The sequence below is a fragment of the Sceloporus occidentalis genome, unplaced genomic scaffold (genome assembly GCF_023333645.1).
Source record: "Sceloporus occidentalis isolate IW3139 unplaced genomic scaffold, rSceOcc1.0.p SCAF_3, whole genome shotgun sequence".
Lineage (NCBI taxonomy): Eukaryota > Metazoa > Chordata > Lepidosauria > Squamata > Phrynosomatidae > Sceloporus > Sceloporus occidentalis.
In genome coordinates this window covers 191,085,945-191,157,884 of record NW_028316983.1, presented here as the reverse complement: position 1 = coordinate 191,157,884, position 71,940 = coordinate 191,085,945, and the positions used below count along the sequence as shown (strand labels likewise).

The 71,940-nt window shown below is 41.9% G+C and overlaps 1 protein-coding gene across 1 annotated transcript; it reads left to right on the top strand.

Annotated features, from left to right (window-relative positions):
• The first annotated feature begins 21,831 nt into the window (after nt 1-21,831).
• AQP4 (aquaporin 4) lies at nt 21,832-55,354 on the top strand. Its single transcript, XM_089517218.1, has 5 exons — nt 21,832-21,872; nt 29,968-30,382; nt 42,231-42,395; nt 43,990-44,070; nt 49,034-55,354. Exons 1-5 carry the CDS (start codon nt 21,850-21,852, stop codon nt 49,310-49,312), a joined length of 963 nt encoding a protein of 320 aa, XP_089373344.1. The 5' UTR covers nt 21,832-21,849; the 3' UTR covers nt 49,313-55,354.
• Nucleotides 55,355-71,940: the final 16,586 nt, after the last annotated feature.

The window sequence follows — 71,940 nt, the reverse complement described above, 5'->3', positions numbered from 1 at the left end:
GGCTCCATCATATGGAAATCATGGGATGCCCAGTTTGCTGTGGCACCAAAGCCATCTCACAAAAACTACACATCTCAGGCTTTCCGTAGCGCTGAGCCACGGTGCTTGAAGCAGCGTCAAACTGCATTCATTTCCACAGTGTAGCTACAGCCCACGTTTCCAGTGTAGGTTTAACTTTGGGTGCGTCTGCACTGTAGAAATAACGCAGCTCGACAATGCCCTGGCTCCATCTGATAGAAATCCTGAGATGTGCAGTAGTTTGCTGTGGCACCAGAACTCTCTGAGAGAGAAGTCTAAAATATCATAGAAAACTGCAACTCCCAGGATTCCATAGGATGGAGGCTCAGCTGCTATGAAACTGATCTAATAATGGGATGTCGTGTGATGTAGACACAGCGTTAAGGAGTGCTCTGCTTTAAAGTCTGGAGGAAGGATGCTTTTGCTAATTCCGCAAATCCCGATAAACGGCAAGGGGCTCCCATCTTGTGACCCTGATGGACACAGAGAAAGAGAGTTTCCCATGTTCTCTGCCTCAGATCAGCCACTCCTAGCCAATAGCCTGACCCAGGAGAAAAGCAGGCTAGAAATACCATAAACACATAAAAATAAAAATAAGTTGGTTTGTTTTGGAGAATCCATGGAGAAGGAGGGGAAACTGATTTTATCAATACAATAAAACAGATGTTACGGTCTTATCCTATAAGACCAGATATCCACATCGTGGTCATAGTGGCCTCATGCAATTGGACATTAGGAAAGCTCCTCCTGCCAAATTATCTCTTTCAGTCTCAAAGGAGCTGTGAGACACTGATTTTGCAGAGTAACAAGGGCATATATCTTTGAGTCAATGATGACAGCACAGCAGAACCCTGAAGTCATAAGAACTCACAATGGGAGTTCAGCGACGTGGCTCAAAAGTTTCCAGAATGCATCGACTTGGGCAGTTGGGCTTTGAGAAACCAACAGGGCTGGATCCAGTCTGCGTCAGCTCCTGGTTCTGCCATTGTTGGTCTTCAGCCTGAGAGGTCAAGAAGCCCCCACTACAGAAGAAGAATCTTTCCGTCTACAGGTCTGCTATGGGGCCCTCGAGTCTTTTTGTGGATTTGGATTTTGGTGTTCGTGGATGTGGGTGGTTAAGCAATGGGGGAGCAGAAGACAGCAGAGGCCAGGCAGAAGGAGGAGGGCATGGCAGGAGTGGTAAGCTTCAAAAGCCACTCCTCCAGCCCTCAGGAAGACCAGGAGCCAAGCCAGAAGCAAGCCTTCCATCTACCCCCCAACTCCACCAGGGGCACAGAAGGCAGCAGAGGCCAGGCAGCAGCAGGAGGGCGAGGCAGGAGTGGCAAGCTTCAAAAGCCAGCCCTCAGGAAGACCATCAGCCAAGCCAGAAGCAAGCCTTCCCTCTTCCCCCAACTCCAACAGAGGAACAGAAGGCAGCAAAAGCCAGGCAGCAGAAGGAGAGCGTGGCAGGAGTGGTCAGCTTCAAAAGCCATTCCGCCAGCCCTCAGGAAGACCAGCAGCCACGCCAGAAGCAAGCCTTCCCTATTCCCCCAAGTCCAACAGAGGAATAGAAGGCAGCAGAAGCCAGGCAGCAGAAGGAGAGCGTGGCAGGAGTGGTCAGCTTCAAAAGCCATTCCGCCAGCCCTCAGGAAGACCAGCAGCCACGCCAGAAGCAAGCCTTCCCTATTCCCCCAAGTCCAACAGAGGAATAGAAGGCAGCAGAAGGCAGGCAGCAGAAGGAGAGCGTGGCAGGAGTGGTCAGCTTCAAAAGCCACTCCTCCAGCCCTCAGGAAGACCAGCAGTCAAGCCAGAAGCAAGCCTTCCCTCTTTCCCCAACTCCACCAGGGGCACAGAAGGCAGCAGAGGCCAGGCAGCAGCAGGAGGGCATGGCAGGAGTGGCAACCTTGAAAAGCCATTCCTTCAGCCCTCAGGAAAACCAGCACCCAAGCCAGAAGCAAGCCTTCCCTCTTCACCCAACTCCACCAGGGGCAAAGAAGGCAGCAGAGGCCAGGCAGCAGCAGGAGGGCATGGCAGGAGTGGCAAGCTTGAAAAACCATTCCTCCAGCCCTCAGGAAGACCAGCACCCAAGCCAGAAGCAAGCCTTCCCTCTTCCCCTAACTCCACCAGGGTCACAGAAGGCAGCAGAGGCCAGGCAGCAGCAGGAGGGCATGGCAGGAGGGGTAAACTTCAAAGGCCACTCTTCCAGCCCTCAGGAAAACCAGCACCCAAGCCAGAAGCAAGCCTTCCCTCTTCACCCAACTCCACCAGGGGCAAAGAAGGCAGCAGAGGCCAGGCAGCAGCAGGAGGGCATGGCAGGTGTGGCAAGCTTGAAAAACCATTCCTCCAGCCCTCAGGAAGACCAGCACCCAAGCCAGAAGCAAGCCTTCCCTCTTCCCCTAACTCCACCCGGGTCACAGAAGGCAGCAGAGGCCAGGCAGCAGCAGGAGGGCATGGCAGGAGGGGTAAACTTCAAAAGCCACTCCTCCAGCCCTCAGGAAGACCAGCAGCCAAGCCAGAATCAAGCCTTCCCTCTTCCCCCAACTCCAGCAGGGGCACAGAAGGCAGCAGACGCCAGGCAGCAGCAGGAGGGCGAAGCAGGAGTGGCAAGCTTCAAAAGCCACTCCTCCAGCCCTTAGGAAGACCCGCAGCCCAGCCAGAAGCAAGCCTTCCCTCTTTTCACAACTCCACCAGGGTCACAGAAGGCAGCAGAGGCCAGGCAGAAGCAGGAGGGCATGGGAGGAGGGGTAAACTTCAAAGACCACTCTTGCAGCCCTCAGGAAGACCAGCAGCCAAGCCACAAGCAAGCCGTCCCTCTTCCCCCAACTCCAACAGAGGAACAGAAGGCAGCAGAAGCCAGGCAGCAGAAGGAGAGTGTGGCAGGAGTGGTCAGCTTCAAAAGCCATTCCTCCAGCCCTCAGGAAGACCAGCACCCAAGCCAGAAGCAAGCCTTCCCTCTTCACCCAACTCCACCAGGGGCAAAAAAGGCAGCAGAGGCCAGGCAGCAGCAGGAGTGGCAAGCTTCAAAAGCCAGTCCTCCAGCCCTCACGAAGACCAGGAGAGAAACCAGAAGCAAGCCTTCCCTCTTCCCCCAACTCCACCAGGGGCACAGAGGGCAGCAGAGGCCAGGCAGCAGCAGGAGGGCATGGCAGGAGGGGTAAGCTTCAAAGGCCAGCCCTCAGGAAGACCATCAGCCAAGCCAGAAGGAAGCCTTCCCTCTTCCCCCAACTCCAACAGAGGAACAGAAGGCAGCAGAAGCCACGCAGCAGAAGGAGAGCGTGGCAGGAGTGGTCAGCTTCAAAAGCACTCCTCCAGACCTCAGGAAGACCAGCAGCCAAGCCAGAATCAAGCCTTCCCTCTTTCCCCAACTCCACCAGGGTCACAGAAGGCAGCAGAGGCCAGGCAGCCACAGGAGGGTATGGCAGGTGTGGCAAGCTTCAAAAGCCACTCCTACAGCCCTCAGGAAGACCAGCAGCCAAGCCACAAGCAAGCCTTCCCTCTTCACCCAACTCCACCAGGGGCAAAGAAGGCAGCAGAGGCCAGGCAGCAGCAAGAGTGGCAAGCTTCAAAAGCCAGTCCTCCAGCCCTCAGGAAGACCAGGAGAGAAACCAGAAGCAAGCCTTCCCTCTTCCCCCAACTCCACCAGGGGCACAGAAGGCAGCAGAGGCCAGGCAGCAGCAGGAGGGCATGGCAGGAGGGGTAAGCTTCAAAGGCCAGCCATCAGGAAGACCATCAGCCAAGCCAGAAGGAAGCCTTCCCTCTTCCCCCAACTCCAACAGAGGAACAGAAGGCAGCAGAAGGAGAGCGTGGCAGGAGTGGTCAGCTTCAAAAGCCACTCCTCCAGCCCTCAGGAAGACCAGCAGCCAAGCCAGAATCAAGCCTTCCCTCTTCCCCCAACTCCACCAGGGGCACAGAAGGCAGCAGATGACAGGCAGCAGCAGGAGGGCGAGGCAGGAGTAGCAAGCTTCAAAAGCCACTCCTCCAGCCCTTAGGAAGACCCGCAGCCAAGCCAGAAGCATGCCTTCCCTCTTTCCCCAACTCCACCAGGGGCATAGAAGGCAGCAGAGGCCAGGCAGCAGCAGGCAGGCACGGCAGGAGTAGGAAGCTTCAAAAGCCATTCCTCCAGCCCTTAGGAAGACCATCAGCTAAGCCAGAAGCAAGCCTTCCCTCTTCCGCCAACTCCACCAGGAGCACAGAAGGCAGCAGGAGGCCAGGCAGCTTCAGGAGGGCGTGGCAGAAGTATGCCATCATACCTTTCCAAGTTGTGCCACTCAGATGTTGGGTGTGGACATTTCCCCATTTGGGGCAGGACAATCCCACCGGTTCCACCCAGGCTTAAAATGTGCCATCCAGGTCGAGCTGCCTTTGCCCGGTTCAAGTGATGGAACGCAGCTTTGCACCAATGGGGAAGACGAGGGGAGCACTAACACCCAAACCCGGGTCTGGATTGAACTCTGGGCCTTCAACTCTCAGATTCCAGCTGGGTGCTTTGAGCTCTGGCTGGATTCAAACCTCGGCTTAACCCAAGAAGGAAGTAACGAAGAGGAGGAAGGGGTGGAAGGAAGGAAGGAAGAGAGAACTATATCTCCCAGCAGCCGCTGCCCACTATGCCCTTCCATTCTGCCACTGCTGGTCAGTTGGCTGGGCTTCCCTAAGCGCCAGCCAACTGACCAGCAGTGGCAGGATGGAAAGGCATGGTGGGCAGGGGCTGCTGGGAGATATAGTTCTCTCCTTTTTCCTTCCTTCCTTCCACCCCTTCCTCCATTTTCCTCTCCCTCTTTCCTCTCCCTCTTTCCTCTCCCTCCTTCCTTTTCCTCTTTCCTCTCCCTCTTTCCTCTCCCACCTTCCTCTCCCTCTTTCCTTCCCTTCATCTCCTTCCTCCTCATTCCTCTTTTTTTACTCCCTCCCTCTCTCCTTTCTATTCTCCTTCTTTACTCCCTTCCTTCCCCATTCCCTTCCTTCCTTCCTTCCTTCCTTCTTCCTTCCTTCCTTTCCTCCCTCTCTTCTTTCTTTCTTTCATTGCTTCCTCCCTCCCTTTCCTCCTCTCTTCTTTCTTCCCTCCCCTTCCCTTTCTTTCTACCTCCTTCCCTCTTTTCTTTTTTCTACTTCCTTCTTTTCTGCTCCCTCTCTCTTTCCCCCCCTCACTTCCTTTTGTCCTTCCTTCCTTCCTTCCCTCCCTTCCTCTTTCTTTCTTTTCTCCTACCTTCCTTTCTACCTCTTTTCTTCTTCCTCCCTCCCTCCGACCTCCTTCCCTTCCCTTCTCTTCCTTCTTTGCCTCCTTCACTCCCTCTTTCCCTTATTCCTCCCTTCCTTCCCTCTTTCCTTTTTCTTTCATTCCTTCCTGCCTCCCTCCCTTCCCTTTCTTCTTCTTTCCTTTCATCACTTCCTCCCTCTCTTCTCTGTTTCCTTTCTTTCTTTTATGCCTTCCTTCCTTCTTTCTTTTTTTCCTACTTCCTTCCTTCTTTTTCATTCCTTCCTTCCGTTTTTCTTTATTTGTTTCATTCCCTCTGTCCTTCCTTCCTTCCTTCCTTCCTTCTTTCCCTCTTTTTTCTTTCCTTCCTTTCCTACATCCCTTTTCCTTCCCTCCTTCCCACTTCCCCTCCTTCCTTCACTCTTCCCCCTTCCCCTCTTTCCTTCCTTTCTTCCCCTTCCCCTCCTTCCTTCCCCTCAACTTCAGTACAGATCTGCATAGCAATGTTTTCTGTGGCAGATTGAGTGAGAACATCCAGTAATAATGGATTCATTGTTAAAATAGAAAAATGGGTGCAGAGGTGGGAATAATAAACTACAATAATAATAATAATAATAATAATAATAATAATAATAATAATAATATAGATTTATTTGTATCCTGCCCAATCACGGGGAATCCAGGTAGCTAACAGCAGTAAGAAAATACAATACAGAAAATGCAATAAAATACAAATAATCCCTTCCCAATCCCCTGACCAATACTTAAACAAAACAAAATCAATGAACAATATAAACACAATAGCAATCAAATGGAAATATAAAAACATTACAAATCAGTGTAGTTCATAAATAATCCCTTTCCCAGTCCCTCAACAGAGCTTCAAATCAAAACAATAATTAACAAATTAAATATCAACATAATATAGTACCCGAAAGAAGAAAAAGGAAAAAAAAGAAAAAATATACCAAATACAATATATCAAAGAACCATAATCCAAATAACTTGTCAGACATAATAAAACACACTTTTTCATAATTACAGTAAAAAAGGACAATTATAGCAGTTCAAGGTTCATAGAAGGCCAAACACACTTTCCATGACCGCCTGTCTCACAGTGGACTTCTACGGAGATACAGGTGGGTGGGTGGAGGGAAAGGGAGAAGCAGGTGTACAGTGCCTCCTCATCCTCCAGACCTCACAGGCAGACCAATGGAATGGGTGGGGGGGGGGGGAGGCAAAAGTGCAGTTTATAAAACTGCAATTTAATAATAATCAAAATTTTACTTTAAAATCTATAAAAATCAGGATAATAATAGATACTTTGATTAAGTAATTACTTAATAGCAAACCCCATGATAGGTTTACCTTTGGGTTGCCATAAGTCAGAAATGATTTGAAGGCACACAACAACAAGAACAAACTTTGGCTATTTCTTCAGTTTAAAAAACCCAGCAAAATAAACACAATATTTTCAGAAAGAATAGCTTCCAGGATTGGAAGGAAACAAAATGCATATTGATTATTAAGTCACATTGAAATCTTGATAAGAAAGCCCAAGGTAGTCCCCTCCCTCATCACGTTTTAAATAAATTCGCTGTTTATATATTGCAGGATGCAATAAAAGAAATTGCAGTGCCTTTGTGTCTGTTATTATGCATGAAGTGTAAAACTGTGCACTCTCCCCTAAGAAGCTGATTTGCCATGTGTGGCAATTTGCCACATATGGAAAACAATGTTTTTGTATATGAAAATGAATGTATTCTGTTTATCAAAGCAAATAGTGACTTAGGGTTGTGAATATTCAAGAACTTCATACTCAAAATTATTCTGCACAGAAATACACACGAGAGGTTTTGTACACTTTCCAGATAGCCATGTGGAAGTTTAACATAAAGTGCTCCAAAGTTGCACCAACCAACCCACCCACCCAGCAATCTTATACCCACATGGCTACCTGGAAATGGTGTGTGTGTGTGTGCGTGCTCATGCGCTCGCGCACACACACACACACACACACAAAATAGTTTTCACACAAAGACCCCTTTTATATTTATGCACAGAATAATTTTATCAATTATTTTTGTGGCCAAGAAACAAATAACATCAAAACTTTGCATTCCTAAATAATGTTTCTCTGAAGTTTTTCTTTGAAACTGCTTTTAACTGTGGTGTGTGAATGTCAAGACTACACAGCATGTATTGCAATATAACTAAGTAAACCATTCTAAAATGTTCGTGCAATAAATGTGGTGCAGTGTGACTGCAAACAAAATACACTTTCATGAAAAATACCCAGGGTCTCTCGTTAACATGAAGATTTTGAGCAAATAGTGTGAAGCTGAATACTGGCCAAATTTTAATTATGTAAATATAGTTTAAGCAAGTAAGTACTGATATAGATACTTCTGGCATTTTGCATTCAGAATGAATATGTTGGCTACATTTTTAACACCCCCTCCCCCAAAACTGTTTTGCATATTCCCAATCATTTCAAACCAGTAATTAGAGCAAACTAATCATTATGGCAGGTCCACTTAGGACTTTTTCACACGCTGAAAATTGGAAGCTTAAACTGACTTCAATCCAGGGGCATAAAATGGGTTGAGCATTATTTCACATGAGATTATCAAACGACATCAGAGAGAATGCAAGCCCAGTCCAAACGCAATCACTAGTCATCCCAGCATTAGGCAAATTCAGTGAACAATCGAAATTACAAATCCTGTTCCCCTTCAAATCTGCAATCAATTCACAATTGCCAGGTGTGGAGTGCATTTGTAAATGGGATTGCATTCAATAGAAATACACTACAATCCCCATGAAGCTTTGCTGCTATTTCCCCTCCTTGCCTGATGAGGAAAAAGCAGTTGCAGAGGAAGAGGGGGAGTGCAGGCAAATGCCCTCTGTAGAAATCTCCCCCCCCAAAAAAAATAATAATCCTATTTTAGGGTCTGGCATGAGTTTTAAACAACTTGAAGGCACACAAGAACAACATTACAGCCCAATATAATGCTTTCCCAGGAAGTGCTAGACACCGACTACAACTCCCATGATCCTTTTGCTGTGATTTCCCAAGATGTGATCCTGTCCTCTCTGTGCAGGTGCAAACACGTTAATTCACAATAGAAAGCCAATCGGTAAGTACTCATGTGAGCAATTCTTTCATATTGGCACTGAATTCTCTTTTGTATAGATGCTGTCCTCATCTTGTGTGTGATAAGGTGGCACATAATTACATGCATTTCCAAATTGGCCCCACCTTCTTCTTCTTTCAGAATGGTGATGCATTCCTCCATGTGAAAAAGTCCCTAGAGAAAACGCAATCTGATCAATTTAACGGTGAGAGTCAAAAAGCAGCTGCTAGCAACATCACTTTCTGCCACAGATATACCCATATAGATCATGTTGAGCTTTTGAAAGAATGCACTGGAGCAGAAACAAATACTGAATTGTGCAGACACTGCCAACCCAGGTTTTGATTCATAACAAACATGGGTCAGTCTTATGAATAGACTCTTCTCTAAACATTTCCCATGCAAATGTTTTGAGGCCTGGGACTAATGTGCAGAAACATAATGTGAAACGCCATTCTCCTTTCTTCCCTGAGCATTCTCTTTGCCAAACAAATCAGGCTCTCCTGGAGTAAAGCCTACTAAATGCTCAGTGCTTTCTTTTTGCCAGAACTGCAGTGCTTGCTCAGCTATGTGGATACACTGAATGAGGGAATCTGGGTACTTGTCATGTAAAATTGGTAGTACTTGTACTTTCTATTCTACTCACATTTGCTATGCGTGGACTAAGCATCTTGGCTCAGTCACAAAACTACTAGATCAGACAATGGCAAGTATTTAGAAAAAGTTATTTTGCTTTAGTCTGAGGTAGTCTTCAGGCGCCTTCAAGCCTCTAAAAATTGTCTTTTCAATCTTAACCTTCTACCATTTACTTGAAGAAAACAAAGGGCTGTTTTACAAATGTAACAGCAGCCACAACAGTACCTTTTCCATTTCAGTATAAAGAGGCCTCTGAGCTAATCTGAAGTTCTAAGTATCTAAGGAAAGAGATTGTCCCTCAGTTTCCTTAGTTTTTGATTCAGTTCTTAAACCCCACACCAATGGAACATGAATAAATGTTCTTCACCAGTATTTGTATGAATTTCTGGACACACTCAACACAAATTTAATTCAGGGTAGAAGGGCTCATTCCAACTGTTACCACTCAAAAACTCTTTATTGCCATGGAGATTGTCTAAGGAAGCCAGAACAGAATACTCAGCTTCTGAATAAAGTTTGAATTTCCTTAACCCCTTATCCACTATCAGTCATGTGTCTTTTGCATGATTATTGAGTACAGACAACCCAACACGGAATCCCAGTAAAAGAACATCAGCACACAGAATAGAAAAGAAGATCAGAGCAGGAGGGCTCACAGTACTTTTGGCTTCGCAGAACCCCTTCCTGTCAGTGTGGCTGTGTTCTAATCTGCACTGCAAAAATAATGTAGTTTGACACTGCTTTAACTGCCATGGCTCAATGCTATGGCAGCCTGGGGTTTGTAGCTTTGTGAGATAGTTAGCCTAGACCTCTGGTGCCACAACAAACTACAAATCTAAGATGAAGCCATGACAGTGTCAAACTGCAGTGAAGTTCTAAAAGTTAAGCAACTGAGTGGCCACTTGAGAAACAGAGCACTCTTTCTTCCCACATCACTCAGAACTTTCATGATGGCTTCTCAGGCAATCCTCAGGAAAGGTCTGGTTGAGGCATGGAGGCTGAAATTGTTTCCTTGTTTAAAGCCAGTGGCCAACTGTCCTTGCCTTTCCAGGCCCAATGAGAAAACCTGAGGTGGACACCCTTTACTTTGTCTCCTGGATCACATGCATGACATTGCAGTGAGAGAAGGGGAAAGGAAACGAAATCGCCATTGTAGGCACAGATGGCAGAGTGAATTTTTATTTAACTACAAGCTAGCAAAACACTTCTAGGAAATCAGTGTGCTATCAAAGTAAATACAGAAAACAGTATTTTGTCATCAAAGTTCACATCCTGCCAGAAGAGCCTTTGATAACCAGTTTAATATTCTAGATAGGTGTATGCATCAGTTTCTAATTATTCCTCAACCATGTTCCTCTCCATTTCTAAAGGCAACATTGCTTTCTCTGTGATCACCAAGAAGATGCTTCACACACAGCACACCTATTTTCCCACTTCCTATTTCTAGTTTTAAAAGGTTTCACAACTGGAGGCTTATAGATAATTATTTCAGTGATGCGTGTAGTTGAAAAGAATCTAACTTTGGCTTTTCAGTAGTAATGGTAGTAAAAACTCAGCCCTGGCACTCAATTAAGCAGCTGCACAGCTTTTACTGGAAAGGAGCTAAGCAGTGTGAGTGACTGGTATGCAAAAATATGTGCATGGGGTTGGGGAACTATGAAGTGAGGAATCCAATGGCATTTCTCATCTCCTGGGTTCTAATATTCCTTTGGACTATTTCAAGGTCACTTTCCTAGAGCACATCCACCTCAATAATTCCCTTATTATACATAGAGAGGTGGTTTTGTGATTGAGCGAAACTTCCCTTTTGATAAAAGGAAGTTGCTGCTCAAATCATAAATGTATGATTTAGGCCTATGTCATCCTTTGAGTCATATTTTCCAAGATATTATTATTATTGTGTGTTCTGGGATCATTGCTGCTGTTGTTATACATTCATGCTCTATCACACATGCACACACTGCTCTAAAATGGCTCATGTCCAGGTTATCTGATACTGGACTATTACCTTCCCATATGAGCCTCCCAGAATTTTAAGACCTGCAGGGCAGCCAACATGTTGTAATGGCTTGAGTGTTGGCATACAAGAAGTAGCAGAAGTGGGAGGAGGAGCAGGGGAGAGCTTTCTTTCAAGGTATGTTTGATGGGGACATAAGAGAGGGCCTTCTCACTGGCAACTCCTAGATTATGGAACACCCTTCCAGCTCCTTCCTTATTATCCTTTTACCAGAAAGAAAATACCTTTTTATTCAGAGAATCTAAACTAAAAGGGTTGAAATGGACAGGGTGGATTTTTTAACATTTCATTTAACATGTAACATAGCATTTTAATGCATTTATGAAGGAGATATTTTATTAGGGTATACTTTTATATTTATATTTATAATTATTAGGCATTTTAATATAATGTAAACCACCTTGCACCCCAACCTTGAGAGAAGGGTGGAACACAAATAAAATAAGATGCAAATACAATAAAATAATAAAATCTAGACATCTGCTAACAGACTAGTGGCCTTCAGGTCAGTGATGTTGTAAAGCAATTCTGACCTTTCAAAGAGCTATCCAAGGTGCTGAACCTGTTAAGGAAGAAGAATTAAATTTGGATTTGGATTAAGCCACCAACCAAACACTGTGTGCATCACTAGAGATGGAAATCTACAAAGCAGGCCTGGCTAGCTTCCTGTCAGTGCTTGGGACATCTCTGGAGACCTTTTAGAACTGATACTCCCTGCATTCTGGGTACAATGAAAGCTCTTTGCAATAGGCTTTTCCAAAACAGCTGATAAGAAGGAATTGGTTGAATAATCTAAGATTCTTAAAGAATGGGGGAGTTAGGGGCTCAATAGATGGCCCCTGGAAGCACCAGATCAGGTCCACAGCAACCACACACTGCAGCCCAATCTGGCCTTTCTGCGGTCCAAAAAGAAACCGCAAAAAGCAGATCCTTTTTGTGCAGTGGAAAGGGTGCCCTAGCAGTGGTAGTGGTGGCTTTTCTCTGCTTCTTTGGTGCAGTGCATGTAAACGCTGCACCGAAGATTTGGCATGACACCGCCTGCTGGGTGGTTGCTTGGGCGGCAACATGTCAGTGTGGGGGAGAAGTCAGGGTGGCCAGTGTGGGGGCAGAGTGGGGGCATGGCAACTGCATGCCAGCCACCCTGACCCCTCCCCCACACCAACATGTTTGCCACTCTTTATCCTGCCTTTGGACCCAAGGTAATTCTCATATGAGTTAAAACAAAAACAGTTTAAAACAACAACAATGGGAATGGATGTCATTTGTTGTTTGTGAAGTATAACATTCTTAAAACATTAATCTAGCCTAGAGCAGGGATAGGCAGGCCATGGCTCTCCAAAGATTGTGGGACTACAAGTGCTGTCATTCCTCACATTTGACTATACTGGCTACAGGTGACAGAACATCTGGAGAGCCAGGATTTGCCCACTCTTGACCTTCAGCAAGGGTGGGTAACTACAAACTATTCCCACCCATTTTTGGCTAGCATTTGGGTCAATTTTCAACCTTTCTTGCTTTTGGTGGCTTTGGGAGGCTCTGAAAAAGTTGGAGGCATTCATTTCTGCATTTGCAACTGGTTTTGGTTGGAGTTGACAAAACACTTTAACCTCCAGTATGGATCAAGGATTATACTATCAATCAATCAATCAATCAATCAATCAATGCAAAGTATGAGCTCTGAGGCTTCACTTTGGGATCCCCAGGGCCAACGACTACACTTTCCCAGCCACTGACCTAATGGAAAGATTTGTAGCATGTATTCCACCAACAGTAAGTATTTCGATTACTCGCTTTTGAATGTAAAGTATGTGCCTAAGAAAATTATGTCTACCAATAATACAGCTTCCCAAGGCACATATTTAGCCCTTCTCTGACACCTCATGCTAACTGGCTTTCACACATACCTTTCATGCCGTCTCCTCTTCATTTCACACAGGTTTGCTTTTTGTGTTTAGCGAAACAAAATCAAAAATGGGACTTGAAGCAGAATAAAAGAGACATCATAAGTAACAGACAAACAGGGTTATCCCCTGAAGACACTGGGGAATGCAACCTTGAACTTCACTCTGTGTGTCCACAAAGGGGCTTCTTGTAACATGAGGAATCCCTTTGCCTGGAGCACCCAGAACCTGAGACATAATATAGCAGAGCTTGTATTATTAACACACTTCAGTTGTTTCAGTCAGCATTGTGTATGAATAATGCCACACCAAATTGTGATAATGCTCTGCCAGTTTATGTAGATTTCTAGGATAAAATGCACAGATTGAGAGCATCTAATCCCCTAACAAGCCTTGTGTTGGGTGTACTCTTATTTTGAACACCAGTCTAATCAAATACTCTTGCCTTAAGTACTGTAGCAACATAGGGATTTAGCTTTGGGAGATGTATTCCCTGTAGCTACATTACTTGGTTATATATATCATGATGTACAAAGAGAAGTAGCATTACTAAAATGCCTTTCTAAATGGACTACATTTCAGCTCTCTATGTACTATTCATTTTATTTGTTTTTGCTTTTCCATAGCTTTTTGTATCTTCATCAAATAAAAACACCCTTTGGATTAGCAAATGTTTTCAGTATCACCTAAGAAATAAAGGCACTTTTTCAAGTTACTGCTTTATCCTAAAAGCTATAACATACTTTGATTTCTCTGAATGAATTGCAGTCTCATCTAGTTCCATAGCACATGATTATGCATATAGCTTTAGTGGGGACAAATTCTGAATATCACAGGCAAGATTGATAAAACTAACCTTCTTGTATTGTGGCCAGCAGTACTGTCAAAACCCTTGACTGATTTCCCATGGAATTCTTGTTCGAAATGTCAGGGGACGAAGCATCTAAGAAGGTTTAATGAACCAACCCAGCAAAAATTACAGGGTTGAAAAATGGGAGTTATTTACACAATATGGATCTAGAGAAGACTTTAACCAGTATCTGGATCAGTACTGAATGTATTTTAGAATATGAACAGGAGTACTACAAATCTGTTTTATGAGATGCATTTGGTTTTTTTCAAAGCGTGAAATATGAGAATTTGCTTTATAGCATTGGCCTACTTAACCTAGTAAAGTCTCTGGCCAAGAATCCAAAACCTTCATGCACAGCCTGCAATTCTCCCACTGGGCTATGGCTAGATGCCAAACAATGGTCACAGCTGTACTTCTCTACGGACAATAAGGATAGGTTATGCTATTTGTTTGACATTAAATAGTGGTTCAATAAACAAAGTATTATATCACAAGCCAGTGGTAGTGGTTGGCATGGTGGAAGAGCTTCTGAGACCCATGCCTGGCCAGCAGGCCTACCACTGACAGTACCCCTAGTCTTGCTGTTCCTCTTCACTATGCTGCCATTTGGTTCACCTGGCTTTTCCCTCTGGTCTAAAGGAGGTGATAGCAGGAAAATAGCCACAATGGTGAAAGAGAAAGTGGCAGCAGCCATGGAGAAGAAGAGGAGGAGGAGGGAGCTAATGGCAATGGAAACAAGGAGATCAGCCATAATTAAGAAAGGTTCTGTGATATATCACGACTGACAGTTCTCTCCTTATCATTGTATCTTTTGAATGATCTTGCAAAAATATCCCAGTTCCATTGGGGTGTGTTGGGTTCTTGATTTCCTCTTGTTGCCTTAGGAACAAAAGAGCTCCTTCACTGTACCACTTGAGAATGTGAGTGTGCATAGGGATCTTGAAAAAGAGCCTAAAAAGTAACGCACATACACACTGCATGGCTTGCAGTAGTGTCTTGCCATTTTGTAACCATTTCCTACAATTCCTGGAACAATAACCACTAAATTATTCTGACTATTATTTGTTTATTTATTTACTTACTAACTAACTTATTTTATTTGTGCCCTGCTCTTCAGCCAGAAACACTCTCAGAGCGGCTTACAGATAATTAATTAGACATTTCCCGGCCCTCAGGTTTACAATCCAAAAAAGGCATGACACAAAAGGAGAAGGGAATGGCAGTGGGAAGGACTAATGCAGGTATCATACAAAACCATTTAATACAATTTGGAGATGTGGAGGAGTACATGTGCTTTACATATACTACAATTCTAGCAATCAGGGTATGTACTGTAAATAGTATGCTCATAAAAGAACCTCAATATTTATGTCACATGTGTCTTTACAAAAAGGCACTCTGCATATGGACAGCTCTGCACCCAGGGATTATGTTTGTCTATGTAAGATGAGAATCTCTATAAATGGCTGAGGTGCTGGAGGCTTACCAAAATAAATAAATAGACACCTAGCAAGGACCAAACTCCTTTCAAAAAAGCCTACAATCAGCCGATGAGAGTAAGTTTCAGCTTCCTAGGACAGTCCTAATAGCTACAGATGTTTTATTAAAATATTCATACCCTTCCCAGTATCCAAGGGTCTCAGTGCGACATATAATAAAGACAATTTAAACAATTTAAAACAATTTAGTAAGTAATTTAAATGGACTAAAACATGTTAATTTTGCTAAATGTTCTAGCAAAAAACACAGTTGATATCCTGCTAGGAATTTACATAATTTTAAACTAATTTACATTTGTAAAATTTGAATTGCACCATTGTGCAATTTTAGTATTATCAAGAGAGAAGGAGAGATGTAGCTACACCATTGGGAGCATGGCACATGTAGAGCCAACAGCATGACTGTTGCACATCTCTCTTGGCACAGAACATGTCCCAACACAGGTGTCCCATTGTACAGCATGTCCCATTTCACAATAGGTGTTGTCATAGTTCAGTGCGATATATTGCATCATCAGAATTCATCAGCATGGCTGTGCATCATGTCAGTGACATAGTTTCATTATTGTAAAGTTATGCGGTGTAGTCTCTTGATGCAGCCATGGTTTTACTTGACACCAGAATAACACCAGCATTGGTTCCAATCATGCCATTAAGAGAATAGTATTTCACAACCAGATACTATAGGAAAGAAGACAACCTCTCATGTCCCCCATTGGTGGGACATGCAAACTACATGTTTACATGTGATCTATGGGTACCAAGGCATGTAGAAAGGGAAGAGAAAGTCAGAATAGCTTGAGAGAAGAACAGGTTATCTATCCACATTCTGACTTAACCAAACCAACAACACTATTCTGCAAGTAGCCTCAAAGAGAAAAAATGTGTTCTTTATTTCTTTGCTACTTTATTTTATATTCCCATCAGTGAAGGGATTGTGCAGTGGTTATGTGCTCAGCTTCCCCATTTTGAGCCTTCCAGATCCCCAAATATGAATCTCCTTAAATGGAATGGCTGTTTCCTCACACTGGGGGGCATATTTGCAGCTACAAGCCTCAAATAGTCCTTTTAATATCAGAAAGTAAAGGGGGTGAAAGAAGGATGGCTCTTGGAGCAACAGGTTTTCATGACAAGATGTCTTCAGACATGGGTTTGCCTTTGCCTTCCTCTGGGGATGAGAGAATGTGACTTGCCCATGATCATGCAGTGAGCTTCCATGGCCCAGCTGGGTTTCAAACTCTGGTCTCCAGAGTCCTAGTCCAACAAAACTCTCTAAATATTGGACAAAAATATTTGGGGAAGAGAAGGAAATGAGAAGGTTGCACACATATGAAAGTGTTACATGCTTCCATATGAATGAGAGAGATACAGGTCATTTGGCACTGAAGGTCTGAATGAGAATTGTGATGTGAGAAAAGGAGTCTGGGGACAATAAGAAAAATGGCCAGAACATGAGACAGAATTGGAGTTGAGACAAAAGGAATGGCAGGGCACTGTATATGCAGTGGTCATATTGGAACAATGCTTCTTAGCCTATCTCTTGTTTGAGGATCAGGATATTGCCCCCTGCATGTTTCATGGACTGGAACCATATTTCTGTCCATTAATTACTAGCATTTCTTTCAGCTCTGGAAAGTTGCTATAGATTAGCAGAAAGTAGCTCATGAACCAGCACCAGTCCACAGACCACCACTTTGAGTATCACTGTATAGGAAGGAGCACCCTTAGCAATGGCTTCCAAATTCTTGTCTTTTTGTAGAAGGCTGTGATATTCATGTAAAATGACCATGAAAGAGAAAAATCCAACTGAAACTAAGAACTGGGAATCAGTTGTTGAGGTGAAACAACACTGATTGATTCTCTCTATGTCCAGTTTGGGAACCTCCCAGAGATTGCTAGCTGGCTGCTGTAAGAAACAGCACTGGCCCAGAGCTTGGTCAAAGTGATTTTTTGGATTACCATTGCCAGAATCCCTCAACCAGTGGACATGTAAAAGTGACTTTTGATATCTCTAGTGAGGATGCCATTCTTGTGTTCAGAAGAGCTCTTTCAGAATAGTTGTCCCATTGAAAACAAGGCACAACTGATCATTGGCATTCATCTCATTGACATAAGAAGCATCTGGTGACTGTCAAATAACCAGGAAAAAGTAGGTAAATACATCCTGATACTTATTTAAACCTGAATTTGAAGGGCTGCATCTTCCCATAGGGCCTAAAGACACACCAAAGCATCTCTTTATCTTGGAAGATAACAAGTAAGCATAGTTAGTACTTGGATAGGAGACTGCCAACAAATACCAAGTGCTGTAGTCTTTTATTGTCATTTTCCCCCCTCTTGCAAGCCCCTGTGAGTCCCAGTCTAGGAGAAAGGTAGGAGATAAATGACAGGATGATGATGGCAATGACTGCTATTTAAATGCTTTCTTCTCCACAGGACATGATTGGACTTGGGCTTGTTGTCCCTTTTGGCTGTTAACCCAAGAAGACCAACACGTTATAGTGGAGAGATAAAACAGGAATGGAGGAAAGAGGCCAGAAGCCAAGGCTGAGCAGAGAAGAAACCTGCTGCAAGACATGGAGAATGGAAGTTGTCCCAGTTATCTCAATCAACACTGTTAACATTTGATCAAGCTCTCCAATTTAGGTTGAGATTTGCCTTTCATTTTCTCAGTAAGATTGCAAAATGTTGATCTCCTTAGTCGTTCAGCAATGATTATGACGGTGTTGGTATGCCTTGAGAAGGAAGGAAGAATATTTCCAACATAACTTCAAGCAGAGGATCAACAGGGATGAAATTGTTGGAGGTCCCAGCGACACGCTATGTGAGGACCTCACAGAGGGCATTCTCTATCATGGCCCCAAGATCTTGGAATAGTCTCCCAGATGAGCTTCGCTCCACCACATCCTTAGCTCTTTTCAAAAAGAATCTGAAGACGTATTTCTTTTCCCAAGTCTTCCCACCGTGAAAAATCTTCTCTTACCCCTTTTCATTGATGACCCCAGATTGTATATATCGATTTCCCCTTCCATCTGGCCCTTTTGTCGTTAGTATTACTATGTTGCTTTTAACGCTGTTTTTAACTGATTTTATTGGAATGTTTTAATAAATAATTGTTCACCGCTTTGATCAAAATTTTGGAAAAGCGGGTTACAAATAAACTATATTATTATTATTATTATTATTATTATTATTATTATTGAAAGGTCTTACAGAGTTCAAATAACATCTCTGGGACAGTGTTGTGAGAGGTGCCATTTCTGTAATAATTTAGACATTTTTCCTTTTTGCAATAAGATGATAAAAGTTGAGCTACCTACTGTGTGTACCTGCTTGGTTGTTTTTAAAATAATTATCATTTACATTTTAGCTTATCGACATTAGCAGCTTGAGTGTTGGACTATGAGTCTAGAGACCTGAATTCAATTCCCAGCTCTGCCATAAAACCCACTGGGTGACCTTGAGTAAGTCACACTCTCTCAGCTCCAGGAGAAGGTAATGCCAAACCTTCTCTGAACAAATCTTGCCAAGAAAACTCCAGGATAGGGTCTTCCATCTTTAGGATCTCCATAAGTCAGAAACTAAAGAAAGATTACCCCCACCCCCACCCCCACCTGCTGGACATGTGTCATTATTGTTGTTGCTCCTTGTTGCTGTTGTGTGCCTTCAAGTTCTTTCCAACTTACAGAATGAATGCAATGGCAAATGATAAGCAATACGGAAAGACAGCAGGCATGATGTCTTTATTTGTTAAGTTTGTTGGATGTGCTGTTGTTATTCGAGGGTAGGGTGGGGTTCCTTTCCTTGTAGCAAGTTTATGTTTATATACATCTGTATTTTCTAAAAAACATAACAAATAAATAAGTAATTAAATAGTCCTTTCTGACTTATGGCATGAATGTAATGGGAAATAATAAGCAATACAGGAAGATAGCAAGTGTTATATGTTTATTTTTTAAGTTGGTTGGATGTTTTGGAGTTATTCAAGGGTGGGGTGGGAGATCCCTTTCCTTGTAACATGATTATGTTTATATCCATATGTATTTTCCAGTAAATAAATAAATAGTCCTTTCTGACTTATGGCATGAATGCAATGGCAAACAACAATCAATACTAGAAGATAGCAAGCATTATGTGTTTATTTGTTAAGTTTATTGGATGTTTTGGTATTTTTTGGGGGTGGGTGGGGGTTCCCTTTCCTTGTAACAAGTTTATGTTTATATCCCTGTGTATTTTCTAAAAATCAATCAATCAATCAATTGTCCTTCTGACTTATGGCATGAACACAATGGCAAACAATAAGGAAAACAGGAAGATAGCAAGCTTTATGTGTTTATTGATTAAGTCTGTTGGATATGCTGGCGTTATTTGGGGACGGAGGGATCCTTTCCTTGTAATATGTTTACGTATTAATCTGTATTTTCAGTAATAAATGAATAAATAAATCGTCCTTTCCCACTTATTGCATGAATGCAGTGGCAAACAATAAGCAATGCAGGGAGATGGCAGGCATTATATGTTTATTTGTTGGGTGTGTTGGTGTTATTTGAAGGAGGGATTCCATTCCTTGTAACAAGTTTATGTTTATATTCATCTGTGTTTTCTAAATAAACAAACAAATAAATAGCCCTTTCTGACTTATGGCATGAACGCAAAGGCAAACAATAAGCAATATGGGAAGATAGCAGGCATTATGTGTTTATTTGGTAAGTTTGTTGGATGCGTTGATGTTATTCGGGGATGGGGGGGTCCTTTCCTTGTAACAAGTTTATGTTTATATTTATCTGTATTTCCTATAATAAATAAATAAATAGCCCTTTTCCACTTATGGCATGAACGCATTAGCAAACAATAAGCAATACAAAAGATAGTAGACATTATGTGTTTATCTGTTAAGTTTTCTGGATGTGTTCGTGTTATTTGAGGGTGGGGGTTCTTTTCCTTGTAACAAATTTATGTTTATATTCATCTGTATTTTATAGATAGATAGATAGATAGATGATAGATAGATAGATAGATAGATAGATAGATAGATAGATAGATAGATAGATAGCCCTTTCTGACTTAGGGCAAGAACACAATGGCAAACAAGAAGCAATATGGGAAGATAGCAGGCATTGTGTGTTTATCTGTTAAGTTTTCTGTGTTATTGGTTGGTCTTCCTTTCCTTGTTGCAAGTTTATGTTTATATTCATCTGTGTTTTCTAATAAATAATTTTGTTGGATGTGTTGGTGTTATTTGAGGGCTGGGTAGGGGTTCCTTTCCTTGTAGCATGTTTATGTTTATAGTCATCTGTATTTTCTAATAAATAGTCCTTTTTGACTTATGTCATGAACCCAATGGTAAAAAATAAGTAATATGGGAAGGTAGCAAACGTTATATGTTTAATTGTTAAGTTTGTTGGATGTGCTGGTGTTATTTGAGGGTGGGGTGGGGGGATCCTTTCCTTGTAACAAGTTTATGTTTATATTCATCTGTATTTTCTATAATCAATCAATCAATAGTCCTTTCTGACTTATGGCATGAACGCAATGGCAAATCATAAGCAATATGGGAAGAAAGCAAGCATTATGTGTTTATTTGTTAAGTTTGTTGGGTATTTTTATATCTTTCGAGGGGGGGGGTCCCTTTCCTTGTAACAAGTTTATATTTCAATGTATTTTCAAAAAATCAATCAATCAATCAATCAATCAATCAATCGTCCTTCTGACATAAATGAATAGTCCTTGGTCAAGTTTATTGGCTATATATGTGTACTGGTTCAGTTTGCTGGATGTGCTGCTGTTCTTCAGGGGTAGGGTGGGCTCCTTTCTTTGTAACAAGTTTATGTGTATAGAATCATAGAATCATAGAATTGGAAGAGATGGCAAGGGCCATCCAGCCCAACCCCCTGCCATGCAGGAAATCTAAATCAAAGCATCCCTGACAGATGTCCACCCACAACACGCTCCACTTTTTCAACATCCTTTTTAAATTGTGGAGCCCGGAACTGGACACAATTTTCCAGGTGAGGCCTGACCTGAGCAGAATATAGTGGCACTATTACTTCCCTTTATCTAGACACTATACTTCTGTTGATGCAGCCTAAAATTGCATTGGTTTTGTTAGCTGCCGCATGGCACTGTTGACTCATGTTCAATTTGTGGTCTACTTAGACTCCCAGATCCCTTTCACACGTAGTTTCATTCATCTGTATTTTCTAAATAAATAAATCAATAGTCCTTGGTCAAGTTTCTTGGCTATGTGTGTGTGATGGTCCAGTTTGCTGGATGCATTGGTGTGATCCAGAGGTGGGCTGGGGGTGTTGGGGGGTGTTCCTTTTTCCTTGTATGTTGATAGTCGTGTGTATTTTCTAAAACCTAAATGCAATGAATGGTTCTTTCTGACTTGTGGCGACCCTGTTCCTGGGGTTTCCTTGGGGGCAGGTTTGGGGGGTGGCTCCTCCTGGAGGGGCTAATTTGGGCTCCGAGGCAGGAGCCCAGCCAAAGCAGAGCCCTTTGGAAACTTCCCTTGGGGCCGGCCCCCCTCCCCTCAGCCCCCAGCCAGAGCTCCCTGGGCCCCCTCGGCAGCCTCTGCTGCTGCTGCTGCTCCTCCTCCTCCTCTCACAAAGCCGGGAAGGGATGAGCGAGGCAGGCTGCTGCGGGTGAGTGTCAAGGGCTGAGGAGGGTCTGCTGCAGGTGGTTTTGAGGGGCTGCAGGAGGAGGGAAGGAGGGATCGTGGCTACTCTCAGAAGCAGGGAGGATGCCAAGGCTCCCCTAGAGAGTCCTCCCTTTCCCTTGGCAAGGGAACCAGCCATGCTGCTCCCAAATACACTGCAGAAAGAACCCACTTTGAGACCGCTTCCACTGCCCTGGCTCCATGCTGGAGGGTTGGTTTTTTTTTGGGGGGGGGGTATAGTTTTGTGGGAGACATTTAGCCCACATTTCTTGGGGCCACAATAAACTACAGTTCCCTGGGTTTCCCTCAGCACTCAGCCAGGGCAGTGCAAGCTGTCTCGAACTGGGTTATTTCTGTAGTTTGTTTTGGACCCACCGTTCCCAAGATTTTCTGTAACACTTTAACCTCCGCGGCTCAGTGCTGTGGGATTCTGGGAAATGAGCTCCGCAATACTTCGGCAAAGGGGGGACCAGGCCGTCCTCCTTTCCCAGGAGCTGTCCTCCACCCGCCTTCAGTCCAGGAGGAATTCCAGAAATGCCCCCCCCCCCCCATTTTAAGCAGGACAAAAGGCTGCATCCACACTGGAGAAATAACCCGGTTTGGCACTGCTTGAACTCTTTTCTATCTCAAGGCTATGGAATTCTGGGAGTTGGAGTTTGTTGTGGGGCCCAGAGCGGAGATCTCTTCTCCTCCATAGGACATGCTTGAGCTGTTAGAGCAGTGTGTCCTGAGAAACTTTCTTTGGCGGTTTTTAAACAGTGTCTGGATAGCTATCTGTCAGAGATGCTTTGGTTGTGAATTCCTGCACGGCAGAATGGGGTTGGACTGGATGGCCTTTGGGGTCTCTTCCAACTCTAGGATTCTATGGTTCTGTGAGCTTGTCCCTTTGGGCTGCTAGCCAAGAAGACTAACCATTGATAGTGGTGAGTGAAAATAGGGATAGAAAAAAAGAGGCCAAGGCTGACCAAACAATAATAATAAGATTCAGATATAGCCGTGTTAGTCTGTGGAGTCAGTCTGTAGAGAAATCTTGTAGCACCTTTGAGACTCGTTGAAAGAAAGAAGTTGGCAGCAGGAGCTTTCATAGCCATAAGTCTACTTCTGATGCATCTGAGGAGGTAGACTTAAGTCTAGGAAAGCTCCTGCTGCCATCCTCTTTCTTTCATTGAGTCTCAAAGGTGCTAAATCATCATCATCATCATCATCATCCATATCAAAGGCTCTGCATCATCATCTTCATCATCGTCATCATATATGATTATTATTCACTTATAACCTGCCTTTCTCCCACTACAGGGACTTCTTCTTCTCTTTCTTCTTCTTTAAAGATATAGCCGTATTAGTCTGTAGAATCAGTATGCAGAGACATCTTGGAGCACCTTTGAGACTGACTGAAAGAAAGAAGTTGGCAGCAGGAGCTTTCGTAGACCTAAGTCTACTTCCTCAGATGTCTATGAAAGGTCATGCTGCCAACCTCTTTCTTTCAGTTAGTCTCAAAAGTGCTACAAGATCTGTTGTTGTTTTCGAAGATCAGTCCAGATCAGTTCATGTGCTATCCCAGACTGATTTGGGCACCGTAAACTCAACAAGCCTCGGTTGTGGGGCTCCCTCCCCTATTTGGAGGCAACTGCACTCCTGGCTGCGTTTCTGCCTGAAACGTTAAACCGACGGAGTTTGTAGCTGCTAAAGATCAAGGGCAGCTAAAGGTCCTTTCTCACCTCTTTGGAAAGGGTCCCCCACCCACCACCACATATCCCTTGGCCAGCAGTTTCCTTGCCAAAGTTCATCGTATACCCCTTGCTTCTCCTAGAGAGCGAGTGCCAGCTCAGGGTGAGGACACTCAGACAAATGGGTGCCAACTTCTCAGCCTCTTTTCTCCAAGTCAGGTTTTGGGCGCAGGTGAAGGGGGGGGGCACATTGAAAAGGGAAAAGAAACCAAACTTCTCCCAGATCTTTCCTGCAACTTCAAGCCCTTTTAAAACAACCACTGTTTCCTTCAGCGTTTGCTGATCTTTGAAAACTCAGAGCGTTTTGCCTAAAAGGCGGAGGGAGGAGAATGCCATTCTCGTGTGTGCAAAGATAATATTTGCCTTGTTTCTGGTTGGCCCCTCCTGCCTGCCCTCTCTCCTTCTGTAACTAACTGGCTCTCTCAAGCAAACAGGCACAGCCTGGTCAGGGAAGCTGCTGGCAAGCTGTGGGTGCCAGGGGTCTTAAGAGAGAGTCTGCCTCTCTTCTGGGAGTAGAGATGCACCCACAGAAGGTGCCAGGTCTCTGTAGCGGGTGCATGCCCTGGAAGTGACTTGGAAGAGGAGGAGGAAGAGGCAAGTTCCCATAAGGTAGGGATCATGAAGTGCCCACCTCTTTCCATTTGTTCCCTGAAGCAACAAGGTGGTTGGGTCCAGGTGGAGAACATTCCTGCTCTGCTGCAGACCTCATTGGCTTTGCCAGAAGCTCTTTCACATCACACAGTTAGTTACAGTACGATGATGATCCCACTTTCACTGCTATGGTTCCTTCCTGTGGGAACTTGGGATTTGGTTTTTAAGGAGGGGTATTTGGAATTTAAGTGGTTGGTGGGTTGGCCTGTGACTCTGGAGAACAGGGTTCGCATCCCAGCTAGCTATGAAACCCACTGGGTGACTCTGCGTCACATTCTCTACAGGGACTTCTTCTTCTTCTTTTTCTAAGATATAGCCATGTTAGTCTGAAGAACCAGTATATAGAGAGATCTTGGAGCACCTTTGAGACTGACTGAAAGAAAGAAGTTGGCAGCATTAGCTTTTGTAGACTTAAGTCTATGAAAGCACATGCTGCCAACTGCTTTCTTTCAGTTAGTCTCAAAGGTGCTCCAAGTTCTTCTTCTGAGGAAGACAATGGCAATTCACATTACTCAGTTACAGTTACTTGCTCCCCCCCCCCCAAAAAAAAAAACCCAACCTGTGGTAGAGGTGTAGTGGTTTGAGTACTGGACTATGGCTCTGGAGACCAGGGTTTGATTCCCAGCTCAGCCTTGGAAACTGACCTTGGACACATCACATTCTCTCGGCCTCAGAGGAAGGCATTGGGAAACCCTCTCTGAAGAAACTTGCCAAGAAACCCTTTGCAACATCTTCACCTTAGGGTCACCATAAGTCGGAGATGGCTTGAAGGCACACAACAACAAAGTTTGGAATTTCCACCCAGAGCTTTCTACCGTCTCACCAAACTACAAACCCCAGAAACTCCATAGAAAGTAGATATAGTACATATAGTGAAATTATACTGCTATGATTGTATAGTATGAAAGCCCCCCCCCCCCCAGGTTGCCTCATAGGGCTGTGTGGATAAAAATGTAGCTCAGTGTGGAGGAAGTTGCAGTCATAAATTTTGGATAGAGGCCACTAGCAGCTGGTGGCTCCCATGTCAGCGGGGTGGTGAATCTCCTCTGGGTTTTAATCCAGACTTTTCAGAAGCTGTCCAAGGTACTGAATCTTATCCTCAAAATAGGTTCAACACATTGGATGTCAAATGTTAAAGGTCACACTAGGACAGAGCATCTGCACTTGCCACACTGTGCAGACATTTGATATGCAGACAACAAAAATTCTCTGTAGTAATCCAAATTAGCCAAATGCTGAAGCGTGCACATATTAAATCGTTTGCAAACCATGCTGTTCTGAACAGAGCAAGCATTTTACAGTTTCATAGAACATATACACAGGAGTTGGTCAAGTTGTTTTCAGTTCAGTTCTGTTTTGTTTTTTCTTTTTCAAGTACTGCACAATTCAGCCCCCCAAACCTCATTTGGTTCTGTGTCAAAACTGGAAGCAACAAGTAAGGAACTGGAAGCGACAAGGGGGCTCCACTGAAATGGCCATGCCCTGAGTTCTCACCAGCATAGTGACTTTTGCTGGTTTGTAAAGGAGCTATGTTGAAGAAGACTCATGATCCCAGATCACTCAGGGCTTTAGTGGCCAAAAGAAGCAATTTGAGTTGGTCCTAGAAATTAATTGGCAGCTAATACAGACTCAATGTAATATGGCTGTTCATTCTCGCTCACAAGTGTTTTAGCTGCTATGATCTGCACAAGGTGCTTTTTGTGAACTATGGCGTGTTCCGGACGGGCCCTATGGGGTGCTGTTGTTACGCGCTTTCCTGACGCTCTTTGCCCCTTGCGCGTAATGACTACGTCAAAATGGCGGTGCCGCATACAGATGGGCACCGCCATTTTGACGTCACGGGCGCACAGCGTCCGGACATCGCACACAGGAAGTGGCACTGTGAGTGCACACCTCACGCCTTATGGCGCCTCTTCCGGGGCCCAGGAAGAAGCGCCATTTTGGCGCTTCTTTCTTGCTACATCCAGGAACCACGCGATTTGGCTGCTGCGGTTCCCGGACACAGCAACCAGCAGCAGCGCGAGACCACCCGTTTTGGGTGGTCTGTAACACGCCTATCTTAACATTGCTTCCACTCATCCGTAATGCCATAATTGCAATAAGATACATATTTATCAGACAGCCTGATTATTAATTGTATTACACATAGTCTGGCATCATGTTGGTGAACACATAACAAATGTGGCTTAATAACATGCATAAGTCTTTTTTAATGTGGTGCAGGCAGCTATTCTGTAGGCTGTAAAATTCTCCCTCCCAGCAGCTGTCAACCTTACTGCTTACTCTTGGAGAAGTCAGAAGGGGGGGGGGGGTAATCTAGAGGAGGAAAAAGCAACTTGTCTTGACTCAAAGGCAAGGGGAAGGTGGGTTCCCTCCATTTCGAAAAACACCTTCATTTATTTTCCTCTCACAGCCAAGATCAGCTGTATCTTGCTTCTCTCACCTTTCCACAAGCAATAGTAGCCTCTCCTGGGTCCTGACAGGGCAAGAAAAGGACACAGAGCTGCACAAGTGGAATGTCATGCTCTGCCGGCTTCATGAAGGATCTTTGCCAAGATCTCTCTTTCTTACCGGTGTTCAAAATCTCACCGGTTTTGAAATTTGGTAGATCACATGGGAAGTAAGTGGGCTATAAATGTTAGACCTTTCAGGTACGCTTGCAGCTGGCTGAATTGCCCACTTTTCAGACTCTAAGGGTGTCTAGTAGCTTTATAGCTTTTGCATCACACAATATTGCTGGAGGAACTGTGTCAGCCAGTTCTTGTCCATTTGTAGTTTATGGTTTCAATGTATACAACCTATGCATACAGCAAGGAGAATAGTGATATCATATCATTATGACCATGTGGTCTTTAGATCAAAAGGGACTGTAAAATTGATACCAGTTTGGGCAAATGTGTGTGGGAGGGAGGGAACCAAACCCTTTCCCACCACAGTTTAAGATTTGGTCTTTTGGAGTTACTGGAGCAGACTGGTCACCTTAGATGACTGTTGACTACCAGTTAAGTCTATCAAGCAAGTAAATAATACCACAGCAAGGTTCAATGGTCTATCTAACCCTAGACAAATTTTTCCAGAACCGTTTGTGAAGTGCATAACATTCCAGTGTTTTGCGTATTTAGTGATGGTTAGACAAGAGATATACACATCTATAAAACCTACATCTGCTTATTTGTATCCTTTTTCACCTTCTTGTTAATGCTGAGTTCTGACACCTTTTTGAATTAATGGCATCTGGGAAGTACTAGCTTGAAGAAAAGTGATGTAAATAGCAAGTTGGATAGCTTATATGCTGAGGCTCTTTGGCCTCAATGAAAATAATAGAATCATAAATTTGGAAGACGCCACAAGGGCCATCCAGTCAGGGGGGAAAAATCAAAGCACTCCTGACAGGTGGCCTCTTTAAACAGAGGCTTGATGGCCATCTGTCAGGTATGCTTTGATTGAGAGTTCCTGCATGGCAGGGAGTTGGACTGGATGGCCCTTGTGGTCTCTTCCAACTCTATGATTCTATGATTCTAGGTGGTGACAGACAGTCCTGGAAGAATAAGGGCAGACAGTGCCAGGAAATCTGTAAGAAACAGCCTGTGGTCAAGGAATTTGGAGACCTAAGCCCATAAAGACATCAAGTGAATGTATTACAGCATATCCATTTTATTTTTATTTTTATTTTTATTTTTATTTCTGTGCTGCCTTTCTCCCAGAAAGCAACCTAAGGTGGCTCACAAATAAAACTCTAAAAAACTTAGAATAAAAAAACAATTAAAACATCACATAAAAACAATATAAAATTACAAACATTAAAACCACAATAAAAGTACAATACCCATCCCATATAGCAAACACCCCATATAAAAAATCGATCCCATTATTACACATTAAACACCTGCCTGAATAAAACCATTTTTGCTTACCAACAGAAGGTAAGCAGGGAGGAGGCTAGCTTTGCTTTCTCTGAAAGGGCATTTCAAAGGGTGGAAGCAGCCACTGAGAAGGCTGTCTCTCATGTCCTCAAATCACCAAGTGAGTCTGTGATGATGGCAGGACCAAGAAAAAGCCTTTCCCTGAATATCTTAGGACTCTAGCAGTTTGGTACGGGGAGATACAGTCTCTCAAATAATCTGGACCTAAGCCATGTAGGGCTTTATAGGTCATGACAGGCACTTTGAATTGTGCCTGAAAATGAACCGGTAGCCACTGAAGCTGTTTCAACAAGGGAGTTATACGTTCCCTGTAACTGGCCCCAGTCAATATTTTTGCTGTGGCATTTTGTATGTGTTGAAGTTTCTGAACAATTTCCAAAGGCAGGCCCATGTAAAGTGCATTACAGTGGTCCAAATGGGATGTAATCAAGGCCTGTGTCACCACAGCCAGATCTGATGTCTCAAGGAATGGGCGCAGCAGGTGCACTAGTTTTAACTATGCAAATGCACTCCTGGCCACTGCAATACTGGCAGGCTAAACAAGTATTCATAAATCACTAACAAGTTATGACATTAAAAAGTAAATAGAAGGAGGATGGGGCATTCTAAATGTTTCCTCCAACCTACTTCCCATTGCCATTCATCACATACATACCCTTACTTCTCCATGGCAACTCTTGAATCTTCCCTCCAGGTTGCAGAAACTGCCATGGGAGGAGTGAATGGTGGGTTTCCCCAAACCTGGCCATGCCCTTGGCTACCCGACACTGCAAGAATGAGGTTAAGACTGTCTCCAAGATCCTATCTATGAATCAGAAAGGGAGGAAAGGAAAGATGCCTTAAGCACTCTGGAGGTGAGGTCCACATCCCAGTAAGTGCCTGAGCCCAGTAAGTGCCCAACAGTTCTATCTCACAACATTGTAATTCATTAACTGGATGTCCAACCAGTGTTTTCAAAATGGAAAACCAACTGTAAACTGAAAAAAGTGTGATGTGCTGTGCTACTCCTGCAGAGGTAACAGAGTGATAGGCTCCCCACAATAAGACTGCCTTTTTAAGGTTCTCCAGTCTTCAGAAAGAGAATGTTGCCTTGGAGGGATGGGCTGATGCAAGATAGATCATCTGATCTCCAAATTTTGTCAGACAAGTGGTCTGCTTAGGGCTATCCAAAGTCCTGCAACTCTTGTCTGAGGCTTTCTTCCTAAGTCAATCTTTTTAAAAACTAGATTTTTAAAAAAACTATAAAGAAAGGGGGGGATGGAGAAGGAGGGAGTACATAGGATATAAATGTGGGAGCTTATTGTTCAGTATTTTAAACCTGCTCCAGCCTCCTGGGCTGGAGCTAGGATGTGGGATGGAGGTGGGGATTATTGCACACTAAATCACTGCCAAAACTCCAGCCGCCATCAGCCCGGGTTCCAGCAGGTCCAAGCCATGCTCCGCCAGCACTTTTTAGAAGTCAGAAAGCTTTCCAACTTCTAAAAAGTTCTTGTGGAGCACAGCTGGGACCCAGGCTGATCATGGCATGCAATTCGGTGGTGATTTAATGTGCAATAATCCCTCCATCCTGCATCCCAGCTCCACCCTGGGAGGCGGGAGCCAGTTTAAAATGCTGAGCGATAAGCTCCAACATCTAAGCGCGCATATATATATATATATATATATATATATATATATATATATATATATAACTATAAAGTGACCATATTTCCAAAAACACATTTTCTTGAATTTGGCATCTTCTGGATAAAGTGTGATGTTGCTTTGTTTTTCTTTACAGTAAGTGTGGACGCCTGTGTAAGTGTGAAGCCATCATGGTGGCATTTAAAGGCATTTGGACTCAGCCCTTCTGGAAAGCTGTTTCTGCAGAATTTATGGCAATGCTAATTTTTGTGGTCCTCGGTCTTGGTTCTACAATCAACTGGGGTGGAGCTGAGAAACCTCTGCCTGTAGACATGGTCCTTATTTCTCTCTGCTTTGGATTCAGCATTGCAACAATGGTGCAGTGCATTGGACACATCAGTGGTGGCCATATTAACCCTGCAGTGACTGTTGCAATGGTCTGTACTCGGAAGATCAGCCTGGCCAAGTCAGCCTTCTACATTGCAGCCCAGTGCCTTGGTGCCATTGCAGGGGCAGGAATTCTCTACCTTGTCACCCCCCGGGATTTGGTAGGAAGACTGGGAGTTACCCAGGTAGGGCAAGAAGAATGAAAGTTTCCTGTTTTCCCCCCTTTTAATATAATATATAATCAATGAGAACGTTGATGGTACAAAAAGGCTTTGATTTAAATCCAGTGACTTATCCACTGTGGGATGCTATTGATTTACTTATAGATTATGAAGTTAATGGATAATATAGAATGGCTTTTCATTAGGCTGTGAAAACTTTAGAAAACACTGAGGACTGATCAGAGGGTAGATACCTTCAGAGATCCCTGAAGGGGGAGAGTGGGGATTAAAGTTCATCACTGTGTCTGGCAAAAAAATAATAAAAAAACAGATTAATTAATTAAGAATCAAAAATTGTGACATATTTCCTTTGTTGATGAATGTGAAGGGAGCTCTTGTTTCATGCTGCTTATAATCCTTATGATTGTTTTTGCCAGGGTAGTTTTACATGTGAATTATATAAACACTGGCCAAAATGCTCATTTTCATTACAGATACCTCACTTGTTTTCATGATGACAACTATCAAACAATCATACAAACAGCACTGAGTGAATTAAACCTCATATATGTAAACATTCATTTAGTATAAATTGATGAGATCCTACAACATGAATGGAAAGACTTCATATACCCTAAATTTACTTTAATGGCTTTATGTGTAGGAGCATAGTGCAAATGACAGAATATTCAGTGTTAACTGCATGAACATATTTTGAGACAATGCCTTTAAAGTTGGGGTAATATTTTCTCCTGTTATTTACATAACTACAGTGGACTTTGCATATTGCTGGGTTGGCAATCTATGGATTTGACCACCCGTGGATCACCACATCCCATATTAATCAGTGGTGGCACATGCACACTGACACATCCACATGCATATGGTTGTCACTGAAAAATATGCAGCACAATTCTTTATGTTTTTTGCCATCTGCATGGACCTCTGGAACCAAACCCCTGTGGATAGGAAAGGTCCTTTCTATCTCTTACATAGGGTAGCCATCTCAGGGCCTGACACCTATTCTCCAGTTTTCAGTGGAAAGATATCTCAGAGTAACAGTGATACTTTGAAATTGTGTGTGTGTGTGTGTGTGTGTGTGTGTTTTCCTCATTTGTTAGACTTGAAGTTGTCATTTTTTATTATTTGAAGGGCTTACTCTATGCAGCTATGGTTGATGCTTAATGTATGATAATGTGCTACATGACATTCCCAGAACCTGCCACCTGTGACATCACCTTGGTCCACGTCCAGTGACAACACAAGTGAGGGGTCATGCCTAGGACTCAGGTGTTTGCAGTGAAATTGCAGGGCTTCAGATAATCTTGACCTGGCAACCCTATTCTCACTCAATGATGATCTTAACTTCAGTCCCAACCCCATCATGATGCAGAGACCCTCATGATACCTATTTTTATTAATAAGTTTAGGATATACTTCAAAACTTTAAAAAGCAGATCTTGAGACAAGCTGCTGAGTGAATCATGAATTTATTCATCAGAAAATGTTTTATGTATTTACACACAACACAGAAATATATTTTCATTATAAAGTGACTGTATAAAAGGAAAGGTCTCATTGCACACACAAAAGGGCCACCTGTACCAACTCTTGGTGAATAGTAGATAGCATTTATATTTTCAGTCAGAATAAGAAATTGACTATCTATATGTCTTTGTTTTGTCTTACTGGCACTTTCTACTTTATTCTTAGCAACTGTTCTTTAATAGATATTATATTTTCTAAAGAACTTTTCAAAATGGTTTGATATTCTAGGATAAAATCCAGGTATAGAATGTGATTTTAGGATGAAACCGTCACCATTAAATACTGATGTCATTTTAATGGTGATTAAAAATACCACACGCTGAAAATGTTATTCTTCTTTAAAATAGACCATGCCTCACTTCCTAGCTTTGTTCTCTGCTAATAAGGAAACCCATCAGTTAGCCTTGCTGCAGGATATTAAAATGCACATGAACTACATGCTTCCTGTTCTTAATTGAAATTGAAATTAATTGAGTTCAAGCCAATTAATGGTTTTATCATGGAACTCTTAAATTACAGCCTTCTTAAAGAAAAAACATCATAAGAATATCATTAAATTTAAAAAGAAGAGATTTATGTTTAGAAATGACAATTCTAAAATAGGCCAGGGTAACTAAAATGTAGCAAAATCACTCCCACAGCTCCTAAAATATAGAGACTTGTTTTGTCCATGATTGGGAGAATCGTGGGTGGAGAGTGAGGACTACACTGGCTCCCAGGGGGTTACAAGTAGCCTGTGGGCTTCACTGTGCACAACCTATCAATTCTAGCTTGTATCAGATTACAGTGGACCCTTGTTATACGCTGGGGTTTGGTTCCAAGATCTCCCGTGTATAACAAAATTTGTGTATGTTCAAGTCCCATTAAATATAATGACATAGCAAAATGGTTTCCCTTATAAAACATGGAAAATCAAGGTTTGATATTTGAAATGTATACTTTTTTTTAACATTTTCAAACTGTGTATGCTTGAATCCGTATATAAAAAAATCTGTGTATAAGAAGGGCCAACTGTACTTCTGTTTTACCCTATATGATGGTAAGTAGAGGCCCAGTTGTGTGGCTAGATGCCCTAGTGCTGATGAACTGTTCATCAGGTTAATATATCAGTTGCATAATGTTGCCATTACCAAATCATGAAAGAGAACATCATAGAGAGAAAAAACAATAGCACAAAGCTTGGATGATTTTTGACCATTCCTACGAGTTATAATGACCTGGAATTTCTGGGAGCTTCCTTAAGAAAAAAGTCACTTTTTAAAATTCATACATGCCTTGGGATCATGTCAGCAACAAGTGTGTATTATAGATACTAGATTTTTTTAAGGGCTTAAAAAAGAATTAGGATAATAGGATGCCATTGAGCAGATGGAAAACTCTTATCACAGATTTCAACATGCTGACCCTTTTTAGATATTACAGTGAAGCATTCCATTCATTCCCAAGAATGATGGTGCATGAAGGAAGTGAGGGCTGACACAGTGTAGTTTGTGTGAGCACATGTGGTTGAGGTAAGCAAACTGTTACAGGGAAGCAGTGGCTATGTCAAAGATATCGCCAGTCAGGAATTATTGCTTTCTTATTCTGCATTTCCAAGGAACAATTAGTTCAGTCCTCATGGAATGATCTCTATATAACTGAACCAAACTTTTGAAGAAAAAACATATTCTCTAGAAATCTGGCTACCTTGAGAACATCATTCCTTTTTGAGATATGGTTGTTCTGATAGCCATTGTTTCTGCATAAGTCAATGTAAGAGTAATTCCTTATGGGTGCAAGCTACCAAATTAAAAGTGAGCTTCATTGGGCTTATTCCACTGACAATATTGCTTCTACCACCAGAACCATGAGGAGGCCAGCTATCAGAACCAAGCAGGTTTTCAGGCAACACAGAGGGCTGCAAGAGTGAGAGGATTTCTTCTGCCTTAATGGAAGTCATCCAGTATGATGTTGTGTTTGGAACTAACTAAACTCATTTCATTTCAATATGGATTTTTGCCATTTCCAACAAAATCATTGTAAAGAATTGAAACAGCAACATCTGGTGTATTGTTAATGAGTTACTTAATTACCAACATTTTTATCTAGCCTTTCTATCAGGTCCCCAAAGTGGTTCATAGCAGAATTCATAGAATCATAGAATCATAGAATCGTAGAGTTGGAAGAGACCACTAGGGCCATCCAGTCCAACCCCCTGCCATGCAGGAAATCCAAATCAAAGCATCCCTGACAGATGGCCATCCAGCCTCTGTTTAAAGACCTCCAAGGAAGGAGACTCTATCACCCTCCGAGGGAGTGCATTCCACTGTCGAACAGCCCTTACTGTCAGGAAGTTCCTCCTAATGTTCAGGTGGAATCTCTTTTCCTGTAGCTTGCATCCATTGTTCCGGGTCTTGTTCTCTGGAGCAGCAGAGAACAAGCTTGCTCCCTCTTCAATATGACATCCTTTCAAATATTTAAACAGGGCTATCATATCACCTCTTAACCTTCTTTTCTCCAGGCTAAACATCCCCAGCTCCCTAAGTCGTTCCTCATAGGGCATGGTTTCCAGACCCTTCACCATTTTTGTCGCCCTCCTTTGGACATGCTCCAGTTTCTCAATGTCCTTTCTGAATTGTGGTGCCCAGAACTGGACACAATATTCTAGGTGGGGCCTGACCAGAGCAGAATACAGTGGCACTATTACTTCTCTTGATCTAGACACTATACTTCTATTGATGCAGCCTAAAATAGCATTGGCCTTTTTAGCTGCCGCATCACACTGTTCACTCATGTTCAACTTGTGGTCTACTTGGACTCCTAGATCCCTTTCACACGTAGTTTCATTCAGCCAGGTGTCACCCATCCTATATCTGTGCATTTTATTTTTCCGCCCTAAGTGCAATACCTTACATTTTTCTGTGTTGAATTTCATTTTGTTAGCTTTGGCCCAGCTTTCTAGTCTATTCAGGTCATTTTGAATCTTGATCCTGTCCTCTGGGGTATTAGCTATTCCTCCTAATTTGGTGTCATCTGCAAATTTGATAAGTATGCTCCCAATTCTGTCATCCAGGTCATTGATAAAGATGTTGAATAGCACTGGGCCCAGGACAGAGCCCTGTGGGACCCCACTGGTCACTTCTCTCCAGGATGAAAAGGAGCCATTGTTGAGCACCCTTTGGGTTCGGCCGGTCAACCAATTACAGATCCATTTAACGGTTTCTTTGTCTAGCCCACATTTTACAAGCTTGTTTGCAAGAATGTCATGGGAAACCTTGTCAAAGGCCTTACTGAAATCAAGATATACTATATCCACAGCATTCCCTTCATCTACCAAGCTGGTAATTTTATCAAAGAAAGAGATTAGGTTTGTCTGGCATGACTTGTTTCTCTGAAACCCATGTTGACTTTTTGTGATTATGGCATTGCCTTCTAGATGTTCACAGACTTTCTGTTTAATGATCTGCTCCAGAATCTTTCCTAGAACTGATGTCAGACTAACTGGACGATAATTGTTGGGATCCTCTTTTTTCCCCTTTTTGAAGATGGGGACAACGTTTGCCCTCCTCCAGTCGGCTGGGATCTCTCCTGTTCTCCAGGAGTTTTCAAAGATTATTGCCAATGGCTCCGATATTACATTTGCCAGTTCTTTTAATACCCTTGGATGGAGTTCATCGGGTCCCGGAGACTTAAATTCATTTAGATTAATAAGGTGTTCCTCTACTATCTCTTTACTTATTCTGTGCTGAAATTCCCCTATTCTGTCCTCTGCTCCATTATCCTCAGGTTGAGCACCCTTTGCCTTTTCTGAGAAGACTGAGGCAAAGAAGGTGTTGAGTAATTCTGCCTTTTCTCTGTCTTCTGTTAGCATATTGCCATCTTCTCCACGCAGTGACCCTACCGTTTCCTTCTTCTTCCTTTTGCTGCGGACATATCCAAAAAAGCCCTTTTTATTGTTTTTAACCTCTCTAGCAAGCCTGAGTTCATTCTGCGCTTTAGCTTTTCTGACTTTACCCCTACACATGCCTGCTATTTCTTTGAATTCCTTTTTTGTGATTTCCCCCTTTTTCCATTTCTTATACATGTTCCGTTTCAAACTTAGCTCAGTTGAAAGTTCCTTAGTCATCCATCCTGGTTTCTTGAGACACCTCCCGTTTTTCTTTCTCTCTGGAACTGTTTGAAATTGTGCCTTCAGTATCTCTCTTTTGAGAAACTCCCATCCATCCTGAACTCCTTTATCTTTTAGTATTTCTGACCATGGAATCGCCCTCAATACTTCTCTAAGTTTACTGAAATTCGCTCTCCTAAAGTCTAGGATGCGTGTCTGACTCTGCCTGGCTTCTCCTTTCCACTGTATTACAAACTCCAGGAGAACATGGTCACTTCCACCTAATGATCCCACCACTTGCACCCCATTAACCAAGTCATCCTTGTTGGTTAGGATCAGATCTAAAATAGCTGACCCCCTTGTTGCCTCTTCCACCTTTTGGACCATGAAATTGTCTTCCAGGCAAGTGAGGAATTTGCTAGGCCTTGAGGATTTTGCTGAGTTTGACTTCCAGCAAATATCAGGATAGTTGAAGTCGCCCATCACTACTACATCTCTCTTTTCTGACTGTGTGGTCATCTGTTCTAGAAAGATATCATCCAATTCCTCAGTCTGACTTGGGGGTCTGTAGTAGACTCCCACCGTAACATCCTTGTTGTTTCCCTCCCCTTTGATTCTTATCCAGATGCTCTCCACCTGGCTTCCATGATTGATGTCCAGGATCTCTTCACTGGTGTAAATATCTCTGACATATAGTGCTATTCCTCCTCCTTTCCTGTTTGGCCTATTTCTCTTAATAAGGTTATACCCCTCTATTTCCACATTCCAATCATGAGACTCATCCCACCAGGTTTCAGTGATGCCTATTATATCATATTTGCTTTGTTGTACTAGGAGTTCGAGTTCATCTTGCTTATTTCCCATGCTCTGTGCATTAGTGTAGAGACATCGCAGACCATGGTTCCCTTTTACTTGCTGCCTGTGCAAGTTTTTTTGCCTCCCACTGTTGGGTCCTTGCACTGTTTGCCTTGTTTCCTCTGTGTCAGTTTGACTATTTTCGCCATCCCTTTCGCCTTCCTTAATATTGTCTCCCTTCCCCTCGGAACTCAGTTTAAAGCTCTCCTGATCAAGTTCTTGAGACTGTTGGCAAAAACATTTCTTCCAACTGGCGTGAGATGCAACCCGTCTGTTGCAAGAAGTCCCTCCTCATGGAACCGCAGCCCATGATCGAAGAATCCAAATCCTTCTCGGCGGCACCATCTGCGGAGCCAGTTGTTCACATCTGCTATTTTCCTCTCCCTTCCTGGACCATGCCCTTCAACTGGCAGAAGAGACGAGATGACAACCTGTACATCCATTCCTTTCAGCTTCCTACCAAGCGCCTCATAATCCCTTTTGATGTCCAGAAGGCTGTGTCTTGCAGTATCATTAGTTCCCACGTGGACCAAAAGGAAGGGGTATTTGTCAGTAGGCTTGACCAGTCTTGTCAGCCTCTCTGTCACGTCATGGATCTTTGCACCTGGAAGACAACACACCTCTCGAGACATCTTGTCAGGCCTACAAATCACTGCTTCTGTACCCCTCAGCAAGGAGTCCCCCACTACGACCACACGCCTCCTCCGAGGCTTAGCAGCGACTGTTCCCTCGGGTGGGACTCTCAGGCTCCCCTGCTCCGTCCCTGAAGTCTGTCCATGCTGCTCTTCTTCATCCTCCTTGATAAGGGAAAGAGCTTCGAATCGATTCTCTAGCTGCAAGCTCCCCGAACAATTCCTTCTTGGCTTACTTCTCTTTGTGACATTCCTCCAGCTGTCTGCCTCCTCTGTTTGGCAAGTGACCTCTTCCAGCCTAGCATCTTCCTCTGCGTGGTACTCATCCAAGATGGTTAGTTCTATTGTGTCCAGGAAATCCTCTTGTTCCCTAATCTGCTGAAGTGTAGCTACTCTGGACTCCAGCTGCTGCACTTTCTCCTCCAAGAGTGCTACCAACTTGCACTTGGTGCATGTGAAGTTCTCCACTTCTGTAGGCAAGAAGAGAAACATCCCACAAGAGTTGCAGGTGACTGCAGCAGATCCCTCGTTGTCCATACTGCAAAGTCTTTAGTAATGCGTATAACAGTCAATCTAGTAGGAATACTTCTTTAAAGGAATTTACTGGCTGCTATCTTACACTTAAAGCGAAGGTTCTGTTTCAATATCTGATTCTAATCTGATGCCACTTGAGCAGAGTTGTTGAGTTAAAGAAAACTAAAAAAACTAAAATTCCCCTCCCCTTCAGCAACGAGCACACGGTCTCAAGCACACAGTCTCAAAATGGCTGCCAAGCAGCTCCTCTCCTTCTCCTCTCTCTGGCCGGACTGTTCTGAAGGCTCTGGAAGTTGGTATATAAAGCTAGTCTGCTAGCTCCGCCCCCTTGTGACTCACAGATGTGACTCACAGAACCTCCTCCCCTTCAGCAACGAGCACACGGTCTCAAGCACACGGTCTCAAAATGGCTGCCAAGCAGCTCCTCTCCTTCTCCTCTCTCTGGCCGGACTGTTCGAAATAGATCAGCAAGCACCGTAAAAATGTTGGAAAATATGAAAGATAGTAGTGGATCTGTCAAACTGTCAAATTAATAGTGCAGAAGTTGAACAGCAACCAGTCCCTCATACACACAGACAGAGAGAGTCTACCAGAGAAAGACCTAAGGGGCTGTACCTAAGGGGCTGTACCCTGAAGGAAGGCTGCAGCACACATACACTGTGGCCTCCACAAGGCCTAAAAAGAACCTGCTTCCGGCGGGTTCTTTTTGTGCCACACATGGGGCGCCATTGGCACATGCACAATGATGATGTCCATGCTGTGTAGTGCTGTTTAGGCACTGCGCCCCACAGACATCATTGTTGCACACCCCGTATGGATGGGCACACACAGTTATGGTGCCTGCGCGCTGATAGTAGAGCTGGGAGTGTGCAGACACCCAACCCTACAGAACCCTAATTTCAGCCCCAAGCCAGCACAAAGTGCCGGTCTGTACTGGGCCTAAGTTTAGTATTCTCTGTAAAACTAACAAAAGTAACGTTACTTACAAATTACTTGTTTATAATCAAATACATCATTTTAAGGAGAAAGAGAGAGAAGTAGAAAATGTCTGAAGGTTAGAGTGATGCAGGAGATAAGAGAGTGTGATGAAACATGCAAAGAGGAAGTCACTATAATCAAGCTAGCAAATGTAAGTATAGACATGCAATTTTTTTTTTTAAAAAAAAGATTTTGATGGACAAGAGAGACTGACTTGAATGTTATCCACATGCTGAAGACTTCACATTCCAAATCCTGGGAAATCTCTTCTGGAGGGTTCATATAAAATAGGAATTGGGAAACTTTGGCCCTATACAGACAGGCCAAAATAAAGCTGCTTCAGGTCACTTTGGAGGTATGGTGTTTCAATGATGCATGCATCCTAAGAGTCTGGAAGCTGCACCAAAGCTGCACTCCATTCCTTAAGACTGGGGTGTGGCTTTTGTGTGGCTTCTGGACTCTTAGGACACATGTATCATTTAAACAGCATACTTGCAAAGTGACTTGAAGCAGCTTTATTTTGGCCTGTCTGTATCAGGCCCTAGGCTTTCAGATATTTTGAGCCTTAATATCCATAACAAGTTCTTTGCAGATAAAATCTCTCGGATAAGGGCTGATCTCAACGCTGGCATTTCATCAGAGACGATAGGAGAGGTGTCCAGAGCTTCCGTGGACTCTATTAAACTGGATCATTTTGAGTTTGTACATACCGATGAAGTGGACAAGCTTCTTAGAAGTGTTAGGAAGACGACGTGCTCTCTCCATCCCTGTCCTTCTTGGCTGACTTCCCAGGGTGGTGATGCAGTAACATCATTATTGTGTCACATAATTAATGCATCATTCAGGGAGGGAAAATTTCCATCTAGCTTAAAATTAGCAACGGTCAAACCATTGCTTAAAAAACCCTCCCTGGATCCCCTAATAAGAAACAACTATTACCATTTTTAGGTAAGGTGATCGAGAGAGCAGTTGCCTTCCAACTCCAAGCTGTCTTGGATGAAACCGATTATCTGGACCCATTTCAAACTGGCTTCAGAGCGGGATATGGAGTTGAGACCGCCATGGTCGCCTTAGTCGATGATCTCCATCTGGGCATCGACAGGGGAAGTGTGACCTTGTTGGTGCTCTTGGACATCTCAGCAGCTTTCGATACCATCGACCATGGTATCCTTCTGGAACACCTGAGGAAGTTGGGTATCAGGGGCACTGTACTCCAGTGGTTCCGTTCCTACCTCTCGGGCAGATTCCAGATGGTGCAGTTGGGGGACTTGCTCCTCTAAGAGGGAACTCACATCTGGTGTCCCTCAGGGAGCTATTTTGCCCCCCACCTTGTTTAACATTTACATGAAATCACTGGGAGAGATCATCCGGAGACATGGGGCACGGTGTTATCAGTACGCTGATGACACCCAAATATGTTTCTCTGTGTCCCCGACTGATTCAGTGACTAAGGATGGGGTCTCTCTTCTGACTGACTGCCTGGAGTCAGTAATGGGCTAGATGAGGGAAAACAAACTCAGTTTGAATCCAGAGAAAACGGAAGTACTTGTGATAGGTTCCCCAGGCCCAGGGAAGGAAATTTATCCACCTGTCCTGAATGGGGTCACACTTCCCCTGAAGGACAAAGTTCGCAGTTTAGGAGTACTTCTGGACTCGCCTTTACAGTTGACATCTCAAGTGGATGCGACGGTCAGAAGTGCTTGCTATCAACTTCGGTTGATACGCCAGCTGTGACCCTACCTGGGCCAAAGGGACCTTGAAACTGTGCTACATGCTCTGGTAACCTCTTGCTTAGATTTCTGTAATGCGCTCTACATGGGGAAACCCTTGTACCAAGCCCGGAAGCCTCAGCTAGTACAGAATATGGCAGCCAGATTGGTCACTGGCGTTTCCAGGTTTGACCATATAACACCTATTCTGAAAGATCTGCACTGGCTGCCTATTCGCTTCCGAGCAAAATACAAGGTGTTGGTTATTACCTATAAAGCCCTACATGGCTTGGGCCTGAGTTACTTGAGGGACCGCATCTCCCCATATAATCTGCCCCACACACTCAGAACAACCGGGAAGAACTTGCTGGAAATCCCACCTTCTAAATATGTTACTACATCCCAGATGGCCTTCTCAGTAGCGGCCCCACAAATCTGGAACAGTCTTCCCGAGGAGCTCCGCCTTATCACCCCCTGGAAACATTTAAAAAGAGGCTTAAAACCTTCCTCTTCTGTCAAGCCTCCCCCTCTGGAAAATGAAGTTGTATATTTTGATCCCATCGACTCTCTGCCTCACCCTATTGAATGACTGTTTTAGATTTGTATAGTGTTACTGGTTTTTATCTATTTTTATGATGTGTTTGTAACTGGTTTTAATTCTGTGTAAACCACTTTGATCTTCTGGAAAAGCGGTATATAAATAAAATTTATTATTATTATTATAATCCTTCACAAGTGTTTGGAACTGATGGGAACCATAGGCTAAGACACTCAGAGACAGGTTTCCATCCCTTGATACTTATAATGGAGGTTAGCACATTGGCTTTAAAGCGCCTTATCCTTGATGAGATAAAGGCACATTTACTTTTCAAAATTGGTGTTATCACACTCACTCATGCCGGGGCGAATTCAACCAGTATACAGCCTGGATGCCAGCTGGGCTTATCCTGCTACTTTTCAAAAATACCCATTTTGAAAATTAAATTGCCTTTACAAAATGGAAGTCTCTGAAAGTTATGGCCTGTTCAAGCACTATGGTTCTATTTTAAAAGCAGTGGCAACATCCTGTGGAATTCTAGGATTTCTGCTTTAGGGGAAGGCATTTATCATTTTCAGCCAAAAACCTATAATGCCTCGCTAAACTGCAAACCCCAAGATTCCATGGAATGCAGCTATGACAGTTAAACTGAAAACAGCTGTAATTTTGTGGTGCCAAAGGGCCCTTAATGGACCAGTGCCCAATGAATTTGGCCAGAATCCTTGAGCACCACCTTCACATGGCACATCTCTACTAAGTGCTAGAACCGGTGCAAACCAGTGCTTTCCAATCCTCAGCATGCAACAGGAAGAATATGTTATGTAGAAGGTTTACATTCACCCACTCTGCCATCCTTTTTTCTTTTCTTAAGTTTGCTCTTGGATATATTACACTTGGATTTCCAAGTAAAGAAAAAAAATATTTTCATACACACCACAAATTCACACTTTATTTATGCTCCCTGTATCTCTGGTGTACTTCCTTTTTCCAGGTACATTCAGATCTTTCTGCTGGTCATGGACTATTGGTGGAGTTGATAATTACATTCCAACTGGTTTTTACTATTTTTGCCAGCTGTGATTCTAAGCGAAGTGATGTCACTGGTTCAGTGGCATTAGCAATTGGACTGTCTGTTGTGATAGGACACTTGTTTGGGGTAAGTTCTTACCTACTTCCTTAAAGTATACTGGACAAACAGCTGTAAACTATAGGTAGTTGCAATGGTTTAGTTTGCTCATTAAAAATCTTATTACAAAGGTGATTCATAGCTATAGCAAATAGTCAGTGGATATTAATGCAACATGTGCAGGGTTTCTTGACATGCAATATGTTTGTATACACAGTGGTATGAAATCTAGAGGTTTGTTGCAGTTGAAATGGTAACTGTAACAAAAACAAAGATGTTATGGATTGGAACATAGCCATATCTAATCCAGCATTCTCTTCATGCATCGGACAGCCAGTTGCATCCATGCATCGGACAGCCAGCTGCCTATGGTAGAGCTTCTCAGGCTATCTGATGTGGAGGACCAGCAATTTTTTTCTCTAGAGTGCCAGGGACTAATAACATATTTGTTCCCATTGGCTAAAAGCATTGCTCTTTTTTCACTGGGAACTCACCATAGACCAGCAACTGGCACTGGTCCATGACCCAGCCATTTGAGAAGCCCATGCCACTCCACTCTTCTCATATTTCTGCAGCAAATGATATACAGCAGCATACTGCCTCAGATACAGAAGCTGGTATACAGACAGCCAGATTAGTAACCATTAGTGACCATCATTTCCATGAATTTGTCTGGTGTCCTTTGTAAGCCATCCCATGTGGCAGCTACCACTGCATCTTATGATAGTGAATTTTACATTTAACAATGCAGTTAATCATCCCAAATCTCCCACTAATTTCTGTTATTGTGTGTGAGAGAGAAAATCTTCTCTCTGTTCACTTCTTACACACCACACACAATGTTATAGACCATTATCAGGTCTTCCCTTGTTTAGCTTTTAAAAAAAGCTAAACAGCCCCAAATAACAGAATTTAGCTGGAAGGAGAATGCACAAAATGAGGGCATTGCCTCATTCTGCCTCCTCAGTGACGTTTTCCTTCACTCTCCAAATTTCTAGCATTGCAATAACTTAAAATTTCAACTGAGCATTTTGAAATACAGTTTAAGTATCCAAAGAAAAGGGCAGAGTTACCAAGGCTGCAATGCTAGAAATGTAAGAGACTGAAGGAAACTTTCATGGGGGGGGGGGGGGGGGGCAGTGGCAACAACTTCATTCTCCCCATAGCTATATCACTGCCCAAATAGTATTTCTTCTCAGAAATTTATTGGAAATTCCCCTTTATTTATTTGATTTCTATACCACCTCTCTCCCAAAAAGGGACCCAAGGCAGCTCTCAGAGGAATTGGTCTAGCCTCTTGTCTGCCTTGGTTACCTTTTTCTAACATCCAGAGATAATTTTCATGTGCTTTTTTTTAACACTTCGAAAAGTATTATTATAGTGTTGTTTTCATAGCCAGAGCAGGCTGCCCTCAAAGCTGTACCTGGAAAGAGCCCCGACATATCAAATATATGAGGGAGGTGGGGGTGGGGAAATGTTGCAAAATAAATCATTATGATAAAGCAAAAACAATTAAGTGAAAATTGGATAAATTCAGGACTACAATCAAATGATATCAAGGTTTAATCCATAACCAAGACTCTTCCTTTAAAAATATTTTTAATTTTTCTTATTTGTATTGCAGATCAATTACACAGGTGCTAGCATGAACCCTGCTAGGTCATTTGGACCTGCAGTTATCATGGGGAAATGGGAAAATCACTGGGTAAGTGACTATGTTTGGAAGCCTCAAGTTTATCGAGAACATAACAAATACAATTGCTGTTTTCACGTACATGAATGAGAAATTATAAATCTGGCCTCTTAAAGCCAGTTAATTTATATATCTCTTCTGTTCTTTTGAGGCTATGAATTCAAGTGATTCACATGAATCAGAGTATTAAGACTTCAATACTGTATCTGCTTATCTGGGATTATTCCCCCTTGAACTTAATGGGATATGTATAGGATTATCCTATAACTGGTTAAAGCAGGGATAGGAATCATAAAGCCATTTGGGTGTTGTTGGACTGCATATTCCAACATCCTAGCCATTACAGAGAATGGTAAAGCATGTTGGGAGTTATAGTCCAACATCACCAAGAGGACTGCACGATTTCTGCCCCTGGTTTAAAAGTGTTGATATTGTTTTGAATCAGTATCTAAACAGTGGGTGAAAATTTTCATTCCACAAAATGTACCATCCTCAAAAATGTTACTTAATCTTACATAGCAACTAAGCCAATCAGCTAGATTTTAGGCATTGCCGGAAAGATGTGATTGAAATGCACCTTTCCTAAAACCCAGGCAAACATTTTGGATTCCTCTGAATTGCCCCCCAAATTACAGTTTTAGTACAAAAAGTAGTTTATAATAGCACACATTAGAAAACTGCAGAAAGAACTAGAATTTATCAAGACAGCCTTTTTGACCTCAAACAATTTGTACATTGTAGTGATGAAGTTTCATTGAAAGCTACTGTAGGCCCCATGCAGACTGGCATCAAAGATCTGGAAGGAACTGGGCTGATTCGGATGCCCCTCCCCCGAATCTCTCTGTTAGCAAGTGCCCTCTACAAAAGAGGGGCATTTTAAATCGAATGCATTCTGTGCCTGCTGTCAAAGGTGCCTGCTGTCAATCAAGCGATCGTCATGGTGACATTTTGCAGGGGCATCAGAAGTGTCCTCCCCACCTCCTTTTTTTTAAAGAGCCATGCACAAAATGCCCCAAAGTGTCAATTTTTTAAAAACCTCTTTTTTGTGTGTTGTGCGTATGTGTGGGCATTTGGGTCAGATCTGCCCCTGTCCCCATTTTCAATCCCATGCAAGCTAATGCATCCCCCACTCCTTGCCCCCCAGAATGCCTCTTACACATGTAATAATAATAACGATAATAATAATAATAATAATAATAATAATAATAATAATAATAAATTCTTCACCTCAGAAATGCCAGAAAAGGATGCAATTGCCATGCATTCTATTTTTTGCTTTTAAAAGCAATTCAGGGCTGCCTCTGAATTCAGTAGCAAAAGTATGTATCATTTTTTCTAATTGACAAGAGCAAAAAATGTAACATTGATTGTAAATCTAGCCCTTTGCAACATTTGTAACATTTGCATTCAATATTTCCCCTTTGCTGGAAGCGAGCAGATGAAAGGGAAAGTGCACAAGCCATTAGCCCTGCTCTATCTGCCTCAAGAAAAAAAATCATGCACATATTTGGACAAAAATAATTTTTAAAAAATATGAAAGGGGGGGAGGTGCCTGATGTGAGCTCCGTTCATGCCCTGCCTTTGACCTGAACTGAACTGACTCTTTTCCTCTTGCTACATTCTCTTCAGAGGGGCTTTGCCATTGCCTTCCACTGAGGCTGAGAGAGAATGACCTGTCAGTTCCAACTAAAGTAGATCCATGGAATGAATTGGGAATAAAAGGGAAATGCAGCACAGGCATTCCTGTAGCATCCTCATATAACACAAATAATAATAATAATAATAATAATAATAATAATAATAATAATAATCCAGGAGCAAGAGGAAAGTAGAACAAGCAAGCACCCAAAAAATAATGCGCATAAATTGTCAAAAGAGGCTGATTTCCCTACATCCCCCAGCTTGGACCCACACCCCTACTTCCCTGGACAATCCTCCTTCCTTCCGACCCTCACCTCCCTTTGAGCTTTCTCCACCACCCCCTACCTCCCTCTGACAATAATCCAGGAGTAAGAGGAAATGAAAGTAGAACAAGCAGCCTGATTTCCCTACATGCCCCAGCGTAGCCCCGCAACCCAATTCGCCCTGGAAATCCTCCTCCTCCTCCTCCTCCTCCTCCCTTCAGACCCTCTCCTTCCTTGGGGATGTCCATTGACCCTTTCCCCCAGCTCCTTCATCCTCCTCCTCCTCCTGCTCCGTTTTAGGATCCCCTCCATGGCTCCCTTCCTCCCGCGGCCCCTTCCTCCTCCTCCTCCTCCTCCTCCTCCTCCTCCTCCTCCTTCATCACTTTCTCCACCCCCCACTTCTCTCTGACAGCCCTCTGCAGCCCAAAAGTCACCCCTGATTTCCCCCTTTCCTCCTGTCACCCTTTGCATCCAGATTCCCCTTTTTTGGCTCTTTCCTCCTCCTCCTCCTCCTCCTCCTCCTCCTCCTCCTCCTCCTCCTCCTCCTCCCCTTCTGATGATGGAAGGGAATGCTCCGACCACTGCCTGCCCCCTGACCCTAACCCCTCACTAAATTTGCCCCAATCATGATCGAGGGCAAGTTCAAATTTCGCACAACCTGGTCTTTTGAGAAAAGACGGATTTGAGCCCGATTCTGGATACCCTGGGGTAAAGGGCATTTCCTTGTGCAAGCCCCGACATGGATTGTGATGGAATTGGGCCCAATATGAACTTTATGTGGAAGAATCGATTTCAAACCCGGTTTTTAATGTAGTCTGAATGGCCCCATAGACTGATTGAAAAAGAAGGACAATGGTAAGGCAGGTAATAAACAACCAGAATCCAATTATAATTCAAGTAAGTACTTAGGTCTAGGCTATCTGGAATTCTGTCTCTCCTCATATCAGCCTTTCTGGGCACCAAGATCCTCAGGCAAAACCTTTCTCTCAGTTCCACCACTATCTCAGTCAAGGCTGATGGGGATGCAAAACAGGGCTTTTTTAGTGGCTGTCCTTGTAACTTGAATTCTCTTCCAATGGAGAACAGATGGTCCCCATTTCACTGTCCTGACATTAGGCAAGGACTGTTTTATTCTGGCAGGGTTTTAAAATAGAATGTTTTTAAAGAATGGCCTTTAATGACCATGGAAGATCTACAAGAATTCATCCTAGAATATGAGAAAATTGAAATAGCCAAAGAGTTCCCATACCTTGCTTCAAATATTGATCCAAAGGCCAAGCCATTGGATTCCCCATCATCATGTGCATGTGATTGCTGGACAGTGAAAAAAGCTAATTCGAAGAAAATCCTCATTTAGATGTGGTGCAGGAGAAAAGTACTGAGAATGCCATGGACGACCAAGAAGACAAATGGGTTCTGGAACAGATCAAGCCTGAAATCTCTCTGGGAGCCAAGATGACTAAACTGAGGCTGTTGTACTACGGCCAGATCATGAGGGAAGATGAATCATTAGAAAAGCTAGGAAAGGTGGGGGGGGGGGGGCAGTAGAAAGAGAGGAAGATCACATACCAGATGCCAGATGGTTAGACTTGATCAGGAAGGACAATGGGCTGGTTCTGCAGGACCTGAACAGAGAGGCTGAGGACTTGGATTTTAAAGATGTCATCCACAGGGTCACCATGAACTGAAGTCAACTCAAGAGCAGTTAACAATGACGTTTAAGGGGGAACTTTTTGTTTTAAACTGCACCAGTTGTTCTTTTGTTTTTTGTTTTTTTATATTTTTAATTGCCTTTTATCTTTTTAAGTGTATGTTTAAGTTGTTCTAATATTGTGAATAGTTTAATTCCATTTTAATGTTCACTTTTTGACAGTGTTCCCACTACGTTTAAATCAAGATCGGGATCTGGGTTAAATGGGCATGGTTCCCACTGAATCCGATTTTAGAAATCGATTTAGAAAGGGGGGGTGCTATTTGATCATTTTTACCCATTTTACCCCCGTCAAAAAGACGCAGGTAAAATAGGGTGTTTTTTGGGCTGAATCAATTTATTTGGAAATAAATCGATTCAGTCCACATGGGAAGCAGGTGGGTTCAAATCTGAATCGAATCCACCCTAGTTCCCACTGGCAGCCCAGCCAGGGGGGCAGCTGGCATGGCCCGGCCTATCATTGGCCTCTCCTGGCTTCAAAATCCCCGGCCCAGCTTCCTTACTGCCTTCTTTGGCCTCTGACCGGCTTCCCTACACCTTTTTAAAAATTTCCCGTTGCCAGGGAAGCTGGGACGGAGATTGCAGAGAAGCTGGAAGCCTTGCAACCTCCTTCCCAGCTTCCCCCCAGCTTCTCTGTGACCTCCTTCCAGCTTCGGGAAATTTAAAAAAAGGTCGCAGGGAAGCTGCTCAGCAGTCAAAGAAGTCGGTAAGGAGGCTGGGCCGGGGATTATGAGGTCAGGAAAGGCCAGTGACAGGCCGGGCCAACAAGCTGTCCCCTACCACTTGCCGATTCCTGAACAGATTCCTGAAACCGGCACAAACACAGTGGAACTATGTTTTTTCTGAACTGGTTTCAGGAATCGGTTCAGGAAACGGAATTTCCAGTAAGTGGGAACAGGGCCTTTGTATGTTTTAGATTGGGGTTTCTTTTTTCCCCCCTAAGTTCCAATCTTGGGTGAAAGGTGGGATGATGATGATCACAATGATTCACTCAATATATTTATGTTTCTTTGATGTAAGGTGTGATATATCGTAGGATGTTTTTTGTGTGTTTTTACCAGCCTGCCCAGACATGGCACTACAAGAAATCACAAAGCTTCAGTCTGTGAAGTTTGACGGTACTTAGGCATTCACATAATGTGCCCATGATGCCTGTCCTCTTTGAAAGAGCACTGTGACTATGACATGAACTTGTTAAGTTCCATATTTCAGTTCAGTATCATGGGAGGAAGTACGTGCTAACTATGCTATTCCAGGGAAAATGCAAAATGCTTTTTAGAGCCTGCTGATTCTCTGAAACATTGCTCCTCATCTGTGCTTAGCTGCATTTTTCCTCTCTCTCTCTTTCCATTTTGTACAGATATACTGGGTGGGTCCAATTATAGGAGCAGTTCTTGCAGGTGCCCTCTATGAATACGTCTATTGTCCTGATGCTGAGTTCAAGCGCCGATTCAAAGAAGCTTTTAGTAAAACAAACCAGCAGTCCAAAGGGAAGTACATTGAAGTAGAAGACACCAGGAGCCACGTAGAGACTGATGATTTGCTCCTAAAGCCTGGAATTGTCCATGTCATTGACCTAGAGAGGGGCGAAGATAAGAAGGGACGAGACCCAACCAACGAGGTGCTATCGTCGGTATGACTAGCAAGGAGCACTGAAAGCAGAGAACAGTCTACTAGCATGCCCACAGATAGCCTTCCACCCATAAAAGAGACAGATCTGTTGTAAATTAGGTACCTACAACAGTGTCAGTTTTTAGGGAGATGGCAAGATCACAGTAGCTGTGTAATTGGACCACACTCCCATCCCTTTGAAATGGTAGCAGTATAACAATGTTGAGAGAGCCTCACAGATTATTCCAGATTGATAAATTTACTTTGGGCAATGTCCATACAGGAAACCTCATGTTCCCTTTGAGTCCTGGGTGAATTTTTGAAAAAAAGCATTGATTTTTATGCAGGCAGTTATGAGCAGAGAAAATGATCTCTGACAATCAGATATGACAGATGAAACTTATCTAAAAATGCCTATAGACCCAGAAGGAAGTGTCTATCAGATTGTTCTTCTGACACTTAATTGGCTGTTGTCAATCCTGATCAGAATTTTAATTACTAAGTCTAAAGTAGGCTGAGCGACAAAAGGGCCAGCATATAGGACAGAACAAATCCTTCCAAAGCATTGGTCTTTCCCCTCCTTTCCCTTTCTTCTAGTCTTTTCATTTTTTTTCTTTCCTGCTGCTTTTGGGAGAATAATAGTACAAAGTACAAATAATTAGAAAGCGACATTTGCCATCTTGGAAGTAAAAATTATTCCCCCCTACCCCCCAATCATGCTAAAAATGTGCATAATTTTTGTTTTATCCCTTCCCGGAAAGTTCTCATAGGATTCCTCTATTTATCACATTCTACTGCTAGAACTGTAGAAGACATACATGGACATGTCTCGCAATGGATACAGTTTTATTACTTCTTGCAATTGATGCAATTCAACAAAATTTAAGCATTTCAAATTCATTTCAACATGAGGCATTCAAACTCATGCTTAACTTTCTTGTGGAATCTTGAGAGAAGTTAATTTTGCAAGTGTGATGTCCAAGTATACAGGTTTCAGAAGATAAAGGCTTATCTGTTTTCAGTGCACTTGTTCAGAATTTTATTATGGCAATTTTATATAACAGTAATGTTAAGTTACTTAACAATTTTGCTTACAATGTGATTTAAAAAAACAGATATATACATAACAAACAGGAATTTTATTTAAACTATTACTGGGAAATACTTTGATAACTGATACTTTGCTTTCAAATACACTGATGCTAATGACATTTACTTTAGAACAGCTTCAAACAGAACGAATTTCCTATATACAACGCATTTTAGTGTAGGGAAAAAGTGCAAATTGCACACAGATTACCATATGCATTACTTGCTGACATGTCTACTCTGCCATGCCCACATCCAATGTGTACAAGCCATAGTCAACAGAAGTTTCTGCAGTTGCCATGTGATTTTTTTTACACATTAATAATCAAGCAGTTGAGTGAAATCTGTGAACTTTCAATGCATCAAGAAACTGAAGCATGTAATACCTTACAAGTTTATGTGACACTATGTTTTCTGAATTGTGAGTCTGCTATTTACAAGCTTCACATGTGTTTGATCACAAAGGAGTGATGTTTACACTTACTGACTGTAGTTAGAACTGAATTTTGTGATGGCTGAGGTTCCTCTGTACAGGTCTCATCAGTTCCTGTTAAGGGCTGAATGAATGAAATGTGACAATCACGCAGAAACACCTTGAGAATACCTACTGCTATATGAAATGGCTGGCTGTTAATATTTCTGGGTCAAGAAAAAGCACTCAAATGTCCTATATAATGTTGACAACACACTGTTTCCTCTTTGGGAGTGATATTGTGGTAACAAAGTGATCTAAAAGAAAGCTAAAGCAGATGGAAAAGACACTGTACGACAAAGAAACAACTTGAAGGCATACCACAGTCAAAATACAGAAATCCTGTTCAAAATTGTATTACTAATTCTTCTGAAGGAAGAACATAAAAGAAAAGAAGGTTATAGACTAATCAGTAAATGGTCCACTATCAGTACGTGATCCAGTTTCTTGTTAGTACTGTAAACTACCCTTGATCCTTTCTGATAGCCAAAAGGCAGGATATAAATGATTTATATTGAAATAAATAAAACTTCAATGGAATGGAGATTGGGCAACTTTTGATTCCTCCAGATTTTCTTGAAATAATAATAATAATAATAATAATAATAATAATAATAATAATGTTTATTTATATTTCCCGCCTCTCCCTGCAGATTGAGGTAGGATTACAACATAAATAAAATTACAAAATACAATAAAAATACATTAAACCCTGAACCCTCCCAGCAATAAAATTAATACAAAATTCAACAGTTAAAAAAAAACCACACACATCAAAAGCTTGCTCTACAATAATTAAATGGAGTGGGCCATTAAAAATAGATGGGGCTCTCCTTCTCCAGGAGGTCATTCTGGGGATGCTAAGACCTACATGAATGCTTTGATTAGAATATGGACGTGCTGAAATTTATATTCTGCCTTTTGGCTATCAGAAAGGGGCTACAACTCTCAGAATCCTCCCATACCCATATTGGCTGGGGATCCCGGGACTTGTAGTTTGAAAGTAACATTTCCAAACTCTGATTTTCATACACATGGTGAATAATATGTCAGCTGTTGCATTCATGCCAATAGTGGAACAGCTCTGTAAACACAGAAATGCTATGGAAATGAATAAGGAAGCTCTGTGGGTGGCACTGCAGTTCTAGCATCTTCAGTTAATTATTGGTACAAAGTCATTTAATACTGATGTAATTTTTATTCCAAATACAGATCAAAAAAAGAAGAGTTTTTTAAAACAGGGGTCCAAAATACACTGCAGAAATAATCCAGTTTGAGACCACTTTAACTGCCCTGGCTCATTGCTTGGGAATCCTGAGAATTGTAGTTTATTGTGGCACCTGAACTCTTTGACAGAGAAGGCTAAATGTCTCACAAAACTACAGTTCCCAGAATTCCCTAGCATTGAGCCAGAGCAGTTAAAGCAATCTCAAAGTGGATTATTTATCCAGCGTGTTTTAGACCAGAAGCTATTAAAAATCTTTGAAATTTTAAAACCTGCAAGGGATGTCCATCTTAGGAATGCGAAATGTATGTACCTCTAGCTGTTGGACTACAGTTTCTATGCCCCTAGGAGTCATAGCCAGTGGTGAGCATTGTAGTCTAGCAATATGTAGAGTCCCATGCATTCCCCACCCCTGCTCTAGCAAAAAGTGATCCAATAAAAATGGATTGTGTATGCCATTTCTCAGAAATTGAGAAGTCAAAAATATCCCTCAGCTCCCTTTTAATACTAGAAGAAGAGCCCTTTCCTACAACACAGTTAAAGTACTATGATTCCACTTTAGCTGCCATTGCTACATTGAAAGGAATCCAGGAGTCTATAGCTTTGTGAGGCAATCGAGCCCACGTGCTGGGAATGCCACTCACTAAACTACAAATGAGACCCAGGTGGTGTAGTGGTTTGTGTGTTGGGCAATAAGGACTGAAATCCTTGCTTGGCCATAGAAACCCACTGGATGACCCACTTTCTCAGTTGCAGAGGAGAGCGATGTTGAACTCTCCTCAGGACAAATCTTACCAAGAAACATCCATAACAAGTTTACTTTAGGGCCACTGTTAAGTCAGAAACAACATACAGTCACACAACAACATAAACCACAAGTGCCAGAATCCCATAGGATGTTGCTATGGCAATTAAGGTGGAACCACAGTGCTATAATACGTAACGGGAAAGAGCCCCAAGTATTGAGTTGTCATTTGAGTAGTCAGATGAACTGCACAAGCATTATTGGTTACATTTTCTCTGGTACAACGAAGATGAGATTGCTACAGATACAGCAGTATTTGACTGTCCTGAGAAAATAGGGCCACAATGTCAGAGGATTCTCCTGCATTATTTTGCACTGCTAATACAGTTACTTTTTTGTTATACTTTGACAGCAGTAAAAAAAAAAAGTCCTGTGATTGTCGTCTTTCAATGTATGTTTTTATAATACTTCATCAATGCATGGTTTTATTTTACACTGTAATTTCATAAACTGTGATGCACCTAGAAGTTATTCTGGTAGCTTGTTAAGCTGTTGTCCCAATGAATTTCATATATGAATCTTGTATTTGAGTTACAGGTAGTTGTTGCTACTGTGTTGTGAATTTGCAGTAGATGCAAACTAAAATATGTAGATAATTGTCTCCACTGTTAGTTAGTTTTACCTAGAATAGACCCACTGAAACCAATAGGACTCAAGTTAGTTGAGACTGATAACTCCCATTCATTTCAGTGAGGATCCTCTAAGAAAGATCAGTGTTGGATTTAGCCTAGAAATGATGGAGGATGTGTGTCAGGAATGAGAAAGGATCCAGCGGATATGACCTAACATGCTGCCAGGCTATTTGGCTTGAGCTCTTACCAGTCCTAGGACTGGGTGATCCACAGAGCTTTCTGCAAGAAGGAACTCTGGGCAGTGTAAGTACTGTAGGCCTTCCTCTCACTGGTAGAGCAGCATTTATACCATTTCCTACTGCTCTTTAACTGGTCAGTTACAGCTGTAGGACTGCACCCTTGATAGTTTAAAAATCTGGATGCTGAAAGTTTAGAGAACAGTGAGATGTGAAATAGATATACCTGTGTTCACTCACATTTGTGGCATATACACCTGCCAGTACTATGCTGGTAAAATTAGCCACAAAACACTTCTTTGGCCCAATTCCTATTGGGCTATAAAGTGAATCAAGAATCAGATTATAGGAACATCGATCCCATTTGAACTCGTGTTCGATCCTAGTTTAAGTGAAATCGTTCCCATTTGAATTCACGTTAGATCCTACTTTGATTGATTTCTCTAGCAAAACCCCGAATCAGTGGTGGATAACCCGGGTTATCCTGATACCACTTTTCCAGTGGTTCTTTTGCCAGGGACCGTGTCTGATCCGGGGTAAATTAATGGGAATGTTGGGTGTCCGATTTAGGTATTATGGGATGGGAGGGCCAATGTTAAAGGGGCTGGTCTGGGGGTGTCATCTGCTTTGTTCTCTTTCCTGGCATTCCAGGTGCCATTTTCCCGTTCACGTAGTCTTTCATCAGTGATGCGGGAAGCGATCGCATGTGTAGCAGGCCCATAGCTAGGCTGGGGCAAGGGGGCCGCAAAGAGAGGGACACAGAGAGACTTAGGCTGTATCTACACTGGAGAAATCACCCTGTTTGGCACCACTTTCACTCATTCCTGGCTCTAGGCTATGGAATTTGGGGAGTTCGTTTGCTCCCTTTTGTAATAAGAATGATGGACGTGATTTGAATATGACTCAGGAACCCGATCCAAGCCAGACTCACAGCAAGATTCGTCACTTTATAGCCCAATGGGAATGGGGCCTTTGTGATGTACGTTTATTTTCACCACATGTGTATTTTGTATTCTCTAAAAATAATTATACCAAAAAAAAAAAAAATCTTTGTAGTTATCTACAAAGGCAGTTACCTAAACTGTAAAATACTATATGTGCCTACTCAGAAGTAAGGCTCACTAACTGCAATGGGACTTACTTTCAGGTAGGTGTATAAAAGAAAGGGGAAGCTATTTCTAAGCACATGCCAGTTTTCCCACCATCCTGAAAATTACACATTTGAGTAGAGTATCAAATTGTTATTTGCTGATGTTGGAAGAATCTGGAGTAAACTGGGAAAGGCATGGTGTTCTGATTATCTCTGTAGGCAAAGAGCTTGAAAGATGCCATAAAGTGAACATGAAAATCTTCCTTAAATAAATTACAAAGCAAATTATCTGGAAATCTCAGACCAGTACTGAAATTTATCTGTTTTAAGATGCAAAAGATAAAATCCTCTGCCACTTGTGGAAGCAATGCCACTTGTAGAACTAAATCTAAAAGTATAAATAGGCAATTTAAAAATAAACTAATAGTGTCATTTCATTCAGAACTAATGTGATAATTGTATTATAAATCTCAATTATAACATTCGGAATAATCTACTTATTGTAGAGGTGCTACTGTTAATAATAGATTGTGATCTTGTTTCCCTTGTGTTGTGCTCTGTCCTTTACTGTAGTGTTGTAATTAAACAATTGCCTGTTTTGATTCATCTCTGCATTTTCTTTTTGGATAAGGTAAAGACATCATAATATGCTCTAACATATTTTCAGAATGAATCAGTGCTATCTTTATAAGCAAAGCATAGTTGTATGTTGAGAGGAAATATATTCCTGATATAATTCATTATGGAAACTTCAGGTGTTCTAAGGCAATGTCTCATCACCACTCTAAGTAGCAATCTTCTAAGGCATTTGCACCTACAGTCCTAAGTCACTAGTGAAAAATCAGCGCTTAAGTGTTAATAACAACTGTCATGAAAATCTGGATCCTGCTGTTAGTCCTGACAAGAATATACTTTTTGAATCAATGGAATAGTGAATCATAGCAGTTTTCTATATGTGTTGACTCACCCACTCAACAATTGATTCAGTGTATCTGATCTAGTTGGGATGGATTAAGGGAATTCAGGCCAATTGTGATCCCTAAAACAGAAGCTCAGGTATAGCTATAGTTGCTCCAAGTGAAGTATATCACACAATACTAAAGAAATGACAAGAAAATGAAGAAGATTATGACTGGTGGTTAATTTCCTAACTAATAATTTTATGAGTTAAACGAGTTCTTTTTCACCATATTTGAATGGTGAGTGCAAAGAGAAGTGTCAAAAGACAACACCTTCCCATGATAGTACTGCAACTTTGGGATGCCCTCTTACAGGAGAGTTGTCTGGTGCCAGATCACGATCTTTTAAATTTGTACATACATTTGAATTTATATATAAAAATTTAAAAACCAATATACTAAAAAGAAATTCTAAATCTAAACAGTAAAAGTGAGAGGCTTAAAACTGTCAATCACCATTTACAAATAAGAATTTAAATTATTTTGGACATATAATGAGAAGATAGGACTCCCTGAAAAAGATAATAATACTTAGTAAAGTGGGAGGCACTGGGGAGGGGAAGGGAGATCACACTACAAGTGATGTGATTCAATCAAGGAAGTCATAGCCCTGCATTTGCAAGACCTGAGCCGGGCAATTGATGACTGGGGATCTTGGCGGTCTCTCATAGGGTTGCTGTAAGTCAAAGTTGACTTGACAAAAATAATAATAATGACAATAACAAAATTAAATTGCAGTCAGCCCCTCAGATCTGTGGATTCCTTATCCAAAGATTCACCCTTGAAAATATATGTTAAAAATAATTTAGCAAGCCTTAATTTTACCATTTGATATAAAGGACATCATTTTACTATGCAATTCTATATAATGGGACTTGAGCATCACAAATTTTGATATCCATGGCAGGTCCTGGAACCAAATCCCAAACCCAATGGATATCAAGGGCCCACTGTATGCATAAAATATATATACTAAAATTATATAGATAGCTATATATTGAAAGTGAGCAGCTGTGCAGGGAGTGGGGACCATTTTTCTTCCCTGTATTGGGAAGGCCACACTAGCAGGTTTCAGTGCAGCTGAAGTGACACATCACTTCTAGCCACCATTTCAGCTGATTTGGGATCTTTTCCCCACCTTTCTCCTCATTCTGCTCCTTCACCTCCTCCTCCTTCTGTTTCAGGGAGATGTGGGGGGGGGCAGGCTTTGTAGGGTTAGAGAAAGGAAACAGCTGCATTTTAAGGCAATTTTGGCTAGTTTAGGGCCAAAAGGTTACCTGAAAATAAGTCCCTCGATGTTTTTTTTTAAAAAGGAGAGGGTGGGGGAGATTTCTGGAGGGTCCCAAGGGTCAGACTTAGAGGCCCCAAGGGTTGCATGCAGCCCGCAGCCCACACTTCTCCCATGCTTGCTATAGATAGAGATAAATAAAATTTAGTACTTTAAAATGCAGATCAATAGTTTTAAGCCTTTTCAGTTTTACTGTACGTTTTACTGTAAGTTTATAGTTACTGTCACTTTTAAAATGATTTTATTCTGTTGGATTTTTAATTTATGTGCACCCTGCAGGGACCAGTATGATGTAATGGTTTGAGTGTTGAATTAGGACTCAGAGTTTGTCTAGGCCATGGAAACCCACTGGATGAACATGAGCACGTCACACTCTCTCAGCCTCAGTGGAAGATGCTGACAAAACTCTGAGCAAATCTTGCCAAGAAAAAACAGTGATAGGTTTTATCTTAGGGTTGCCATAAATTGGGATCAACCCAAAGGCACAGAACAAGACCGTGTCCTACCATGAAAACCTCTTTGAGATTAAGGTGCAGTGAGTGAAAATGTAAAGATTTTTTAAAAAATAACGAATAAGAAATTGTTCATATTCCAATTTGTATGAAAAACCATTACTATTTTCTGCTGCAATCAATTCCATTAGGTTCCTGTCAGAAAAAGAACTAAGGATGTATCTAACTACAGTATATGCTAAAGCTGTTCCAGTAGTCATTATTCCCTGGAATCTCTGGACTAAATCCAATTAATAAATCTAATTACAGTAGCCCTATTTAATCAATGGGAACCTAGTAAATCAACAGTTATGTAAGTTCCATTGATTTAATGAGTCTATTCTAAGAGGGACTAACAATTGGACTGAGGCTACTAGTTCTGCAAAAGGGCTACTGATCTTCTATTTAACCCACAATTCCCCCCATTCTCTGGAGCAAAGCCATGGAGGCTTAACTGTTATTATTTTCAAGTATAGTTCCTATTGTGTATAGGCCATAAGAAATTGTTTGGTTGCAGATGAACTGCTTTATATTTAAATAGTTTATATCAAATCTGGGGAGAACATGACCATCCAGATATTGAACTACATGTCCCATCATCCCTTACATTGGCTATGGGATGAAACGTCATGCTGCCCCTTTGAGTGCTGGACTGGAGCTGCAGCAACTGCACTCTGCAGCCCTGTTCTGGTGTTTTTCTGGCCCAAAAAGAAGCAACAAAATGCTACTCCTTTTAGGGGTGGAAAAAGGGCACCCTTGCTGCCACCGCTGCAGCTTTTTGACATTTCAGAGGCATGGCACATGTAAACACCATGCCGACAAAACACTGTGAAGCTGATGCACATGTGGTCAACTGTGCAGCTTTCCAATCGTGTGGGGGCGGTGTCAGAGCATCTAACTGCCAGACTGTTTTGCCTCTCAGTCCAACAACATCTGGAGGACCATTTGTTCCTAAGCCCTATTTTTAAAAAATATTTTGTCATCCCAATGCAAAGAATTATAGATGAAGCAGACAGTTCTGTTTTGTTTTCTGGTGCTTTATTTGTTTGGAGTTGTTTTAAAAAATGAGAGTGTGACTTCTTTGTAGACTTCCTTTTTTAAAAAGGAGTGTGCACCTTTAATTAATAAGATTTTAATAGGATTTGTAACAATTGCTATATTAGCATAAGATCCATCAAACTTAAGTTTTCATTCTTTCACAATGGCCAGACAAATCCTCTGAGAAAAATTCACAAACAGGGTACGATGACATTGGTACTCATTCCCAGTTCTCTGTCTCCAGCATTTTCAGCTCAGAGTTATGTTGACTATCTGTGGTTGATTGTCTAGTTAAGTAGCCATCAACAGACCTTGACTTCTTAAAGGGATTTACTGCATAGTTTGTAAATCCAGAGTGCTAGGCAGTACCATCACAGCAGGTTTGCTTGTCCTAGGAAGATCACACTTCCTTTATCTTAAATTTGCTACCTGTTGATCCCAAATTTTGTATAATTAAGAATCTGTGCCTGTTAATTTTCTCTTTATCATTATTTTATACATTTCTACATCTCTATATCTTTTCCCCTCAGCACACTGCTTTGGAAACAAGCCCTGCTATTGTGGTCCTTCATGAGGAAGATTATTCCTCACCTCTTGGTTATTTTAGTTGTATTTTCACTGTGTCTGAATCTACTGCACAATTAAGCCCATATAATAGCTCAGTAAAATCAATGGGAGTTATAGAGGTGCTTAATTCAACTGTGTTATAAATTGCATCTCTTATCTTCTTGAATGTTTAAAAGGTCCACCATTGTTGCACATGTAAGGCATGTTCATCCTTTGCTGTTTATGCTCCAGTGAAGTCAAGCTATTCAGTGTATGTTGTGTGAATTGTTGTTTGTCAAAAGGGTCACATTAGTTAATCTAGGGAGGTCAGGCTTACTCAAGGTTCATTTGGTTTTCTCAAAAATCCTTTGTTAATTCAGATCATAAGTCTACTCTCCTCTATCCAGGATTTACATAATTTCCAGTCTTGTGACTTTGGAGATGCTTAACTGTAGACTCTCTCTGTATTGATGAGAAGTAGCCTATCTGAACAGCAAAATGAGATGTTAACAGTGGTGACATCAAGTCATCCCAAATTCATAGGTGCTGAATTGGGAAATGTGACTCCATGTTGTGTTAGTTTTTAAATATTTAGAATTCGAATATATTCCCTCCAGTCTGAATGTAGATGAATACACAATATGTATTCTTGTCTTCTATAAAAGATCCATGTGCCAAAAGAATGACAATAATGAATGGCATCTTCAAACCTCTCTTAGAGATAAACCACAGTGCTCAAATATCTATTTATTTTATTTATTTAAAGTATTTATAAATTGCTTTTCTACTCAAGGGGCCCACAAAGAAACATTTTATTTGACAACATTCAATGAAGTCACAACAGAATAAAAACAAAACAAAACAAAACTTTAAAACAATTTTAGAAGCCAAAAGTCACATACAGCACTATCTAGGAAACTTTAGGACCCTTCACATTTTATTGAACTGCGACTCCTACCATGCCTTACCATTGGGTATGCTGCTAAATTGTTTGGGTTTAACAGCCTAACCACATCTGGAGGGCTACACATCCTTTACCTCTGCCCTACACTTTTAACTGCTGATCTACAACTCTGTAAGGATGGACCAAAACTGGCTTCCCTTTGGAAGGAGGCTCTGTAGCCACCCCCAATAAAAGTTTTGATGAAGATTTCATGTTGGAGGAGAATTTTTTTCAGATTTCCTGGATCCGAACCATTCATGGCTACAGAGCTCAGAAGCAGCAGCTTGATTTAGACTCAGAAACTGGAAGCTAGTGTAATCAACGATTGATCATTTCTAAAGTGTATACATTTTGCACTAATGGTAGGTTGAGAACACTTTTCAAGGTAAACCCCACATATAGTACACTACAGTAGTCTGTGGGTGAATCTACACTGTAGAAATAATGCAGTATGACACCACTATAACTGTCATGACTTCATCCTACAGAATCCTGTGGTTTGTAGCTCTGTGAAGTGCCAGCACTCTATGGCAAAGAAAGCTAAAGACAGCATTAAAAATTTCAGGATTCCATAGGATGGAGCTATATCACTTAAAATGGTGTCAAACATTATTATTTCTACAGTGTAGATGCACCTTGTGTGAGAGTAAGTAAGGCATGGGCATGGGTATATATTTAAGTTTATTTTCAACTTGATGAAATGTAATATTTTCAGCATTAGGAGGGATACCCTGGTCAAGATGCAATACAACTGCTGACAGAGCATGATCCTCCATCGCCATAGCTCTGCTTGTAGACCAGTGCGATAACTTCTTCTCCACCGCAAGAGTAACCAAAGACTCTTGGGTATATATTCATCCCAGCCAGTGACTGGCCAGGAGGTTGCAGTTTGAGATGACCAGCTGTCCTTGTGCACCTAAGGGAGGAGAAGAAGCAACTGTCGCCTCCCATGAGCAAAGGCAAAAGTGGTTTCTCAGTGTCCAGGTGGGCAGCTTTCATTCCTGAGGACAATCTGTGTGTGTGTGTGTGTGTGTGCGTGTGCGTGTGCGTGTGCGTGTGCGCGCATGTGTGTGCTGCACCCAGGAGCCTCTGGCTGCCATTTCACTTCCAGAAAGAAAACAGCATGACAAAAGGTATTACAAGTTACCTCTTTCCACAATGTCTTTAGAAGCACAGTAGTATATGCCAGCATAAAATGACATACAGAATTCTGGCCACTGAGTGATAATATCATCCACATGCCAAGCCAATAAGTAAGCAGAATTCTAAACATTCCTAACCATGCCCATATATTGAATCATTCAAGTTTGGCATAGGCTGGGATAATCCATAAAACTATACCTCATGCCTATGCCAAAATTGACTATTACAGAAGACACTGTAACTTTCATCTTAATGTCTTGAGGTCTGATGAAATTGATTATCTCTTCATACTTGACACACCCTCTAGAAGTGTAGAAACTGTGTGGAACCAAACAATAAAGCTATCTAGCAAACATGTCCCCATGAGATGCATGGTAAATATTGAATCTGACATAGGACTTGAACAAATTTAGGGAAATATTGGGTAGTCTGTTGAGATGGGAAATACTGTGGCTACCAGCATCATGAAGTGCTATGAATCTGACCCAGAACAGTTGTTTGTGTGTATTGTTATGTATTGATCTATTATGTATTTTGTACAGAGCTGAAGTGTTAATGACAAAGAAACACATCTTTCATGTATATCAGTAAGCCACATTTACTTTTTGCCTGCAGAAGTTGGCTTTAAATTTGAATGAATTTCCCAAAGGGTATTTAAAAAAAAAAAAAAGCAGAAGGAGATAAGGACACCAAGTTGCCATAAGAAATGAAAAGTTCTCTTCACAAGCCCTTAGGGCAAACTAGAAAGTAAAAAAAAAAAAAAAAGGAGGGGGGAAATTACATTTCATTGCATGGTAAAGTTGTTCCTGCAAACTTCTGAACACATGCCTGGGGACAATACTTTCAAAATAAAGACTTAATGTGTAGAGATGAAATATGACAGAGAAGGGACAAAACAAGCTACAGAGATCAGGGAGCTGTTGGGCTGTGCTGTCATTTGCCTGGTGGTGATGCTTCAGAGAAACAGCTGCACAACATCTTCTCAAAGCTAATTTGGACCAGCTGCATCACAAACAGGAGGCACATAAGCAAGGACAAATGTTTTCAAAAGCACTTATTATTTCTCACTCTCCACAGCTGTCCAGACCAGTTCAACTTTACTGACTGGCATACACAGCTAGAGGACAACTGAGAAGCTTCTGTAGCCTCTAGACTGAAATCTGAGCATGTTGCTCTGTGGCCTACAACCTTTTCTAACTAAAAGTGCCTAAAACAGAAATGGGGGATATCTGCCCATGGGAGAAGGAAGAGGTCAAAGAGTCCATCTAGATATGTCCCTCAAAATAATCAAGTCCTCAAGCTACCCTTAGAAATGGATACTGTAGATACATTTCTCCTTGGACTGAAAAATCCCAGCTGTCATCCGCACCAGTTCAAAAAGGCAATTGTTTTTTTGAATTCATTCAGAGGTAGGGTACAGGGACTATCCCTCTAATTAAGAGTTTGGAAAAGTTACTTTTTTCAAACATAGTTCTCATAATTTATCTAAAACTTCTGAAAGGGCAAAGGCTCTCCATTCCAGTTTTATAGCTAGGCACAATGGTATGGGGGACTCATAAACCACTGTACAATCCTATGCACAAATCACTTATTTTGGACACGTTCTAGGTTTCTGTGACTTACCAGGTGTCATTTTCCCCTGCTGTTGGAAACTATGTTGTGGTTATGCTCAGTTTGCCAATATAATAATTATTATTGTTATTATTTATTTATTTATTTATTTATTTGTATCCCGCCTCTCCCATTTGAGGATCGAGGCAGGTAACAGCAAGGAAAATTTCAAATACAAAGTCACCAAAAAAAATAAATACATAAGGGAACAGTCCCCCCCCCCCAAAAAAAACCCCACCCTTCTACCCTCCCTCCCATCAATACAAAATAACAACAATAAAAACTGGAATAACATCAGTTACAACAGCTTGGCAAGAAGTGACAGCAATATGACAATAATGGGCAATAATGAGGGGGGTGCTGATTAACATGGGTGGTTGATTCTGTTTTAGGAGAGGTTACTCTGGAAAGGCCTGCCAGAAGAGGATCATTTTTATCGCCTTTTAAAAAGCATTAAGAGATGTGATTGGACAAACCTCCTCCAGCACATCATTCCAGATATTTGGAGCAGCAGCTGAAAAGGCCCTCCAGGAATTCACTACCAGTCTAGTTTTTTCCTGATTGCAGTAAGTTCCTTCCTGGAGGACCTGAGTGTGTGGGAAGGATTATATGGGAGGAGGTGTTCCTTCAAGTAAGATGGACCAAGCCATGTATTGGGATTATTAGAAAGTTTGTTTCTGACATGAGCAGGAATACAGCTACCACCAAAGTGGTTTTCCAGAACTCAGGTGACTTTGACAAAGAAAGATCTGCTATCCTAAACATACCTTGCAAAGTAAGATTTCCTGCAATCATTAGAACTTTTGTTTCCATGTAAATGGGTTGATAATCATTGGGGGGGGGGGGGATTCAGTCTGTGTGCTTGATGACGGCTAGCAAGTGGACCTCACGGGAGGCTGGAAAGGTGAGGAGTTGTTTGCCTTGCTAATTAGAAAGACTGACTCTGAGATGAGCTCATGGTCCCAAGGTGGCAATGATTTGTTCTAACCTCTTTGGAGAATGAGTAATTATCTTGGTAGAAGATGTCACCTGGTTTATGATACATAGTCATAATAATCTATTGGAAATGGGGCTTTAATTTTCATTTCAAAAGATAATTTAACAGTATCCAGTAGAAGCTGGAAAAATATATTAGATGGCAAGAATGAAATGCACTGGGGTGCTAATTAATGCAGTGGAAGGATGACCAATTATTTTTGTTCATTAAAAAATACAGGTACCTTGGGATTAGATTTGAACGTAGTATCCACCATCTACTGTTCCAGCAGTTTACGTTAGCTGATTTCGTAAAAAGGAATATGAAGGTGAAAATGTCGTGGGGAAGACTACCAAGCAGCATGTTTATGAGTGTGTCATATGTTCTGATAAGTATGTTTAGGCAAAATATCAGTATTATTTTACTCTTGGCCAAATAGTTGTGATTGGGAAATGCAACATCTGAAGTCCTGACTTTTCTTTATAATTAAAGGGCTACTAGGTAAGACATTATCAAACCTCCACTTTTCTCCTCCCCAGTTTTCAAATAAAAATTGTCCTCTACCTGAAGTTGCCCTGTTGGACAAAAATAGCATATAGTTTGTTTTTCTCTAGTAGGGCTAACAGAAGCTTGAAGAATGAAGAGATTTTAAACAAAAAACACAACAGAGAAAACAGTAAAGAGAACACTCTCCTCTCTCTGGAAAAGCTACTGTCTATTCCCATAAGAAGAAGAAACATGTGGTGGTGGCAGGTGATTTTCTTTTTAGAGAAACAGAAACTGTGGTGTGTGTGCCAAATAACATCTCTCAAGATGTGTGCTGTCTCTCTGGGGTGAAGATCTATGATGTAACAGAGAGGTCAACTAAACACATCAAGCCAACTGACCATTGTCCCCTTCTGATACATATTGGAATAAATGATATGGCAAGATATGGCCTTCAGCATATTATAAAGGTTCTAGCAAGGAAGCTAAAGGACTTTGGGGCATGGGTTGTTATTTCATTACTTCTTTCTGTTGAGGTGAAAAAATACAAGAAGTGAACAACTGACTCCACAGATGGTGCCACCAAGAAAGATTTTGCTTCTTGGCCAATATTATGGGCTTTCATGAAGAGGGACTTCTGGCAGGAGATGGGATAGTCGAGGAAAAAATATTTGCTAGGAGTCTTACAAATCTGATCAGGAAAGCTTTAAACTGAATTAAATGGAGAAGGGAGACAGTGTTCTAGACAGCATGGGGACACCAAATACTGTGGGAACTGACTTTAATGATATTAGGAAATTGGGCCAGTTTAAAAGAACCTAAGAGTGATCAGGAAAAACAACAGGGTACCAGCAAGGGAGACTAACCCATGTCTGTACACTACATTAGATTGCACCTAATCATTACAAAGAACTTTTTTTTACTGTAAGAGCTGTTGAATAGTGGAATAGATTACCTTGGAGGGTGGTGGATTCTCCATCGTTGGAGGTTTTTAAGCAGAGGAGCTATAACAGGTTGGATTAGACGACCCTTATGATTTGTATTGTTTCTATCTCTTTCTTTATCCAACTTATCCTCCACTTTCCAAGGATCCTACTAAGGTACTTTAAAAAGTCAGGAGACTATGCAGTTTGGATCTAAAATCAGTGGATTTGATTTTTTTTCCACAACTCCCCTTAATTATACAATCCACATTTTCATTGACCTGTATCAGAGGCAACAGCTTTGATTTTCAGCTAGGCCCAGGCAGTTGGTCTTGTACATGTCACATGCAGTATTGAAGTGAGAGAGCATGTCAGCATGACATTTAACCCACCATTGACAGATGGGATCAGCATAATCCAAGTAGCATAGGGGGCTAAAAGGGTCACTAAACCTTTTCACCAATCTTTCACAAGTCCATGTTCCAGATACTCTTCAATCATGATATTGATGTTCTGGGGAGAAATTGTTCGTCTAGTTTTTAAAATCAATGATTACTCATAGATTTTTGGAGCATTATACTCTAAAGCCCTCCCTTGAACAAATTCTGCCAAGAAAGCCCTTTGATACATTCACTTTAGGGTCATCAAATGTCAAAAATGACTTGAAGGCACAAAACAACAATACTCTAAAGATACCAGATCCCATCTGATCGTGGAAGCCAATCAGGGTTAGCTGTGGTTAATACTTGAATGGGAGACAGCCAATGAATACCATTGCTATATTTTAGAAAAAGGAATTGTCAAAACCACATCTAGGTATTCCTTACATAAGGAAACCCTATGGAATTCATGGGGTTGCCATAAGCTGACATGCATCTTGAAGGCATATACACACATGTCTATTGAGATGATAAAGAAAACAAACATGAAATTAAAATACATGGGATCAAAGCAATGTGCGAATTGATGGTTGGTGTTAGTTAATAGCTGTAATAGTTAGTGTTCCTCGGGAAAATCATTAGCCTTCCATTTATGACATTCCTGGTTCAACTTCTCTGAAAACTGATTGCCTTTCTCTTTGGGCCCTCAAATATTTTTCACATTGCACATTGCCCTTGAGAGAGAGCATGCTGTTCCCCATTCACTGACAAATGCACTATTGTATAAAAATAAAATAATGAAAATGATAATTGAGACACTTGCGTCCCAAGACTCCCAAAATGAATTTCATGTACAAGATTTCGAGTCATACCAACTCAAACATACTGTCCCAATATTATTAAAATCCAATTTGAAATAATTGGGGTGTCCCCAGCCTCCCCCAAGTGATTTTCATGCATGCTATATGCACTATATTTTAAGTCAGACCATTTCAAACATACCCTCTAAATATGGTGAAGAAGCCATCCAACTGTTTTTACATAATGCAGTAATAAACAGAAAGAAATGTAATTTTAGTTATTCACAAGTCTACCAACAACACACTGTTTTGTGTGTTCTGCCTGAGACAGAAGCATCGAACCATTTCTCTATAATGTAGAAATCTCTTACTTCCCACAATAACACTAGGTGGGTTTTTGGGGGATGAGGTTGTTTTTTAAATCACTTTGCCAAAAAAAGTGCTTATCTGGTTTTGGGGTTCACTCCAGACCCAGTTTTATCTGCAGATATTTGCAAGCAACCCAAACCCACACTGCAGCAGGTGGCCCCTCTTACTGCCACCTCTCAGTTAGAGACCTGTAGCTGTTCCTCCTGCTCTGTTCCTGAAATGACCTTTGCATAATGTGTTGTTGACAGTTGCCCTCCAGGGCACTATGTCATTTGCCACCTTCAAAGGAATCAATGAAGTTCTTGGTTTTGATAATCAGCTTTAATTGCAATGAATCAATATCAGAGACTAGCTTGCTCCTGAGCATGGATTGTGGGATATGTTTACCAAACATTACCAACAATGCCTTGCACCGTACGAGAATATTATAACTGATAAATGATTACTAGCATCCCATAGCCATGAGGAATAACATAACATTCTGGCTGTGAGGCAATTTCAAAAGTCACAGGTTAATGATGCAGCCATACACAACCACACCCATAGATTGAAAAGGAGGGGAAAAGGAGAGGGAGTGAGAGAGTTGAAAAAAGCAACTGAAAGCACTGTTTTCACATTAAACCTGGACCCTAGGTGGATACTATAAAGTTAAAGTAGATTTAATAAAATTATTATCATAAGTGTTTGTAAACAGCATCAAATATTTCAGTTTCCGCTTGCCTCAGTGATGTCTATTGTAATGGAAGAAATAAACAGCAGCCAATGACAATTTTGAAATTCCCAGGGTTTAGGCATTGAATTCAGAGGGATAGGAGTGGCATCATTCTCTCAGTTAAGGCCACATGGCATCACAATGTCAAATCTATAGATTCAGAAGTTTTCTCAAACATGGTTGCACCACATAATTTCTCTATTGGAATATATGGCCATGCTGGAAAGACTGTATCTCAAAGAATTAAAATGTGTTGCAACAAACTGTTTCAAAATTTGGGTGGTGATGGCTGATATGTGGCTTTCAAAACAATTTGACAGGTGGGCAAAGTACAGTATACTCATCTATATGTTGTTGGACCACAACTCCTAGCCATCCTCAAATTGGCTGTGCTGACTAGGATTGATGGATGTTGTAGGGCAACAACATCAGCAAGCAGGGCTTACTTCTGCTTTAAAGTTTCATGCCAAAGAAATGATATGCAGTAATTTTTCTTGCTTCAGTGCATAATGGTGCAGTAATCATAGACAAGCATTTAAATCAACCTTTATTATAATTAACTCAAAAGTAGCTTGGATACTTGTGCCCAAATGTATTCCATCCACACTTCCAAAGTGATAAGTTGTCATTTCAAATATGGTTAACATTGTCTGCTTAACTGCTTATACTGATCAAGACATGACCAATCCATGATAGTATTAGCACTCCATAAAAGTGTCTTCCTGGCAGAACTACCTCTAGATTTGATTCAGATTTGATTCCAGATTTGGACTGTGTCTAAACAGATAGTCAGCTTGCCTCAGACTTTAAGAGTGGCAACCTCAGACCTCAGTTGATGCAATGACTAAAAAATTGCTCCAATATTCCTCATCTGGAATGCTGTGTCCAGTTCTGGGCACCACCATGCAAAACGGATGTTGAGAAACTGGAGCGTGTCCAGAGGAAGACCACCAAAATGGTGAAGGGCCTAGAAACCATGCCCTATTCTATGAGGAGAGACTTGGGGAACTGGGTATGTTTAGCCTAGAGAAGAGAAGGTTAGGAGGTGATATGACAGCCCTGTTTAAACATTTGAAGGGGTGTCATACTGAAGATGGAGTAAGCTTGTTTTCTGCTGTTCCAGAGAATAGGACCCCAGAGCAATGGATTCAAGCTACAGGGAAAAAAGATTGCACCTCAACATTAGGAAGGACTTTCTGACAATATGAGCTGTTTGACAGTGGAACACACTCCCTCAGAGTGTAGCGGAGTCTCCTTCTTTGGAGGTTTTTAAACGGAGGCTGAATGGTCATCTGTTGGGGGTGCTTTGATTCTGTGTTCCTGCATGGCAGAATAGGGTTGGACTGGATGGCTCTTATGGTCTCCTCCTACTCTATGATTCACTCTGTTTCGTGTAACTGTTTTGTCCATCCGATTCCATCAGTTGTGAACTGTAATGCTTGTGTATGAACTGTTGGAGAGCATAAGTTATGATCACAAGGTCTAGGAGACAGGGTTTTGTCATTTATATTGATAATTCACAACTCATGATTATTCTATTGTCAACCTGGTACAATTTTTGGAGGGTGCATCTATACCAGCAGAAAAAATCCTGGTGCAGCCCAGAGTATTCTGCTCTGGAACTACACTACATAAGGACCATACATACCAGCACAACAGTGAGGCAAAGCCGCTTTGCTGTCCAGATGGTTGGCCAAGCCAACCAACTGCACATCAGCATCAGTGCTCTGTCCTCCTTAGGGCATTACCACCATGTCATGATTTACAAAAGTTACTTTTTAAGTCTGCAGTCATGGCCTGCACATGTTTTGAGATGTAGTAATTATTTTGCCATAGTGGTACTGTATAAATTGGTAATCAATTGGTTTGCAGTGGAAGATGAAAGGACTTCAAATATATACTCTGTGTGTGTGTGTGTGTGTGTGTATTCTGAACATTAGTTATAGTGATGATGCACATTTTTAGATCATGAGAATTATTATTATTATTATTATTATTATTCAGAATTTCGCAGCCAGCTTTACCAGTAGCCATGGTGGCTTTGGGGATGATGATGGTGATGATGATGAGGATTTGCTAAAAATTAATATCCCCAAGCTCTGATAATACAGCACAAATGAACACAGTACCTGCTACTCTCATCTGCCAGTCTAGTAGGATACCATGATCAATGGTATCAAAAGCCACTGAAAGATCCAGGAAGATCAAGAGAGCAACACTCCCTTTAACTTTCCCTCAGAGTAGGTTGTCAGTCAGAGCAACCAAGGCTTTCTCAGTACTGTACCCTGTACCCTGTCTTGAAACCAGACTGCAATCTCCTTTCTCCAAGAACATCTGAAGTTGTCTGGCCACCATACATTCATACACCATACACCTTGTCCAAATGTGGCTTATACAGTCTGCCCTTCCCATACGTGGGGGATCCATTCTGGATCAGCCCCCCCCCCCCCCACGTATGGGGAAAATAGCATATGCTGAAGCCTCATAGGAAACAATGGGGTATGTGCTTGTCTTCTGCGTGAGCCGACTGTATATGTTAGGGTGATAGTTCTCACACACTTCTGGGTCCAGGAAGGTCCTCTTTAGGAGAGTGCACCACAACCTCCTCCAAGGCAGTAGGCACCCCCTCCTGACATAATGAAATATGTATCACCCCTCAAACCTAACCAGTCAATCCATGGCTTCTAAATATTAATAGTCAATATAGGTAAGGGCCAAGACTACATGTAGTGGAGCGGATCTTGTCCACATCATCAGGTTGCAACAACTCAAACTGATCCCAAGAATTTTGACCTGGTGGTGTACTGGACACCTCCCTAGACTCTGCAATCACTGTTGCATCAGGTTCTGAATGAATACAAAGTATCTTCAGAGTACCTGACAAATTTATCACAACAGGCAACCAAGGATTCTGATCCTAACCTCTCTGAATCTTCCCTAATAGGCTCTTCAGCATTTGAAAAAACTCTGCTGGACAGTGTTCTGAAGAGTGGATAGAGGAGACATAGTAAATTATTTTTGCCAGCTTTACTGCCACATAATAATCAATTTTCAGACATATTCACTCCGTGACCGATGCCACCTGCACTCTAGCCTTCATCCAGCCTGTTTCATTGTCCATATATAAACCATGATGAATTATGGGCTCCACAGCACTGGACTGGGCTCTTAGGAATGATTTAATTAATGGGCTAAGTCTAAGATATGGCCTGACACACATGTCGGATACATAAATGGATAATTGTTTAGAAACAACATTTGGGGGACTCCTGGCTGGGTAGGATTTGGAGTGAGTAGTCATGTAGGTAGAATTTGGATCCCTACAACTTTGGGTGGATAACATCTGCCACAAATTAAATTAAAAACAGAAATTCTTCTGAAACTGGGCTGTCAATTATTCTAATGTAAGCATTGATTTGTATCCATTGCAAATATTTTGGAACATTAGGTAGGGCAAATAAGTCTTCTAAGTGAAGTGATGCATGCACTATTTCTACCTGACTACTGACTATGGCCCCATTTCTCTGATAAACTGACAGGTACAGAGCCACTCTGCCATGTTACATATCCACGCCTGTATCAATCTAGAGCAGCAGTTCTTCTCGTTCTTTCTGTGCACATCAGTGTTGACTCCATGGGTCCTGCCCTGATCCTGACAGATCTATGTTGATATCTGGCTTTGATGGAAAAAGAGATGTCCTCTGATTTGTGGCCTCATGGAGATCTGTGATCTAAAAGGTTATCCTAAGTAATGTGTGGATTGTATGTGGTGCTTAATCTTGTGTAAGAGTTTCACCACAGATATACTGAAGAAAAATGGTTCTGCAACCTTCCATCATCTCAATATTTTTTGTGAGAATTTTGCAAGCAAATACAGATATGGTTGAATGTGTGTACACACACACACACACACACACACACACACACACGTATATATACATGCACCATAAGATCATAACAATGCTAACATTTTCCAGTATAATGGAAAAAATTGGGATCTCTACAGAAATATTGGATATCCTTGGTCAGAAAAAATACGGCCCATTATGAAGGTACAAAGGCATGTGTGTAAGTGAGAAAGAGAGAGAGAGAGAAACAAAAAGAGAAAGTAGACAACTTGTCTATAGCACCCATACCCTCTGGCTTTGCACATCACAGAGCATTTGACCATACCCTGGTTTACTGTCATGAAAGGGGAAAATAATTGTCACTCAGTAGCTCCAAGCATCTTGTACTCTTGGGTCTATCAGCAGCTGATTGCTGCCAAGAAGTAAGCCTAATACCTCCTGGGGTTCACCCTTCAAACATACAAAGTATGAATAGATAAATGTGAAGATATACATCTCCTTTCTGTTTTAACTACAGAGGTGAAGGAAGCAATAGTAAGACCTGCTTCTCAGGTAGTTGGTTGGTGGGTGTAACTTACATCTCAGCTTTTTCCCTGATGAAGATGCAAGGCAGTTTACAGCAAGGGTAAAACAAAATAAAACTAAAAACTGTAT

Excerpts from the sequence above, each read along its gene's own strand:
- AQP4 (XM_089517218.1), top strand. The coding sequence starts at position 21,850 with ATGAGCGAGGCAGGCTGCTGCGG. Across the intron at positions 30,383-42,230 it reads GAAGACTGGGAGTTACCCAG|GTACATTCAGATCTTTCTGC; the intron begins GTAGGGCAAGAA and ends TCCTTTTTCCAG. Across the intron at positions 44,071-49,033 it reads GGAAATGGGAAAATCACTGG|ATATACTGGGTGGGTCCAAT; the intron begins GTAAGTGACTAT and ends CATTTTGTACAG.